The following is a 72,089-nucleotide window of genomic DNA, read 5'->3' on the forward strand; positions in this document are numbered from 1 at the left end:
TGTGAGGAAACCTTTGAGACTGGTCATACAACATTCTCTTGCTCTAAAGATTCCATAGAATCTCCTGTATGTAGCTAATGAGAACAGGGCTTTAATGACAAGTGTAGGAAGTACAGGCCTCATAACACAGAGAGCACCATGTTCTGTTAGCATCTTTTAACATCTAGACAAAAACTGCTGGAGGGTACAGCTGCTAAGTTTACAGGAACTCTGCCTTACAACAACTCAAACTTCAACATCAACATTTTACTCACAGCACATTTCTTCAAGTTTTATTATCATGGCAAGGTCAATAAAAATAGACTATCAAACAGCACCATCAGATTTTTAAATTATGTTTCTATTTCCTCGTGGGGTAAATTAGCACTCACGCTTTCACAATACTCTCAAGACAATTTACTTTTCATTTTTCAAACACTTAATCCACAATTTTCATGGGACTTGTTCATAATAGCAAAGCATTTTCTTCTTTACTTCTGTTAAATATAAAATAATATTTGACCAAAATGTTTTATTGCTGGTGTTTAACAATCCAGCCACCTGGGGTGACAGGTGACACCACCATTGGTAGATCAGCCACCAATGGTGTCAGGTCACCTAACATGCACTACAGCATACAACAAAATAACAAGAAATCAACATTGACCAGCTGGTAACAAATCTATAGCATGGTGTGTACAACTCTATAAAAACAGTTTTTTTATTTCTCTATGTACAATTGTATTGATCCAAATCTACAAGCAAACAACAAAGAACCAAATCAAAACAGTATTGGTTCCCCAACCCACCCACCCAATCACTTGCAGTCTATCTGTCTGACGGACAGACAGACAGGCTGCGAGTAGTAAACATCAGGTCATTGAGACAAGCTATGACCAGGGTCAACTCTGGCAGATATCAGGTCACCATTGAGACAAGCTATGACCAGGGTCAACTCTGGCAGATATCAGGTCACCATTGAGACAAGCTATGACCAGGGTCAACTCTGGCAGATATCAGGTCACCATTGAGACAAGCTATGACCAGGGTCAACTCCTGTTGGCTACAGACTGGGGTCAACTCCTGTTGGTTTCAGACAGGGGTCAACTCCTGTTAGCTACAGACAGGGGTCAACTCAAGTCCATCTGTTCCTCACTCTGACCCCATGACAACATACCCGTGCGGCCCTCGCTGGCCAAGTTTGATTGACAGAACTGGCCGTCAGCCCCAGGGTGGTGGGGGGAGACGGGGTACTGGAACTGTGGGTACAGGTCAGACATTGGGTTGGTAGGGTGGGGGGAGGAGGGGTGGGCGCTGGTGTGATCAGACAGCCAGGTAGTTGGGGAGTGAGAGGAGGGAGGGTAAGATGTCACAGTCGAGGGAGGGTACGATGTCACAGTCGAGGGAGGGTAAGATGTCACAGTGGAGGGAGGGAGTGACGTCACAGAGGATGTGGTAGCACCAGAGACAAAAGGAAACGTGTTCTCATTCTGAAAAGGGTGCACAGCCATGAAAACCCCAGTCCTCCGCTGCCACTGTGTGGGGGTGGGCAGATCTTCCGCTTCGATGGAACTTTCCTCACGTCTGCTGGCAAACGACTGGCGCTGCATGTGAGCGGAGCGGGCCGAAGACATTTTGGGTGAGGTCAGGTCATACATCTGGTCTAGGTCGTTGTTTACCGTGGTACTTCCTGTGTGATCTTGAGGGGGAGCTTCAGCACGCTGAAAGCCAAGGTCACTCTTGGTCATCTGTTGGGAGTGACTGTCTGGCTCGGTCGTGTAGGACGGAGAAGGGGAGGAAAGCCATGAAATACCAGTCTGTGAGCAGGGATCAGAGAGTTCCGGAGTCTTTGAGTTGTCTGCAACAAAACAAGGGGTGGGTTCGTAACGGGCGGGGTAGATTGCTGAAGGGCTACTATTGCTGGAGTCAACATAGGAAGGGTTACAGCTTGTGGCGCAGCAGCTGTTGGAGCTGACGGCACCATCACAGATCACCTCCCTGTAGGCCACAGAAAATGGCACCAGGGGATTGTCACTATGCAGCAGGATCTGATCATAGGCTGGGGCCAGTCCGGGGTGGGACCTGACGACCAGCTGCTGCAGCTGTTCCCCAATGGGCTGGTGCGTGAAGGAGGACATGGCCATCCTCTGCTGGAACAGGCTGGGGAAAGAATCCTGGGCGCCAGTCTCTGGCTCGGCGCCGTGGCTGGTGTCGTAAGTCTGTGCCATGTAAGTACTAGAGGGCGCCCCGTGTGAGCCGGGGTCCAATACTGAAGGGCTCATGTTGGCCTGGGTCAGTGGGTTCATAGGGTGAAAAGGTTGGGCGGCCATGGCCTGGAGGGGCCAGTTGTTGGCCTCCGTCTGGGCCTTGACCATAGTTGGCACTGTCATCTGTGTCGACTGGCTAAAACTGGTGTCAGTGACGCCATGATCCTGGAGTTGACAGTTTTGTGTGAGACAGTTCTGATCCATTGAGACTTGTCCTGGAGCTTGATCCTGGAACTGCTGAGTCATGGCTTGAGCAAAGTAGCCTGGCACCATCTAAAAGATTCAGAGGACAGGACATTTATTTGACCATCTCAAACAAAAAATGTGTAAAAACTAAAACCAAGCAGTAAACTGCATACCTGAACAGCAGCAAAAGTGGGAGTGGCGCCAGGCTTGAGATTAAGCTGCTGGAACTGCTGGGCCAACTGGCCATGTTTCTGGAAGGTCTGCCTCTTCTGCTGCAGCCTCTGTTGGCTGCTGTCAACAAAGTCTCCAGTCCCAGAGGTCAGGCCACTGGGGGCCTGGACTGACTGGTCAACATTCTCCTGGCTACTGGCCCTCTCTAGGTGCTCTTCTACCTGTGGATCAAGCCAAGCAGTCAGGTAAGGTCACCTCAGTAGGAAACATACAGCCATATCAAGCAGTCAGGTAAGGTCACAACAGTAGGAAACTGTCTCATCTGTCTAGACAGAATCAACTGTCTCACCTGTCTACACAACTGTCTCACCTGTCTAGACAACTGTCTCACCTGTCTAGACAACTGTCTCACCTGTCTAGACTGAGTCAACTGTCTCACCTATCTAGACTGAATCAACTGTCTCACCTGTCTAGACTGAATCAACTGTCTCACCTGTCTAGACTGTGTCACCTGTCTAGACTGAATCAACTGCCTCACCTGTCTAGACAACTGTCTCACCTGTCTAGACTGAATCAACTGTCTCACCTGTCTAGACTGAATCAACTGTCTCACCTGTCTAGACTGAATCAACTGTCTCACCTGTCTAGACTGAATCAACTGTCTCACCTGTCTAGACTGTCTCACCTGTCTAGACTTAATCAACTGTCTCACCAGTCTAGACTGAATCAACTGTCTCACCTGTCTAGAATGAATCAACTGTCTCACCTGTCTAGACTGAATCAACTGTCTCACCTGTCTAGACAACTGTCTCACCTGTCTAGACAACTGTCTCACCTGTCTAGACAACTGTCTCACCTGTCTAGACAACTGTCTCACCTGTATAGACTGAACCAACTGTCTCACCTGTCTAGACTGAATCAACTGTCTCACCTGTCTAGACTGAATCAACTGTCTCACCTGTCTAGACTGAATCAACTGTCTCACCTGTCTAGACTGTCTCACCTGTCTAGACTTAATCAACTGTCTCACCTGTCTAGACTGAATCAACTGTCTCACCTGTCTAGACTGAATCAACTGTCTCACCTGTCTAGACTGAATCAACTGTCTCACCTGTCTAGACAACTGTCTCACCTGTCTAGACAACTGTCTCACCTGTCTAGACAACTGTCTCACCTGTCTAGACAACTGTCTCACCTGTATAGACTGAACCAACTGTCTCACCTGTCTAGACTGAATCAACTGTCTCACCTGCCTAGACAACTGTCTCACCTGTCTAGACAACTGTCTCACCTTTCTAGACAACTGTCTCACCTGTATAGCTTGCTTCAACGCCAGCAGGCGGTGTGGCTGGATGTCAAAGGTCTCTGATGGCAGGCTCATCCTCTTGATGAGAGGGCGGCGCCGCTGGGGGGACTGTTCGTCCAGCGACCACTGACGGAAGCCTCCATGGTGGGGCGCAGACAGCTTGCGGTGGGGCTGTGGCGGCTTGGATGACGTCACAGCTGTGCTTGAGGTGACTGTGGTGGTGGTTGTGGGACAACTGCTGGTGCTGACGCTCTCAGTGGGTTTGGTGTTGTACATGTTCTGTGGGACACAGAGTTGAGCTCAGGTTAGGCTACACAACATGACCATCACAGACTAGATTGATTTCAATGTCTAAGGTGCAGTGGCGTAGCGAGGTCGAGTGTCACCCGGTGCGGCACTTAATGGTGTCACCCCCTAGAGGCGTAACGACCCTTCCCGAGGACAAACTTTCAAGTTTTTGATTTGCACAACCCCCCTTCTCAAACTTTCGATCTGCACCCCCCCTCAAGTTTTCTTTTTTGCACCCCCCCCCCCTAAAATTTCAATTTGCAACCCCCCCCCCCCCACCCCTCAAGTTTTTCTCTATATATTTTGCTATTTTTTGCCTTGGTGTCACCCCCCTAAATTGTGTCACTCGGTGCGGTCCGCACCCCCGCCCCCCCCCCTTCCCTCGCTACGCCCCTGCTAAGGTGATCTGATTTGAATGACTAAGGTGATTTCAATGACCAAGACAATTTGAATGACTAAATGGATATGAATGACTAAATGGATATGAATGACTAAATGGATATGAATGACTAAATGGATATGAATGACTAAATGGATATGAATGACTAAATGGATATGAATACTTAAAGAAACACTGGTAAATAGAGGTGACTGACCTGCAGCTGCTGATGTTCCTGTCTCAGTTCCAGCATGCCCTGGGCCCGCATGCTCTCCTTTAACTTCTGTTTGAATGCAATGATGCCCTGAGCTACCAGCCCATCAGATGCACGCCGACCTTCTCTGAAGTTGACTGGAGACCTGGTCTGAGCCCTGTCTTGTAGAAATTCCTCTGGCACCGGCTGTTCATCTTGATTCACCTGCACACAATACATCATGTCAAAATTTTGGTGATCCTTTTAGTTTTGTACTCATGTTTTTTTAGTGAGATATAAATTTTACTATCCACCCTGGACAGAGATCAGAAACAATTATATAACAAGTTTTGTGGATACGTGGTCAAGAGACCTGGCACTTTCATTGTTATTTTTAAAACCATGACCACAGGTCAATTTCAAGTAACCTACGGACTAGTTAATATACAAAAGTTGACTAAATGCTGATGATATGTAAACATAACCCAAAATCTTCAGCAAGTAAATTTCATAGAAATGACAAAAGTATTTAGAAATATGTTGTTTTCAGTTGTGTTAGAGCAATGAGAGGAAGGAAATGTTTTACCTGCAGAAACTGGTTGACACCCAGCGCCATGTCTGGCCTCAATGAGAACGGAGACACACCCGAGGGTCCACCTGATGGCCCACTGATGGAGTAGCGCCCATGGCGAGGATGTCCACCTCCCCCTCCCCCGCTGACATTGGTCAGGTGACTCAACATGGAGCTGGGGTACAGGGTGAGCAGATGCTGGTGGCTGTTCTCCGCGGGGGCCTTCCCACGGCTGGTGTTGATGTAGCTCCCCTCCTGCTGCATGGCCAGGACTGCTGCCTGGAAGGGCGAGGACAGCTGGGAGCACAGGTCCACCCCCAGGCTAGAGTCCGTGCTGGTGCAGGGGGACAGGCTGACCATGCTGCTCTGGCCTCCGCAGCTGGACATGCTTGACCGCTGGCCCGTACAGAAACCAGACAGGGAACCTCGAGATCGAGACGGATAACCAGCACCCCCACCGATCATGGATTCAACGTCAGAGTCCCTGCGGTCTAGGATATCCACCTCCACACCCTCATCGATGGATGTTGTTATCACACTGCCAGCCACAGCCCCACCCTGGGGGGACTTGAGGAAGGGCTGGGGGAGAATCTCACTCATGCAGAGTGCCACGTTTGGCGTGGGCGGGACCATGTCTGCTTCACTGAGGGGATAGTTCCGTGGCACTAGGACGGTGCCAACGCTGGGGGTGTCCAGGGTGCGAGAGAACCCTCCGTGTTTGGTTGATCCAATCAACGGACGACCAGGAATATTCTGTAACATGGCCTGCTCGGCTATGGTGCTAGGGCGGCGCCGGCGAGCGTCAACTCTGGAATCTGTGGGGAAACTACTTCGGTGGTGGCGCAACCTGTCCAGCAGGAGGTAATAGATGGCGGTGTAGTGGTCATACGCGTCTTTGCGTAATGCCTGCAGGTGAAACAACACAGTCAAGGTTACATGTACCACACAAAACTGGTTTCAAATAACTTTTATTGATTTTAAAAAAGGAAAAATTATATATATAGTTCTAACATTCTTTTCCTTATTTAACAGAGCAACAACGATTGCTCAGTAACCAATATTACTATTTATTAAACTGTTTTATTATAGAAACAAAGCAGAGTTTGAACAAGGGCCTATACTAACCTCCATAGTTTTCTTCTGATCAATGCCCAAACTTTGCATGATGCGAAGAATTTGTTCGTTGAATTCTCCAACGCTTGCGTTGTAGCCGATGATAGGTGAGGGTGGGGCAGAGCGGGGGTAGCCCCCGTCTATCTGCATCCAGCGGTGGGCACGGATTTGAGCAATGCTGTAGCGTTTTGTGGGATCTAGGACCAGCATCCGACGGATAAGCTGTTCACATTCTGGGTGGAGAAAAACAATTAAGGGAACTGCAACCATACCCAAGTTATTATCACCTTTAGCAATTATTTCTGTATGTTTTATTGACAAAGCTGGTTCAAAATACAAATTTATTTATAAGCCACATAATTAATAATATGTAACTAAGCAGCACTGTTGCTAGGTAACTATACAACAGAGCTGTTGCCCGGTAGCTAAAGAGAGAACAAACCTGAGGACATGAAATAAGGAATACGGAACCGTCCTGACAGGACCCTGTCTCTGAGGACTTGGAGGTTGGGGCCATCAAATGGCAGCGCCCCACATACCAGGACATAGAGGACAACACCCAGGCTCTGTAAGACATATAGTGCAGTACATTAGTAAGAAATTTCAAATGTCAAAAGACATTAGGTTATATAGTGTAGCACAGAAGTAACACTTAATAAATGTCACTTCCTTACATATAGGACACTAAGTTATATGGTGCAGTACATTAGTAAGACAATTCAAATCTTAAGAAAATTTGTTCTCCTAAGTTAGAGAGCTAAATAAAATGTCTGCTGGCCACTGACCCAAATATCAATCTGTGGCCCCAGATATTTCTTCCCCTCGTAGACCTCAGGCGCTGCATAGGGAGGGCTCCCACACCAGGTGGCCAGCTGTTCATTGGGTTCAAAAAAATTTCCAAAACCAAAATCTGGGGGGAAAAATAGTCTAATTATAGCATGGTACATTCAGACATTATATGGAGACATGAACACAAAATAGGGTTCTTGTAAAGTTTGGTTTTTGTGACAACCAAACAATGACAAACTAGGTGAAGCAGAGCGTACCTGCAATCTTTATGTTCATGTTGGCGTCCAGCAGAAGGTTCTCAGCCTTGAGGTCCCTGTGGACTATCCTCCTGTTGTGGCAGTACTCCACAGCTGACAAGATCTGCCAGAACTTTTTCCTAGCGTCTTGCTCTGGCATCCGACCATATTGGGCGATGTAATCTGGGGGTGGAGATTAGAGCCTGTGTTGATGGCAGTGTCAGGTAAGTACAGCTGTGGACAGTGGACTACTGGAAGGTTATAGCCTGTGTTGATGGCAGTGTCAGTTTTGACAGTAGGTAAGTACAGCAGTGGACAGTGGACTACTGGATAAGGATAATACAAAGCTGATATAGAAGCAGAGAATGTAATACTGGATTAAAGGATAACATTAAGTGTAACATTAACAGCACAGGATGGGACAACAAGGTACTGGATAAACAGATAACACAAAAATCAACACTCACTTCACACAGGAAGGGACAAAAAAAAACAGGCAGTACAGTGTAATAATGGATAAAAAGAAGACACAAAGAGGTAACAATAACTTGGTACAGATGGGGACAGTGTAATATTATAGTGGATAAAAAAAGGCACAAAGATTAACACAAAATGTATGTAGAAAGGGGAGAGTGTAATGCTGGATATAGAGATAATAACAGGGAAACATTAAACCAGTACAAGGAGTTGAAGATGTCTATAAAATACTTCCAACATGAGTTGAGTAAAGGAGAAACAAATAGCTAAAATGCTCAAAAGGAAAATCACAGGGCTGTCTTAGTACAGAAGGGTGAAGTTGTTTAAATCACAACCAACAGATAACTCTAGCCTGGTGAGAAGTAAGGGGGTGGGGGGAGGCACCATTTTAATTCAAGACAACAAAAATGACAAGACCATTTGTCATGTCACCACTGCCATAAAACTGACTCCAACAGCCCCGCCCCCCCCCCCCCCATGTTTACCTGCCCTACCATCATAGCATCTTATCTTGGTCACAATACCAGTCTCATGTTACACTGATGACGTCAAGCCATGCGGGCCAGGTTTACTTAACCTTATTTATCAGTCTCTCAACGATCGAAGACTTTCACCTTGGGCGCAAACCTACATCACGTGGTCCTAGTGCGGGCAGACCCGATCATCATATCTTTAACAATGTCTTGTAAATCAAGCAGGCTATATATAGATACATTCTAGACCTGATAAACTTAAACACGGAGGTCGTGTCAGTCATGTACATACAGAAACGTGGACAGTTCTAGTTGCATGATGAGAACGCAAGACCACACAAGTCAATTTTATGCGCGCTTTTTTCTAAGACTAGTAAACGACCGACCGTAGGCCTACAAACAACAATTTAAAAACCATATCCCGAAAACCAATACGTAAAAAGAATATTTCCGTTGCTTACCTTAACATAGCACAATACCGTGAGGGATATGGTCAGGTTACACCTTACAGCGGCCTAGTCAGGGGGGAGGGGGATTGTGGTGCGGGTCAGTTTATGGTGGCGTAGTTGGGGGGTGAGGTTAGGGCGGCATATTTGGGTGGGTTATGTTACTGACATCGTCAGGGGGGGGGTCGTGGCTGGGGTCAGCTTATTGTGGCAGTCAGGGAGGAGCAGGTTAAGATGACAATATTCATTATTGGCACACACAAAAATAGCTTCGAATATTTCCAGCGATGTACGAACAAAGTTGTAGGCTGTTATATAACCAGTATTAAAATAGGTCCGTATTTATTGCCATCCACGCGTGTTATGGGTTATAAAAGTTTAAAACTTTTTCTCAATAGTAGTCTACTGAGAGAACTATTATTCAAACTATTGAGTGTGTATATGAGAAAGGGGGGGGGGGGGAGCAAGAGTTGAAGCGTAACAGGTTGAAAGCTTTTGATGACACACACAACTTACGACGGCAGTAAAACGGTACTAACATCTAAATGTGGACAGAGAGCACCCACATGAGGCGCATCTCTCACTTCACCTCAGCAGGCAGATCATGCCGATACCACACGGTGGCAACACACATCTCTTTTATAGATAACTTGAGAAAAAACCTCTCAACAGTTTTTTAACAATACAGTGTTTTTGTTTTCTTGAAATCAAAGTTAGAGGTGAGCTCTCGTGGAAGTGAGGGCTGGCGAGACGACGAATGTACTGGATGAAAATAACGGGTTGATCAAAAAGTTATTAAAGACGTTCAAAGATCCCAATGGGATACGTGTCTCAGTTTCATTTAGGAGAAACTTGACTCGCACAGAAGCTTGGTGGGCTCGGTTCAAAGTTCACCTCCCACACAATGGTGGGCTCAGTTCAAAGTTCACCTCCCACACAATGGTGGGCTCAGTTCAAAGTTCACCTCCCACACAATGGTGGGCTCAGTTCAAAGTTCACCTCCCACACAATGGTGGGCTCAGTTCAAAGTTCACCTCCCACACAAGCTATATCTAACTGAGACCTACAAGTCTGTAGACAATCACCTATTCGACGTGTTAGACTTCACCCCCAATTACAACAAGAAAACACCATGGTACAAAAGACCACTGCAAGGGTAGGGGAAGCAAGCAGCTCACCAATTCCACTTCCTGTCGCCCCCCTCCCCTGACTACAGAAATAGATGCTCCCTGCCCTTAATTTCATTAGATCGCCATTAAAATGTTTCCATTTTCGTTACACCGTCAGTCTATTTGGGGGAGCGCGAGTAAGCCGGATATAGATTTTCAGCTAGCAAATAAGCATCGGTTCTATTGATTTCTGTACAGGTGCTAATTTAGTCCGGGCTAAACAAGGCGCGGGAACATTTTATACAGGCATCGTCTTGGTACTATTTCATTCTGGTCACTAGATCTGTGTACATTAGACACTAATCGATGTACTTTAGTCGATAGATCTCTGTGCTTTAGTCGCTTGATCTGTGTGCGTTAGTCATCAAATATGTGTACATTAGTCACTAGAACTGTGTGCTTTAGTCATCAAGTATGTGTACATAAGTCACTAGATCTGTGTGCTTTAATCACTAGATCTATAGAAGCAAAACAAGGGTAGAACGCGTGCATGGTCAAACTAATTAGTTTTTCCAGTAAACACATTTAGATGGTTTAATCCCATGTTGTTCAGTGGTAGCACGAAAACATCAGCGATACGTGATAGTCCATACATTGGAGGTGCCACGTCAGACCAGTGGGCCCACACGCTGTAGGTGTGACGTCAGACATGACCAGTGGGCCCACACGCTGTAGGTGTGACGTCAGACATGACCAGTGGTACCAAACACTGTAGGTGTGACGTCAGACATGACCAGTGGTACCAAACACTGTAGGTGTGACGTCAGACATGACCAGTGGTACCAAACACTGTAGGCGTGACGTCAGACATGACCAGTGGTACCAAACACTGTAGGTGTGACGTCAGACATGACCAGTGGTACCAAACACTGTAGGTGTGACGTCAGACATAATTGTCCACACATTATAGGTGTGACGTCAGGCTTGTCAGCGGGTCCAAATACAATAGGCGCGACGTCCTACGAGTCCTCTATATATAGATGTGCGTCATACGGATCCATACAATAGGAATGACATTATGCATAACTAATGTGTCCGTCAGACCAGTCAAATGAGAGAGGGTACTCCCCAATCGACCAAAGTACGAGCTTTAGTTAACAAACACACAACATCCCCTACAATGCTACGGGAGCATAAGTTACTCAGTTGTCCAGTTTTTCAATAAAAGCATAGGTTTCATTTTTATTTTTTAAATATCCCAGCCAAAAAAAAAAACAACTTAAATGCATATATATATATATATATATATATATATATATATATATATATATATATATATATATATATATATATATATATATATATATATATCAGGTAGTTTGTCACTTCTGGTAATGTGAATTTGGTCAGATTTAAAATTCCGCTTCACCAAATAACGAAACATGACACCGACCTTTAGAAATGTGAGACTCCCTGGCCCAAATCGCCAATAATACAATTAACAACCAATGGCAGCCACGTTTGGTAAACACGTGATCTGCGATTGTCTCGACTTTCCTAAAACAGAGCGTCTAATGAAGCTAGGAACTATATTTAGATCTTTAAGGTATGGTGCGCCGTAAGAGCCGGCGTGGAACCGATCTCCCACATCGGCAGGCTGCCAGAAGTGGAATGTCCTTTGTTTATTTTAGTCAAATGTTAAACAGAATCTATCGGATAGCATGGCCTTTACATTCAAACAAGCTAAGATGCCAGAAATTTGGGACTCAATTACAAACGTGGCGAGCCAAATAAATACAGCCTTGACATGTGACCTTTTGACCTATTAAGAATGAAAGCGCGAGAAAGGTGAATGAAAAAGTTATTTAACAACTAGTTACAGAGTTTCTCTTTTCATGAATCAGTCGTACACAGCTTGGAGAGGGGGGGGGGGAGAGGGGGGGTAGGCTGTAAAGCTAGAGCTGGGAGCATTTTGAACAGGGACTGAAGTATTATTAGCATCAGAATAAACAAACTTGGTATCGCCACCAACAGTTCAAGATCGTATCACCACCACCAGTTTAATATGGTGTCACCACCAAAAATTAAGATATCACCACCAACAGTTTAAGATGGTATTACCAGCACCAATTTCAATGGTATGGCCACCACCAGTTTCAGATGGTATCACCAGCAACGGCTGAGACGGTATCACCTCCAACGGCTGAGATGGTATCACCACCAACGGCTGAGACGGTATCGCCACCAGCAGTTTAAGACGGTATCACCAGCCCAATTTCAGATGGTATCACCACCAACAGCTGAGACGGTATCACCAGCAACGGCTGAGACGGTATCACCTCTAATCTCCCCGGGGCCTAGAGCCAGGTCTTTTGTCCGTGCTAATTACACCGCTCACCGTCCCAGGCAGGCGCTCAGGTTACCAGATGACGTCAGACGATCCTTGATATCAAGAGGCTATTACGTTGCAGGCACGTGCCACAGCTCACAGAGAGGACTCACGCCAAGGACAGAGACAAACTGACGACGCATGCTAGCAAAGACACGACGCACGCTAGCGCAGACCGTAGACAAAATGGGAGGAAGAGGAGCTGGGTGACACCTAACACCACAAGACAAATATTTGGTTGGATTTGTTTAAAATTATCCGTTTTTTTTTTGAAGGCGTATAAAAATGTGACCATTAAGAACACGGAAGTAAAACGAGTAAACGAGACACCAGCATTTTAAGACGGCCTTGACACAGAAGACTAAACACATCTTGCTGACACGGCTACACGTGGAAGGAATAAGACGAGATCCACTGGAGGGACACGACCAGAGGTGGACAGGGTCGACAGGACATTAGGATAAATCCCAGTAGGATCGGTGCTGTAAAGGACTAAATAAATCATCTGATTTTTTTAAAAAGGTCTTAAATTTAATTGACCCTTCCGATTTGTTGTTCTGTTGTTAATGTATATTGCAATTCATAGCGTGACTTAAGCGTCTTGATCGGGCTTGGATAAAAAAAAACTATTACACCGTGAAAATGAATACCCAGATGGGAGGGAAATGGAATGGGGGGGGGGGGGCTTTTATTTATTTATTTCCCAAGCCAGACCACTGTTGGGCACGACGGTCTAAAGTTTAAACCGTGAACATGTCTGAGGACAAGAGTGAGTGACCATCTCAGCTGACGCAGGATTCTGTACCGAAATGACCACAGCAGAACTAGGTCATATATGTGCCAGTTGAGCTACGATTTAAAGGCCGTTAAATCAATGTCACTCTAGCTGCTCTAGATACATCTTGTATCATCGTTAGAACCTTCACTGTATCGGACAAATAATGTGCACTAAAGTTACAATCAAACACAATGAACAGCTGTCTTCATTACATTACAATATAATACATCAACTGACTTGATGACACAACAATCAAACCCAATGAACAGCTGATTTCATTACATTACAATATAATACATCAACTGACTTGATGACACAACAATCAAACCCAATGAACAGCTGATTTCATTACACACCAATAAAACACAGACTTAACTAACTTACAATATAATACATCAACTGACTAGATCACACTACAAACACAATGAACAGCTGACTTCATTACACACCAATAAAACACAACCTTAACTAATTAAAACGAAACTAATACAATGATGAGGAAATACTTCAATGAGTTTTCTAGACGCCCACGACATCAGTTGCCTACATCTTCAATAGGAAACCATTGATTATACAACCAGGGGTCATTTTTTAAAGCACGTTAGCTTAAGAGGAGAAACAACAAAAAATCACACCTAATTAGAGGGGGAGGGGGGAGCAACAAGAAAAATCAGATAGAAGGGGGGAGGAACAACAAGAAAAATCACACCTAATTAGATGGGGGAGGGAACAAGAAAAATCACATCTTATTAAATAGGGCTGGGGGAAACAAGAAGAATCAGATATAATGGGGGGACAAGAAAAATCAAATTAGATTGGGGGGGGGGGGGCAAGAGAAATCACTTATTTAAATGGAGAATAAACCGGAGATGGGGAGGAAAAAGAGAAAAGATAAGGAGGGGTGAGGGGTGAGGGGGGGGGTGGCACACAAAAATCACACCTATTTAGAAACGATATTGATAAAGACAAAACCAGAGAAAGTGGGGGAGCAACAAGAACGATGACGTCAATTGACAACCAACGTCAAAGCACAGCAGGTAAACATCCACGTTTGGGACAGGTGGTTTTGTAAACAGTACAGCTGTACAGGTAGATGGAGCACCCCTCACCCACCCCGTCCTTCCCTAGTCCGTTTGGACATAAGGAATTCCCACGTGGAGAAATTATTATATAAACAATGTGTAGGAATGCTAAATGCTATTTCCATGTCAATAACTTAATGTAATAAAAGCATGCTTGGTCAGCGTCCCCATTCCCACTTTAAAAAAAAAATGTTCAAGTTCGTTTTTTTTTTATTTCAACCAGCCAAGGACAATATAACTGTAATGTAACTCTAATAGGACCGTGCAAATCAGGGGTCTCCAAACTTTTCAGTCCGAGGGCCGCATTAACTATCAAATTTCATTTCTCGGGCCAGTTAGTTCCAAACATGTCTTTGATTTTTCTGGGCAAAGTTGCTCAGCCATCACCAACAAACGTTTTTTTTCCGTGGACAAAAAGATCCCCGCGGGCCATATGGGAGGACCTCGCGGGCCGCATCCGGCCCACGGGCCGTAGTTTGGAGACCCCTGGTGTAAATCATAGGTCGATGTAGGCTACTCACCAAAGATTTCTCCATTGGGTGCATACTCCGATACAAGGTACAGCATGTTCTTTGTCTCCATCACCTGTAGAGAAGTCAAAAGACATTTCTTAGATACATTTATTTTCGTCAAATTCAGTCAAAACACATTCCGTTAGACACATTAATTTTTTAGTTAAATTCAGACGAAAAAAATTCCGTCATTATTTTTGTTAAATTTCAGGGCACACATTCATGTCAATCTACAGTTTAATAAAGATATTAAGTAAGACAAGACCTTAAGTCAACTAGAAGTAGGTCAACTCCTTCTCACACACCCCACCCTCCCCATCTAAAGCTCCTAGCGTAGTTTAAGTTTGTTGTTTCCAGCCCTCAGAGTTATGGTGTGACCACATCTTGTGGACGCCCCCCCCCCTCATTTAACGCTGTACTAAAGCTGTTAGCGTGGTGTAGTTAGCGTGGTGTAGTTAGCGTGGTGTAGTTAGCGTGGTGTAGTTAGCGTGGTGTAGTTAGCGTGGTGTAGTTAGCATCCATTCCTGCTGTTCTCAGCACTCAGAGATATGGTGTCAATGCCACGGGTTCTGACGCACTTTCACGTTAGAAATCAATACAAGAAAGGAAAAAAAAAGGTAGGGAGGGTGGGGATAAGAAAAAGTGCAAGTTTTACGTCAAGACGTCCTGAGACAAATCAACTGGAGCTAATCGCTTTATAGGGCGGGCGTGAGGGGTGGGGATGCCATGAATGAGTCACAAACATTTAGGTGATCGCCATTTCGGCTTTGGCTCAGTACGGAAAAGCTTTCCTAACGAAACTCTGTGGTCCCGGCATTAGATTTTATCTCTTTCATTTTCAAAACCATGAAATGGAAGTGTAAAATCGATATTTGAGAAGATGCATTGAGCCAAATTTCATAAGGATTTAAACTGCGAAATGGTTTTGATACGTCGTGATCATAAAGATGAGAGCAGGCGTGTATTGAACCGGCCGATGACGTCACATCAAGTGTACCAATTTGCCGGTATTGTAAAACGTATGACGTCAGCGAGATAGGATGTGATCAATTTATCAACGGCCACATCATCATGTCTGGAGAATCACGAAGCGGATCTGTTCGAGTCACGTGATGCTGGCTAAGCTGGGAGGGGGGGGGGGAAGGGGGAGAGAGGGGGGGCAGAATAGGCAACCCAATAATAAACTGAAAGTTTAAAAAGATAAAAAAGAAAATGGAAACATTAAAAGATGAAGGCAGCTAAACTAACAACTGTTGCTGCTGACGTAGACCTCGAGGGGTGGGGGGGGGGGGGGGGGAAGAGAGGAGGAGGCAGGTGATATTAAAGATGAAGTAAGTATTTACTGTATCCCAGACATCTAAAATATCGTTCAAAACCCGAACCCTTGAAATGTGTTTGATGTCCTAAAGAAATCAACATCTAGGAATAATGCGAGGAGGGGGGGGGGGGGAGAAGGAAGCGAAGTGTTAAATTTATATTATTTTGTTTTTATCCGAATTCACCGAAATAAATCAGTCACCAAAAGCGCTATCTAAAATACAGTCACAACTTATCTAGCGAGCTAGATCTAATATGGTTTGCAAAACTATTCGACAGGACTTGGTATTTGTAAGAGATTTTGAAGTTCAATATATGCAAGTCAAAAATTAAATTAGCTTTAAGAGCAACTTTATCTCTAGATAGTAGGTACAAAAAGGAAGACCAAGACGCAGGTAAGCATAAAAGATGAAGCGAGCTGCCATTAGAAGAATTAGCCTTGAGATATTGAGGCCCTAGCTGCCATTAGAAGAATTAGCCTTGAGATATTGAGGCCCTAGCTGCCATTAGAAGAATTAGCCTTGAGATATTGAGGCCCTAGCTGCCATTAGAAGAATTAGCCTTGAGATATTGAGGCCCTAGCTGCCATTAGAATAGTTAGCCTTGAGATATTGAGGCCCTACGTGATAGACTGGCTACTAACAGGATGCACGAGCCAGCATCCATTAGAAGAATTAGCCTTGAGATATTGAGGCCCTAGCTACCATTAGAAGAATTAGCCTTGAGATATTGAGGCCCTAGCTACCATTAGAAGAATTAGCCTTGAGATATTGAGGCCCTAGCTACCATTAGAAGAATTAGCCTTGAGATATTGAGGCCCTAGCTGCCATTAGAAGAATTAGCCTTGAGATATTGAGGCCCTAGCTGCCATTAGAAGAATTAGCCTTGAGATATTGAGGCCCTAGCTGCCATTAGAAGAATTAGCCTTGAGATATTGAGGCCCTAGCTGCCATTAGAAGAATTAGCCTTGAGATATTGAGGCCCTAGCTACCATTAGAAGAATTAGCCTTGAGATATTGAGGCCCTAGCTGCCATTAGAAGAATTAGCCTTGAGATATTGAGGCCCTAGCTGCCATTAGAAGAATTAGCCTTGAGATATCGAGGCCCTAGCTACCATTAGAAGAATTAGCCTTGAGATATTGAGGCCCTAGCTACCATTAGAAGAATTAGCCTTGAGATATTGAGGCCCTAGCTGCCATTAGAAGAATTAGCCTTGAGATATTGAGGCCCTAGCTGCCATTAGAAGAATTAGCCTTGAGATATTGAGGCCCTAGCTGCCATTAGAAGAATTAGCCTTGAGATATTGAGGCCCTAGCTGCCATTAGAAGAATTAGCCTTGAGATATTGAGGCCCTAGCTGCCATTAGAAGAATTAGCCTTGAGATATTGAGGCCCTAGCTGCCATTAGAAGAATTAGCCTTGAGATATTGAGGCCCTAGCTGCCATTAGAAGAATTAGCCTTGAGATATTGAGGCCCTAGCTGCCATTAGAAGAATTAGCCTTGAGATATTGAGGCCCTAGCTGCCATTAGAAGAATTAGCCTTGAGATATTGAGGCCCTAGCTGCCATTAGAAGAATTAGCCTTGAGATATTGAGGCCCTAGCTGCCATTAGAAGAATTAGCCTTGAGATATTGAGGCCCTAGCTGCCATTAGAAGAATTAGCCTTGAGATATTGAGGCCCTAGCTGCCATTAGAAGAATTAGCCTTGAGATATTGAGGCCCTAGCTGCCATTAGAAGAATTAGCCTTGAGATATTGAGGCCCTAGCTGCCATTAGAAGAATTAGCCTTGAGATATTGAGGCCCTAGCTGCCATTAGAAGAATTAGCCTTGAGATATTGAGGCCCTAGCTGCCATTAGAAGAATTAGCCTTGAGATATTGAGGCCCTAGCTGCCATTAGAAGAATTAGCCTTGAGATATTGAGGCCCTAGCTGCCATTAGAAGAATTAGCCTTGAGATATTGAGGCCCTAGCTGCCATTAGAAGAATTAGCCTTGAGATATTGAGGCCCTAGCTGCCATTAGAAGAATTAGCCTTGAGATATTGAGGCCCTAGCTGCCATTAGAAGAATTAGCCTTGAGATATTGAGGCCCTAGCTGCCATTAGAAGAATTAGCCTTGAGATATTGAGGCCCTAGCTGCCATTAGAAGAATTAGCCTTGAGATATTGAGGCCCTAGCTGCCATTAGAAGAATTAGCCTTGAGATATTGAGGCCCTACGTGATAGACTGGCTACTAACAGGATGCACGCGCCAGCACCAGGCTGGAAAGGTTAAGAGGATCCCACCATCAGCAAGCGTGTGCGTCACAGCACTAATCTAACTAGCTTTATACTGACGTCATACCTACAGAACAAAACAAAAAACACGCATACACGCACAACACAAGAAAAAAAAACACCCATACACGCACAGAACAGAAAAAAATGACAAGCACACACGCGATAAAATAATTTTGTCAAGTAGATTGTGTGTTTTATGAAAGATCATTGCCCTAAACATAAAGTGATTGCAACGCGACAGCTGTCGTCTTCTACCCCCCCCCCCCCCCTTCCTTCCTTCATGATTGTGTTGTGTAAACATAAGAACAGATTAGTACGTCTCCTGCTGAGGACAATCCTACAGCTCAAGAAGGTGGATGCGCCCATGTAATCCACAGCTGTGGATAACTGCTGCAGTGGATCATGGATACACATGAGGACAATCCTACAGCTCAAGAAGGTGGATGCGCCCATGTAATCCACTCGCTGCAGTGGATCATGGATACAGCTGGCATACAGCATGATTAGACCGACAGCAGCTGTTTGATGCGACGTTTGCACGGACATCTAAATATAACATCACAAGTACATATAATACAATCATTTATATGACTACCAAACACTAGTACATGCACACAATCATACCCCTAAGCACATCCAAAGTTACAAACACCATCTAAAACACAACACCATCTAAAACACATCTAAAACACAACACCATCTAAAACACAACACCATGGACCAGTATTTTAAGTACACAAACAACCAAATCACTATTGCGAATTAGCAGCAAGCCCAAATACTTGTAAGTAAACTAAAGAGGGCCCACAGTAGGCATAAATATGACGTAAACATTGTGTTATATAACCGATACATATACATAACGATATGTTCATTATCATTGTAATTATAACTCATCATCTAACATACCTATCCATGTGTCGACCATAAACATCATAATAAAACAGTAATAATAATAGTGTATCCATTGCTAAATAAATATTATTATTGTGGCTGCCCCTCCCTCCCACGGAGAAGTCATCATAAAATGTCTCTTTCATCAGGAGAGTTACCCCCCCCCCCCTTTCGCTTAAAACCGCACGTGATTTCTCCATAGAGATTTTTTGTCATCTCTTCCCAATATTCCAGCTTTTTTTTTAAATGACGTCATTCTGACGCACTCACAAGTAAATAAGATTCAAACATCTAATGTAATTAATTGAACGGAAAGAGGATGGTAGTGGGGGGTTGGATTTGCTCCCCTTGTCAGGAGTTTTTTCTTCCCTTGTTGTAATTCGATTAGAGGGATTTACGACACCGTTCAAACGGATGAGTATAGAAACCTTACGCTAATCAATTACGTAGCACAATCGCTTCAATGTACATATTCAGATTTTTGTTTTCTTTCATAGCATTAAAACTTACTTGCAACACTGGTATTATTTACGAATTGCATTAATGCGCAATGTATTATGCATTTCACATTAATGTTACTAGTAACATTCATGTGCAATACATTATGTATTGTAATACGTATTGCAGAAATACATTTCTGCATTCCATATGAATGGTGCTTATCTTGTAAGTGAATTTCAAACCCGGAAACTTTGAGTCTAGTGTGCCGATCCGGAAACGAAAACTTATGGTTCTCACATCCGGAAGTCTATGACGACCCGGAACAGTGACGCCCCGGTGCATAGTTTTAAAGCCTTTAGTTTATATGCCGAGGCAACTGAAACAGATTAATTCTACTTCATCTGCCCAAAGTGTCTTGGGCACAAACAGAAAAATATTAGGATCCTTTTATATAAGCGACAAGCTAATCGTTTACAGTATCTACTAACAAATAAATTTTACAATGGTCAAGAAAATTTACCAGCATAGGGATAAATGGATCGTCAAAAAGAGAATTTAAAACAGACGGAGAAGTATTTAAAATATAGAAGGGTAGAGCTTGGTGTGGTTGTGTAAAACATACAAGAGAACCCACCTGGTAGAGCTTGATGATGTGGTTGTGTAAAACATACAAGAGAACCCACCTGGTAGAGCTTGATGATGTGGTTGTGTAAAACATACAAGAGAACCCACCTGGTAGAGCTTGATGATGTGGTTGTGTAAAACATACAAGGGTACCCACCTGGTAGAGCTTGATGATGTGGTTGTGTAAAACATACAAGGGTACCCACCTGGTAGAGCTTGATGATGTGGTTGTGTAAAACATACAAGGGTACCCACCTGGTAGAGCTTGATGATGTGGTTGTGTAAAGCATACAAGGGTACCCACCTGGTAGAGCTTGATGATGTGGTTGTGTAAAACATACAAGGGTACCCACCTGGTAGAGCTTGATGATGTGGTTGTGTAAAACATACAAGGGTACCCACCTGGTAGAGCTTGATGATGTGGTTGTGGCTGATGAGCTTCATGATCTGAACCTCTCTGTAGACCTTCTTCAAGTTGACTTCATCCAGCTGGGTCTTATCGATGATCTTAATGGCCACCTGTGGGGAGAACATTTTCTTAATGACACAAGTGGGGTAAACATTTTCTTAATGACACACAAAAGGGTGAAAACATTTTAATAATGACACACAAATGGAGAAAACATATAAATAATGTAGACACAAATGAGGAAAACATTTTCTTGAAATCACTAATATGGGGAAAAACATCAGCTTAATTACACAAAATGGGGGGGGGGGGGGAGAGGACATTTTTTTAAAGGCACAAAAATAGGGAAGGGACATTTTCTTAATGAAAAAAAAATTATGACAGAAGGTTACGTTTTCTTAATGGCACAAAAATGGGGTACACATTTTTTTAACGTTACTAAAATGGGAAGAGGACATTTTCTTAATGGCACAAACTTATTTCCTTAATGGCTAACTCAAGATTCTGGCCAAAAAAAAATTAACTTTCTTTATGATGTAAGGCATAAGAAATAATTTGTTTAATGGATGTGTAAGGAAAAAAAGAAGTTCACCATTAATCAATGGCAGTATTAATGGGAAAAAATGAACTGAAAGGCTGCAAAAGGTCGCCTAGTGGAAGTGTTGCCCGGTAAACTAGTTCAGAGGTTGGCTATATAAACTCTTTACAACCTGCTTCTTTTAACCTCGCTTTCAAACAAGGCTGGTGAGAAGTCTTAAATCATACCGTTTGACATGCCCTCCCCCCTGGGAAGAGTGAAGTGGGGGTATTTAGTTGTTACATAAACCAAATGAAGCTGTCAATTGTACGGAATAAAAAAAATACGAGAAGCTATACGATTACGATCTGGAATTTAAATTAGTTTACTAAGAAGAGATGTTCAAAAGCTGTAAAAAAAAAACGGAACAAATTATGAGGCGTGGCTCCATGGGATTGGTGGGGTCGATGTTTCAGTTGTTTTTCTTAATGGGAAGAGGAGGGGGTGAGGAGATCGTTGCTAGGGAGATGATGGGTCGGTGTTGGGGGGAAAGCAGGGTCCCGGTGTAGGGGCGGGGTCGATCAAGCCAAATCTGTGCGAACTCCGTTGGCCCGGGCCAAGAAAAATACCACTCACGTGGGGTTCCCTGACATTTCCCATGTCGACCAGTCACAACATCCAGAGCTGCACTATAGGTATCGATGACGTCAACGTGACGTCAGGGGCCAATCAATTGAAACTGCTGCGAGACGAGAGCATTGTCCGGGCCGAGACGTGGATGTATACATTAGCGATAAGCCCGCTCGATAAGTGACGTGGCTTAAGTAACAAACTTCATTTTTTTTTTGACAAACATGTTTAGGCTCACGCTAATCAACATTTTTTGACAAACATGTTTCGGCTCACACTAATCAACATTTATTGACAAACATGTTTAGGCTCACGCTAATCAACATTTTTTGACAAACATGTTTAGGCTCACGCTAATCAAGACACGAAACCACTGGATGAAAACAATTCGGGATGCTTTGTGGACAACAAATAATGAAAACAATACGAGGCCAGTTTTGTATCTTGTTCACCTACGCTTAGAGCTATGAAACGTTTACAAAGCACAAAGAATATTATCTGCGTCAAATGTAATCTTTGTGCGCTTGTTCTAAAAAAAGGGAGCGCACTTTAACCAGGTCTGTAAGATGGCATTCTTGTATTTTCAGACTAAGCAAATATTTCAACCAAGCGAGCAACAAGGAGCGATTTGTCCCTTGACAAACATAAAGACAAAGAAAGACAAAACAAAACGTTACAGCTAAAGGTTGGAAGATAGTATCGTCTCCCATAGCAACGGCTGGTTCAAGAATATTGTACACCAAAGAAAGGTAACCACAGCTACTTACGTCAGAGTGACGTCATTGATACTTGATCATACCATCCACTCCAATGCGAGATTGAATCGAAGGGGTAGGGTTGGGGGGGGGGGGGGGGGGGGAGGAAGCAGCGGGTAGTAGAAAATAGCCGGCGTGGCAGAGAAAGGTGTTAGCAGAGGAAGGGAATCTGTGAGAAGTAAACAGGCTGCTGGTTGAAGCAGCAGTCACGTCAACTGTACTAGAGGTCAGGGTCATCACAAGGTAACAATGTGACCCAAACATGACCGTCACTATTGATGTATTCAAGTCAGATTTATCTGCACCCACCGATCACAGCCCCAGATGTTTACCTGTGTTTTGTACAATACCACTTGAGAATTTTTTAACCTTGTTCACGTGTCATACCTTATGCCACCGTGCCAACCATCTAAATACCAACATTCTAGTGCAGTTATATAAAAGACATGTATACTAGCTCGATGACCTATCCGGCAACCACCCATATCAAAGTCCACAAAAAACGTTAGCTCTGGTGGTTCCAATGACGTCTGTCTATGCCAATCCCAAACAAAACATTATATATATATATGTGTGTGTGTGTGTGTGTGTATAGTATAACTAAAGATTACAAAACATTTCAGCCATCTCCGACACACAAGCTAACACAAGTGTTGGTCATGTCTAACGCACGAGACACCGCTACGTTCAAACAAATCCCCAGGGTTTGATATAATCAAAGTGTTTCTATCACTTTCTTATTAAGGCTGGGTATCTTTATGAGACAGCGGCGAACTGATAAAACGAATCAACTGACGGCGATAGAGAGACAAATGTTGAGCAGCGGTGCGAATCTTCCAACTCACCAGGACGAGCGTGCCTCCCCAGTTAACTCCGTATACATTTCTCCGTGGGCCGATCAATTAATGATTAGCCTCGTCTCGGCTAATGAGGTGTGACGTAAGCGGGAGACTGGGGTGTGTCATAGCCAGCTGTGCCAGGGGTTTCCTGACCTCCTTTCGCAACTGTCTACATGTATGACAGCGGGGTGTCGCCGTTGACGTCAACGATAAATCAATGGCTATTGCCCGGTGACACACGACAGCTAAAAGGCGGGGTGGGGAGGGGGGGGGTGTATCGGTATGGCGGGGAACAGGTTGGTGGAGTGGTAAGGCGAAGAAAGGTAGGTGTAGTGGTAAGCGGGGGTGGGGGGGGGGGGAGGGAAAAGGTCGGTGTAGTGGTAAGGCGGGGAACAGGTCGGTGTAGTGGTAAGGTGGGGAACAGGGAAAAGGTTGGTGTAGTGGTAAGGTCGGGAACAGGGGAACAGGTTGGCGTAGTGGTAAGGTGGGGAACAGGGGAACAGGTTGGTGTAGTGGTAAGGTCGGTAACAGGGGAACAGGTTGGCGTAGTGGTAAGGTGGGGAACACGTCGGCGTATTATGGGTTGCCCCTTAACTATGTACGACACTCTCCTAGTCCCGAGTGATTACTCACTACGACATCAATCAAGCACAAGTGCAAACAGGCGCACAAAGCAACTCATCCAGTTAGAGGAAAGCTGCATCTAAGTATGACAGCTGTAGCCAGCTAACCTCTCCATACCGGCTCCAGCTTGCAGTGATTAAACCAGCAGCGTGAAGCGATCGCTCGAGATGAAAGGTCTCCTGACCTGATCCGTCATGTGAGATGGCAACTATGTACGTATGTTATTATCCTGGTGGCACGGGATACGTGGCCGAGCTAGACGTGGACACGAGATGAAGATTGAATGGAAACTAAATGTCACCTCATATTTTTTCAAAGATCACCGTGGCAGAGGGTGTGGCGGGCAAGGGGGTGGGGGTGTCAGAATTTGAAAACAAATTGTAATCTAGAATCTAGAGGAAGTTGATTGAAAAAGTTAATCGGCGAGGCTAAGTACGGAGTAGGAGAAAAAAGCCAAAACTACCAAAACTTGGTTGAAAAAGTTAATCAGCGAGGTAAAAATCAGAGTAGGTAAAAAAAAAAAGTTTAAACTACCAAAACTTGATTGAAAAAGTTAATCAGCGAGGCTAAGTACGGAGTAGGAGAAAAAAAAAGTTTAAACTACCAAAACCTGATTGAAAAAGTTGATCACTATGGCAAAGTGCGGGATAAGGAATAAAAATTTTTAAAATATATAAAAGCTGCTACAGTTAATTTGATCAAATTTTGAAGGAGTCAACAATGTAACTTCTGTGACATAAAAATTTAATGAAATGTATCTAAACAACCAATGAATGGATCTAAGTGAAGGAATTTCGTTTGGCAGGCCAGAAGATAAAAAAATACTTAAAAAAAAACTTTTTAAAAAACCACGTTTTTCTTGTGGACTAAAAAGTAAAAAATAACTATTTACATACATTTGATGACAAAAAACGTGGGTACGTTCACCATCAAATTTCCCGACCCATCTGCCCGACCCACGTTTTTTGTCATCAAATGTATGTAAATAGTTATTTTTTACTTTTTAGTCCACAAGAAAAACGTGGTTTTTTAAAAAGTTTTTTTTTAAGTATTTTATTTTCTCCTTTTTAGTCCGTTGCTACACATGAAAAACGTGGTTTTTAAAAAGTTTTTTATATAGTTTATTTTCTACTTTATCTAATCACTTGATTAAGTATGACTTGACTAAGTGTTTTTAAATACACGGACTAAAAAAATCTTGAGCGACCGATACGCTTTAAACAGAGAAAGGGTGTAATTTACGTTGCTGGCGTGGAGATCTACTCACGAATCACGTGATCAAATCTCCCATAAACAAACAAATAAATGCGAAGCTGAGTTAAGGAAAAACGTGTTTATGTGTATTTTAGCATGCCCAGCGTACCAACCGTGTCACCGTTAACAATGTGTTACCGTGTCTGTTCTCCTTTTTAGTCCGTTGCTACACATAAAAAACGTGGTTTTTTAAAAAGTTTTTTTTAAGTATTTTATTTTCTCCTTTTTAGTCCGTTGCTACACATGAAAAACGTGGTTTTTAAAAAAGTGTTTATAAATACACGGACTAAAAATCTTGAGCAACCAGGATTCGAACCTGGGTTGTCGCGGCCACAACGCGAAGTACTAACCACTATACGATCACGGCCAGCGCGCTCACATCGATTGGGGCCGAAGTAACTGTGTCAATAGGCCTCAAGTCTTGTCGGTATCTTTAGAAATCATGTCCTCAATTTTATGGTCCTTGGGGCGTAATTAAATTAAGCTAATTACGGTCACTAATTGCTAGTTTTTATGATTGCATCTGAAATTGTTAGGCGAAAGTAGCATGCATGCCAAATTTCAGGTCTCTAGAGCAATCAGAAGTGGGCTAATTTTCGATGTCAATTTTAACAACAAACAAACAAACAAACGCGAATCTGAGTTAAGAAAAACGTGTTAAAAAGATGTTAGTAGTGGGAGGCTTTGCATTTATGTCGTCACACACCTAGTGTGTGTGTGGGGGGGGGGGGGGGGGGCTCAGACTTAATTTACAATGTGAGGACATTGTGACGTAGTATTTAAATGAAATGGCGAAAAACATATGCTAATTTATGTAATTAGTGTTTATGTCGGTGCACTATATGACGTTAACTTAGTGGGTGGTTTTTTTTTGGTGATGACGTATTATGGGGGGTAGGGAGAGAAGGAATAGACACAGTTAGTGCTACAGAATTCACAGACGACCCTTAACTCAACAAGCTCGTAAACTAGCATGTAGTTCTAAGATACACTACACATTTTAAAAAGAATCGTCTTATGTGCACTTCTATGAAACCCAACAAATTCCTTAATAGTTAGAAATTTTAAAAAACGCAAATTACTTTATTTTACTTCCTCAAATTGAAACGTAATTAATTTGTTTTAAAAAAAATTCAGGTGAAAATAATTTCATGAAAATGAAAGCCTTAGAAATAATGCATAAAGCATTAAATTATTAATTAAAGCATTAGTTATGAATGAGTGCACGAAAATGAAAGCATTGGAATGGAAGCATGTAAACGAAAGTGTGTAGCCAAAAAATGTTTAAGCGTTAGTCAACATGCCCTAGTTTCCATTTTTCAATCAAGCTCTGAGATTTCAGCCAAGCATGCGTACCTTGGCCCAGCTTAAACCGGTACGGTTTCAGTCGACGGCCCAAGTCAAAAGATTGACGTCACCACATAGACTACAAGCACTAAAGGGAGAAATGACGCGGCGCTTGTGTGTGACCTCTAGCGCTAGCAGGACATGTTCCGATTTTAGAGCAAAAAAGGTCATAGATTGTGTTAGGCCTAGTTTGTACAGTCGATATTTTTGTAGTGTGATTTTATATATATATATATATATATATATATATATATATATATATATATATATATATATATATATATGAATGTGTATTTATTTTTGTAAAACACGTTCCCTTAACGTGCCGAGGTCACGGGCACAGGTGAACTGTACTACATCTGCTCTGACAAGTGTAAAAGATTTGAAGCCAAGCGCCTAGAACACTAGCTCACAATATGATTGATAGAGTGATCGCCCCTACCTAGTCATTTTGGCATATCACCCCTTTTTGTTATCAATAAAAACATAATCCGAGGTAATGAATTTAAATGGGGAAAACTCTAAAAAATTCCACAGCATTAAAAAGGTCGAAATGAAGTTTAAAAAATTGACCACAACCCCACAAATAAAATGGGCGACAGACAGGACATTGAATGAGACCCAAGGCTAAAAGCAAACGGACATTTCCCAGCTATGATGGGTACCTGATTCACGTCAGAGAAACATAGGTGGCTGGGCATAGTACTAACCACACTAAATCCCCTCTTATGCCCATATCACTAAAACAGATAACTCTACTTCATCTGCCCCATATGTCTTGATCAAGAAGGGAAAAGAAGATGATGATGATAAAATTAAACAACAGGATACGCAACAACTGCAACAATTTTTAATGTGTTAATTTTCATTCTGACCAAGACTTACGACCAAAACATTAATCGTATTGTTCGTTAACTTAAGTTTGTTTTCACATGATATTCAAATGTGCATATTTCAATCTTCTAGTAAACATCACCCCAATATTCTAGCATACTATGCACTTATTTCAACACCAGCATCCCCACCAATAACAGAAGCGGATACACATGCGTGTAGCCCATACTAAAGCACGTGAGCTGACCACTTGGACTAGTTCACGTGAGTTTTAATTATTAACAATACCCTCCTTGTAAAAGGAACGGATTTAGCCACTTACTAACAACGCATGCTGAAGGAAGTAGAATGAAGGAAAATTGCAGAGTGCATGCGGTGGATGTCTGGTAGATATCAGAGAGGGGGAGAGGAAAGGTTAAGCAGTGTAAAAATCCTACATTAAAATGGTTAGTTGTTAAAGGTGATTAGGGAATGTCTATAAGTCACGTCAAATCTAGTAGGGTCAAGAGTGGCTCAGTTTTGTGACCGTATGCTTTGTAGATTAAGGGGTCAGACTTCGATGACGATAAGGGGAGAGGACAAAAGGTAAAAATTGCGTCACATTAAGGAAGTATCCTTAGCGAGTGCGTCACATTAAGGAAGTATCCTTAGAGAGTCCCACGTATGCTTCGCGAGTCCCACGAGTGAAATTAAAAACGATGTAATTTTCCCAGGTTTGTTTTCTGTAACTACCCACGTCAAATAAAACACTGCCGCAGTCAACAAGCAAGCTCTCATTGTACACACACCATGCGTCACAACAACCTACAAAACAACAAAAAGTGCTCAGTAACAGTAGGGGGAGAGGGAGTTGCCCAAATTGTGTGACGGATCATAACAATAATTAAACAGTGACGTAGGGGAATAAGGGTCGTGTGGACTAGGAAACGAGGGGTAAGGAAGGAAAGGTGGAGAAAGGAAGGAAAAGTGGAGAAGGGAAGGAAAAGTAGAGAAGGAAGGAAAATGAGCATGGAAACGTAGAGAAGGGAAGGAAATAAAAATATGTAACGGTATGTGTGTTAACCAACCTAAAAATGTCAAACCAAAACAAACAAAACGTCATGCGCATGACTTTCCTTAAAACCAAGATAATTAATTATCCTAAAGTTTAATGTTATTATGGTGTGTCGCAAGCATGCAATCATAATGAGGAAGTCGCAAGAATTATTTCCAGTAACGTATCATTGTTGCCGCAGAAAAAAATATTGGACACAGCATCAATAATTCACCTCTTATATACCATACAAGAAATGTTACAGAGGGGAGCGTCAGAAATGTGTTACAGAGAGGAGGGAGGCACAAAAATAGTTACAGAGAGGAGGGAGGCACAAAAAATAGTTACAGAGAGGAGGGAGGCACAAAAAATAGTTACAGAGAGGAGGGAGGCACAAAAAATAGTTACAGAGAGGAGGGAGGCACGAAAAATAGTTACAGAGAGGAGGGAGGCACGAAAAATGTGTTACGGAGAGGGAGGCACAAAAAATAGTTACAGAGAGGGAGGCAAGAGAAATGTGTTAAAAGAAGGTAGGCATAAGAAATGTATTTCAGAAAAGTATGTTGTCGTCAATAAAACTAAGAGATGCATGTAATGTGCATAGAATTCAAAAGCCAACACACATATAACGGGTTCCACATCAATCGTTATTTAACCATGACAAGTGTTCAATGGGTACGAATTCGATCATTGGACCACGTCAAATAATTAACCCAACCATCGTGTACACTCATTAAAGAGGTGGGGAAGTAAGGCAGCATTCCAGAAGAGACTATGATGATGGATAGAAGATATCTAACCACGCATCTTGAAGGTCGTAGACTCGTATTGTTTACCTGCACTCATGTATACATCAGTTTGTTTGTTGATGTTTATTGCACCATAGCGGCGGATAACATGATTTCTTTAAATAAATAAGCAAGGAAGAATTTACGAGAGACATTTCTAGCACTTCAGTTATGTTGATCATCTAAACCACAATGCTAAGCCTAGAGTCTAAATAACAACAGTTAATTAAAAGAGATCAAAGGATGAAATTACCACGGCAATCCTTACGTGTCGCTAAAAATGCGATAGTCACCAACTCGTTATTTAATGAGCAAGGGCTAATGCATGTCAATAATTAATTAGCTCGCATACCATCAAACTTTCAAACTGAAATATAACAATAGGGTGTAGTTTATGCAGTACTGGGAGACACGCAACTGTTGTTTTGAAATACATGTGTTAACACGGTGGTAACAAACATCACTTGATGTTTAGCACTGATTAGGTCTACCCGCTTTGATCCATCCGTACCAGTCTAAGGCACCAACTTTAAAAATTCCTCAATAACAGAGAGGCATCAGATTTTTACAACCCATTTTTGTCGGTGGCGCTGTTATAAATAAAAAGTTTGAACTGGAAGAAAATTATTCTAGACGCCCAGCTGAGAACAGGGAAGTTCGTTGGCTAAGAAATCCGTGAAAAATAAGATTAACAAATGTTGTATTGAATGTTACGAGCATGGTACATTTAAATAGCAGCACATTTTTGTCAGCGTTTTTTTTTTCTCCGTGCAGCTGTCATTACAAAGATCGACAAAGAACACGCGATAAACACACTTCAACCGTTGGTTTAAAAAGCCTGGGATTAAAACAAGGACTAATGCCAATATTTAAAAAAAACTAATTACAGCTCAGATCATACAAGCCGTCCCTACCAGCTATTGCCTAACTGATACCATGAACAATGTACAGAGCACAAACAATGTTTGGAGTACCTTACTCCCTGATAAAAGCGTCCAGTAAAAAACTACCAATTGTTTGTAAATATGTTCAGGAAATATAGAAAGTAAACAGAACCCACTAACAAACAAACAAAAATTACACTTAAAAAAAAATCTGTTTCAAGAAATACATTACAGTAAACCTTATGTTTACCTGTCGTTAATGAAATGGGATAGAGAAAAAACCGATGTCTGGTACGGAGGCCGACGCTTTGCGAGGCAAATTTCATTAAAGATATCTCTGTGCACCAGTAGCCATTGACGTCATACGAGGATTACAAAAGCTTATGGATTTTGTGGGAGACGGGGAATGTGTAAATCATGGGCAATTGTTCCACGGAGTTGATTCAAGCACGTTAGGTCCAGACACTTAACACTACAACAGCCACCAGCTCTACAGGTGAGGACTACAACAGCCACCAGCTCTACAGGTGAGCACTACAAGACATTGGGGGGGGGGGGGGGGAGAGAAAACCTGCTATGGATAGCATCGTCTACATTGTAATTTTTCACTTTTTCGAGTTGGGGGTGGGAGAATAAAAATATGAAATTTATAGAGAAGAAACTGCCAGTAAACAAAACAAAGTCCAATCTTTAGTACAAAACACGTCTTCAAACTTCAAATGTTTACTTGCCAAAAATTTCAACCTAACTATTACTGGGGTACTCGACGTTGGAGAATAAATATGGTCACTCTCATTTCCCCAGCAACATTATTGGGGCGGGGCGCTGGGTCAGTAGTGCACAAGAAACACGATACCACCAAATCGTATCCCACTAGTTTCGTTTGGTTTCGTTTTCTTTTTTTAAAGTAGAACGGCTATGATAAAATCTTAAAACATATTAACTGTCAAAAGTAAAATAGAAATTGATTTTGTGTCTACTGGAGTGACAGTCTGTAGGTTTTGAACTGGTTTTAAGATGGCATTTACGTCAGACGTAGGTAGCGGCGAGGTAAATACAGGGCAAGGGGGGGGAGCTTTAGCACAAATAACAGCATTATGCCAGTGTATTCACTTGTCCGTCCACGTCGTCAATGGTTCTCAAACCTGCAGGTGTTACCACCCCACACCCCAGAGGACGGTGATACCTGCCGGGGAGGGCCGAGAACCCGCTAATTAACAGGAAGTCAGACAAGTTTAATCCAGCAAGGCAACGGTGTTAACCCCCCTCACGGCCTCTTCCTGTCCTACTTAAGTACCTGCTAGCACACCTGGGGGGGAAAGTTAGCTACAGGAGGAACGAAACCTTCAAGATTTATCACCTAACAACGACTTACATAAAAAGGTAAATTGTTAAGACTGCAAGTCTGAAAAGGTTAAATGCTTGGTATAAATCAACCCCGTCTACCTAACAGCGCCATAAAGACCACCACCTTACCCCCCGCCGCTGCAAATTCATCCGTCAACCTCGTTGAACAACACCCAGATTCCGCACAAGTACAACAAAAATAAGTTCTATGATTTTATTCACCCAGATTCCGTACAACATATTCCAAATGCCCTCCCCCAATACGTAAACAAAGGTACAATAGAAGCGTTATATGTTTGCAAAACTTTCATTTTTATAAAACTTCATTAATCATACACGACAATTACATTTACGAAATTATAATTACTGTTTATAAAGACTAAGCGAGCATAAAAAGTTTGGCAGCAATTTGAACACATCGCACAATTAAAGCAAACTGTAAATTATTTTACCCACTATTCAGACTTATAGCATGCGGTTATCTTCAAGATTTAAAGTAACAAGAATCTGGCGTCTTAATTAAATTAATGTTCTTTACTTAAAGACGTTGCTGTGTAGCTTTAATACCAAAAAGTAAAAAAAAAAAGAAAAAAAATCATGGCCCCATGAAGAGCTAGTGTGTGTGTTTATGTTGAATGCAATGATTAAAGAAACCCGCAGACTCAACAAAGGCAAATGTAAACGTGATTGGGCGGGGGAAGAGAAGGCTACGACACGAGGCTAACAACTCGACCAGACGCATTCTCTAGACGCCGCCATGGAGGCGATGCTCGGCGTGTGGGCAGGTCTCCAACACAAATACATGTCACCCCCCCCCCACCACACAAATACATGTCACCCCCCCCCCCACCACCACACAAATACATGTCACCCCCCCCCCACCACACAAATACATGTCACCCCCCCCCCCCACCACCACACAAATACATGTCACCCCCCCCCCACCACACAAATACATGTCACCCCCCCCCCCCCCACCACACACACAAATACATGTCACCCCCCCCCCCCCACCACACAAATACATGTCACCCCCCCCCCCCACCACACAAATACATGTCACCCCCAACCACACACACACAAACAAACAAACACGTTGGCTAATGGTGGATAACAAATGAGCACTCCCGATGTTCTTTTGTAGTTTCCACCCACCTGCTTTCTTAGTGTTCATGACACGAATTTCTTCTAATGCAATTAAGATCTTCGCATCAAGCATTAAATTACAGGCTGGGTAAGTGTTCGGTGTCATTTTGATTACTGTACAGTACAAAGCAACGTGTGTGTATATATATATATATATATATATATATATATATATATATATATATATATATATATATATATATACATTATGCATCTATATATACATACATATACATAGTGAAAGAGATAGAGGTGAGGAGAGATAGATAAATCATGACGTAACATACAGATAAAGCAATTTAAAGTCAAGTGTTTCGGCTGGTCTAAAAATGGGACGGTCACAAATCTGCCCACTTCAACTACCACTAAATACAAAAGATAAGTCTCTCAGGCTCAGTGTGGGTATGGCTTCGTCAAGATTGGGTCCAAGGTCCAACCAGTCGGCTTAGTACGCTCTATGGTCATACAGAAACAACAGCAAACTCGTCCATTAAGACACACACACACACACATATATATATATATATATATATATATATATATATATATATATATATCACTGGAGTTTAGAGGTTTATTAACGTTATACTGTTGGGTACTGGTATAAAAAAAATACCCCGATATAAAGATATAATGAAAGCCATGATATATTTTTTTGTATATCGATCCTCTTTCCCATATTGAAATAACAAACTGCCGTCAATTAAAATAAAGAACATGCCGGCTAATGACCCAAAATTGCTTTATGTCTCACGAGCACTTGGGCGAGGTAGAATAAAAACATATTAAAGCTTTAACCTCCGGCTGGGGGAAAAAATTCCAATCAGCGAATCCCAGACAAGTCTTATATGTGGATAGAATCGTGCAGTGGTCACGTGTTTGACCGCACGTGCGGTTTTAGTGCTCGCTTACAACAGTTCTATTTTAATTGTATGAACACTTTGAACTATCTTCCACAGGACTGTCATAGTTACACTGGTCTAATGAACGATCTTTAGTAGGACTGTCACATTGGTCTAATGAAGAACTGTCACATTGGTCTAATGAAGGACTGTCACAATGGTCTAATGAAGGACTGTCACATTGGTCTAATGAAGGACTGTCACATTGGTCTAATGAAGGACTATTACATTGGTCTAATGTAGGACTGTCACATTGGTCTAATGAAGGACTGTCACTGTGGTCTAATGAAGAACTGTCACATTGGTCTAATGAAGGACTGTCACAATGGTCTAATGAAGGACTGTCACAATGGTCTAATGAAGGACTGTCACAATGGTCTAATGAAGGACTGTCACAATGGTCTAATGAAGGACTGTCACAATGGTCTAATGAAGGACTGTCACAATGGTCTAATGAAGGACTGTCACAATGGTCTAATGAAGAACTGTCACACTGGTCTAATGAAGAACTGTCACATTGGTCTAATGAAGAACTGTCACAATGGTCTAATGAAGAACTGTCACAATGGTCTAATGAACGATCTTCGGCAGGACTGTCACATTGGTCTTTTGTCACATTGAACATAATCAGCGACGTTGTCAAAATGTCAGCATAAACTATCAGCGCTACCTCCAAAATATCGGAAGTCAAGTAAGAGTTAAATGACAACTTGATATTATCCCACCTGAAACACAACTTAGAGCCGACACCTCTCCACGTTCAACGTATATGCACTTACTATACAAGCTAGACAAAATGTCGTGTAATACGTTTTATTTTCACGTAAACATTCAGCTTCAATCATGCTATGGAGCATTATGTAAAATCGACGAATTTTCTTTTATTTTGTGTTCAACGAAATCTTCGCCTGAGTGGACGAAGCCGTCGAGTCAGACAACAAAGATGTGATCGAACGAGATTAATATATTCAATCATGGGAACACAGTGTAAGCCAAACGTGCGAATAGAAAAGTCAATGCTAGTGACATATATGAAAAGAAATTTTAAGCTTTAAATAATATGCACTCCCAGCATTGTGTAGACGAATACATTAGCAAGCCCAATCGTTTCAATGCGTTTTATATCGATTGCCGCACAGGTAATCAAAGTGTATCGGTGTAGAGGTTCTACAAGTTTAGATTAGCATACACGGCGGGCGTTAGAAATACGATTTGTCAGACACCGGCTGACGGTGGGATTAGGTTTAGGGGCCCACGTGACCCGGCATTGATCGGCCTATTGACGAGTATCGGATCTCTTGTTATCTATGACGTACGTCGGACATTCCACGCTCCGGGGGAGAAGACTGGGGGCTGGGGGGCAAAAAGTGGCACAATCGTGAGGAAAACCACGGCCCAGATCGTCCTTTATCCTAACCCTGAAGCCGACGACAGCGTTCTATATGCAGCCTGTCTATAACAAATATTTTAATGAGTTGCGCAACATTTTAAAGTACACAAAGCGATATTCATTAACGCTATTTCGGATTACAGTGCGGTATCGTATATTCAAATTGTACGTCTAGAATTTAAAAAAGAAAATATTTCATTGATTTAGCCTAAAATCTAAAGAATGACGTCATCGCTGATATGATTTGTTACTTTTTTTTAAAGAAAAAAGTAACATCTGTAAACAATAGAAGAACAGACGAACAGCTATCCAGGGTCAGTGACGCAGTTACAAGATAACAGGACACTATCAGCTGATAAACCCAACACATGTGTGCCCCCCCCCCCCCTTTCTTCCTTTCACCAAGCCATGAACAATAAGCCTTAAACTTCAGACCATCCAGTTTTTAATAAACACACTACATCCTAGGCTGTTGTCTATTTCTTATCAGTCCATACAACAAGCTGGGAAACACACAGATTGAAGTGAGAATAAGTGACACTAAAAATAAACTCAAAGACCCTTGTGCGTATTCACGGAGCGAGAACGCTAGTTTATACACGTTCACACAACCTCGCATACACGAACGAAAAACATTTTCATCCCCTGTATTACATTTGCTGATGTGCGTAGAATTCAATACCTTTCATAGCATGGCGATCAGTCATCAGTCGTTTTACATTCTCAACATACGTGGGTGATTTTGAACTATCTTTATTAACGGGGTTAAGTTAAGGACATGACTCGCTAAGTCACCCTAGTGCTACCCGATAGACTAGGTATACCGTCAGGATAACATAGGAAAGATCTAGATATAAATACGACACATTCATTAAACATAAGCACCACAATGCGGACCCCTGGAGGGTAGCAGAGAGGTCACACACCGTTACACTCGTGTCTCCGTCACCAGACAAATCAGCACTACCGTCACTACTGTGTCTATAAGGCTACTCGACTCTCCAGTGTATAAGACTACAACACAAGTCAGGTTTAACATTACAACAAGCAGAATCATTTGACACCAAGTCTACTCTAGGGACACCTAGATAATAAACAATATTAAAGTACGATTTAAATGTTTTAACAATCGATCAGCCAATGGTATTTGTCAAAAATAACCTCCATACATCGCTATAAATACAGACTGTTTATTTATCTGTGAGAAAACTTGACTGGATAACTGTAAACCCCATCTACCTATCCATGTAACCACCAACGATGTCCATCTACATATTCATGTAACCACCAACGATGTCCATCTACATATTCATGTAACCACCAACGATGTCCATCTACATATTCATGTAACCACCAACGATGTCCATCTACATATTCATGTAACCACCAACGATGTCCATCTACATATTCATGTAACCACCAACGATGTCCATCTACCTATCCATGTAACCACCAACGATGTCCATCTACATATTCATGTAACCACCAACGATGTCCATCTACCTATCCATGTAATCACCAACGATGTCCATCTACCTATCCATGTAACCACCAACGATGTCCATCTACCTATCCATGTAATCACCAACGATGTCCATCTAGCTATCCATGTAATCACCAACGATGTCCATCTACCTATCCATGTAACCACCAACGATGTCCATCTACATATTCATGTAACCACCAACGATGTCCATCTACCTATCCATGTAACCACCAACGATGTCCATCTACATATTCATGTAACCACCAACGATGTCCATCTACCTATCCATGTAATCACCAACGATGTCCATCTAGCTATAGATGTATTCACCAACGGTGTCCATCTACCTATCCATGTAATCACCAACGGTGTCAATCTACTTATCTATGTAATCACCAACGACGCCCATCTATGTACTAGCCAACGATGCCCATGTACCTACATATGTAATCACCAACCAGAAGCATATAGAAGATATTCTCGTGGATTGTTGTTATTCCCTTCTCCTCCCACAGCAGGAAATTAATTCTTCACAAAGCCATGCATTCTCCGTGACTCGGACACGACATTCATTAGTGTCAGTAAGCTTTTAACGTTTTTCTTGCAAACAATTTGTCAAGGTAAAAAAAAAAAAATACTGAGTTTATAAGGAGGCGCCAGTCTAATCAGAGAAGAAACTGCTATCTGTCACAAACTTTGATTATTCAACAAGGTGTCAAGGTTTACAATTACTGTGCGGTTTAATGAACTTCCTTAGAAAGCAGTGAAGGAAATATATTGATCACCCATTGGTTGTTTGTTTGTTTTTTAAACTTAAGACAGTATAGATTGATTTTTGAAGGCACCATATATGATGTACGCATTTCATGTGAACAGAAGGTTACAAGTACGTGATGGTGAAAAGTATGTTTTACATGTAGACAGCAGTAAACTCACTCAACTTTGGCACACATGGACACACGTCTCTAATCTACTCATCGCCATTAATGTCATCAGAATAAAGAAGAACAGCAGTCATCCGCTTCATCAACACAAGCTGGATGAGAGTGTTCCACGACAAACATTAGGCGGCACAAGCATTTAAAGAAACAATAAGAGGATTAAACCCCGTGAACTTCCAAGTCGAAGTCGGTAATTTGCAACATGTCTCTCCCCCCCTCCCCCACTCTCTACGCAAGCCCGCATGTCTACACTATTAGCTCAATAGCACTACATACGATGTATAAACGAAGTAAAGCTAATAAGTGTATTAGGCAAGTTAAATATCTCTAACAACCGACGTATTTTTTTCTACTGATATTCTCGCCAGTTAAATAAAGACAAGTCCACGCGCATGTTTTGGGTATAGAAAAACAATACTAACTTAGGTGTAATTAGTAAATCACTGCAAGCAAAATCAAAAACTCTGCCCTAAACTGACAGTTACCTAACACAAGGCAACTCAATTATTACATCACCGTTTAGTATCGTTTGAAGCTATTGATTTTTTGTTCACTGTGTAAGTACATGAAGTTCACACAGGGTAAGATTTATCTGTCTGTTCTTATGTTCTTTTTTACGTCTGTGTCATACGCCCGTCCCATGGGAGCAATCCCAATTAATTATATCAAGACAAATTGTGTTCTGTGGTGCAATGGACAGATTTCGTCCAGTAAGAAATTTGTGCTCACTAACATATACAACTAAAAGCATTGATGAAGCAGCCCGTAAGTGGTCAGATAAAGGACATAGCTGTCATAGGAGCTGAAGAGACAATAGCTGTCTTTACAAAATACACAGCAGTGACAAGATACAAGACCCAGATAGTGACATCTCTGACTTAACAGTAGCAGTTTTAAGAATGTTAAAATTAAAATGACTAAAGACAAGGCAACTTGTCACTTCATTACTATTGTAACTAATGTACAACAAAATAGGACAAGGCATGGTGCATGAATACTATAGAGCACACACATTCGTAACTTTCTAATAAGATAATTTTTATCATAATAATTTTGTTTGCCCATACCACAAGAATACTATCAAATTTCCCCACACCTTAGGAATACCATCAAATTTCCCCAAACCCCAGCAATACCATCAAATTTCCCCACACCCCAGGACTACCATCAAATTTCCCCACACCCCAGCAATACCATCAAATTTCCCCACACCCCAGCAATACCATCAAATTTCCCCACACCCAAAGAAAACCATACAAATGCCCTTAATACTTTAAAATTTCCCTTTACCTCAAGAATACTTTAAGTTCCCCACCCCTTCCTGGCTTTGATGCATATCTGATTAAAGTTAAAGTTTGGTGAGGATGCAGTTGATCACATTAAACAACACAATGTCTATATATTATTATTATTTTATGCTGACTGATAATGACAGATGAACTATTTCAGCACACTGTTTAGTATGGATGGCATACATTTTTAAGCTAGTATATTAGTTCTCAAAATGACCTACATTGAATAAACTGTAGAACTGATTTGGTTTTTGGTTTGTTTTTTTTATTACCAATGTCATTAAAAATGTTGAAAAAAAATATTAAAGCTTATGTGTATATTTTTTTTCCTGTTTTCATAACTAGACTATTAGTACAAAATAAAAATTAATGTATCCAAATATTTGTTTCCAGCTCCACTATATTTTACAACTATACAATAAATTATTTTTTTTACTGCACTTAAATAGAAAGTGTCATTATTTTTGTTGACAATAATAATAAGTTTTGGTGATACAAACAAATCCATCAAAATATTAGTTTATACAGTGAACATTTAACCACCAAAATCTGTACAACAATCCACTAAAAGGTGTTGTATTGACCAAATACATGTATTTTCTCAAATTAATTAAATTTTATCATATAGGCCTAGATATTTTATTTTATTTTCAAAGGTTCATTTAATTTCTATGGTTAAGTATTGTAGGTCCGACTAACAAAATAGGTTTAAAATCAGGGATTTTATCTAAGTTTTATCTCACTATTTCTGTTGAAATCATGAGCTTTACAAGAAACTTAAAATAATCAGAAATAATTATTAGAGACATAAGATTTAGATAGCATAAAGAGAGGATTAGATAGACTTCAATTAAGCCAGAATAAGCACATTATAATTTACCTATTAGTATTTGAATATGTATTTTGATTAGCTTGCATATTAAAGTGACAAACGCAAAAATAAAAAAAAAATTAAAAAAAATATTTAGGCCTAATGGGTTGTTAGATCCATTAAAGTCAAATTACGATTTTAATAAAGCTAGAATAAAATAAACCAAATGTAAATCCCAAATTAAACTCTAGTGGAAGAAATAACAGTAGTGGAACATGTAGGTTTGCATTTTTAAAATAAACACACCTCTAAATTTAACTAAATTATGAATGCTATTATGATTAGGCCCTGTAGTTGATTAACCTTAACTAAGTCGAAGAGTTCCTTGTTAGATCCACACACTGTGCGCTCTGTGTGTATAGAGCTAGATCTTGATCTAGAATCTAGTTAGAATTATGTATTATAGTATAGGCCTAACTAGATCTAGATTCTAGATCTAGATCTAAATCTAGTAACAGCAAACCTAACTTAGATAACTAGCCTAGATCTAGCATTCTAGACTAGCTTGAATGATGCTAGATTAAGATAGTGCTACAGCCTAGTACTAGATCTAGATTCTGTTGCTTAATCACAAGATCTAGATCTAGATCTAGATCTAAACTAGATCTAGATCTAGATTTAGTCAAGACAAGAGGACACAATCAGGCAGGCTACAGTAACGTAACACTAACACTGACTAACAGTAACAGTGTGTAGTGTGTACAGTAGGCCTGTGTAATTTAGTCTTGAGCTATTCTAGATTTAGAATTCTATAACTAGATCTACACAAAGTATTTTCTTTACTTTAGTTAAGGGCTTAAGGACTAGATTTTTGTTAGATGTAGAGTGAGTATTCTAGAGACAAGAGTCTAGCTATTCTACATTGAACTTTGGCTGAACTTTTGATTTGTGTTGCTGGTTACTAAAAAAAGAGAACGTAAAATTTAAGTGACTAATGTTTAGTCTAAAATGTAGAGCACACGAGCTGTATGACATTCCAGCACTGAAGTTGTTGTTGTTACATTACATAACAGCAAAATTGTTCGGCTTTTTTATTTTTTATCATAAATACAAAAACGATAAAGTTTCAAAACACGAACCTCTGTTTTCGTGATCCGGTGTTTGGCAAGTTTGACAACAGCAAAGTTTCCCTTGCCGATAGTCCGTTCTATATCGTAAAATCCAACTCGGATTTGCCCTTTCGGCCTATCCGCCATGACCATTGTTTAGGGTTTCGATTTCATTAAATCTGCAAAGTATAGATCTACGAGGCCACTTTTCAATCGTGTTAGGCCTCGAAAAATTCTCCAAACACCCGACATTTTCTTTACTACCGATATTCTCGCATGGCGCTTCCGACTATGAGTGACGTCATTCTGACGTCAGACTCACCTATTATCTGATTCGAAGGCGGAGTTTCGAACATGACCGTTGCTAAGAAGCGTGACGCAAGTGATCGTCGTGTGCTACTAACGTTCCGGGGGGAGGGAGGGGGGATTTAAGAAAGGGTAAATTTCTATTCGTTCACTTACTCACCATCGTGTATTTCAGGCTGTAAACAATAGTCCGATGACTAATGTCGATGTATTTTTTAAATATCTTAACATCAAGAACGTATTATTTCTGGAGACCAAGATTTTAAAAGCCTTTAGCATCCTTAAGTAAAAATTTCGCGTTTAGAGACATATATGCCTATTTGACTACAGATCTTGACAAATAATTTAGTAGATCTAGAATTTAGATACATGTAGAATTGCTATTGTGTGCGTGGATCTACAAAATCATATTTTAACACACCAAAAAATAATTTCAGATTGCATGCAATATAGGCCCACCCAATCTTCAGTTACATTCTAATTGCCGCAGACAAAAATTGATTTTTAAAGAAATAGTCACATTTAAAAAAAAAAAACCAGGACGATGTCGAAATACTATGCATAAAAAGAATGCTCCTAATGGAAATCTAGGCTACGAACTGATGCACTTTATGATGCTGTGTCGTGTCAGAGTGACAAATATCCTCGCAACAAATCGAAATCGTGGGCTGGCTGTAGCTAGTCGCTATAACAGAAATAAATAGCCAAGTCAGCATAGCCTTTAAAGATAGTAATATATTACTTGCGTAGCTATATTTCAGTATCGTGAGTCGTCAGTTTACAAGAATGGGGTTGCGTGCATAAATATAACATGATATTTTTAAAACCTACACCATCAACCCAATTTTACATAACTAACATTATATTACAGTTTAATTGGACTCTAGCCTTCAGTAGTATAACGTTAAAAACCCCACCCACCCCACTTTAGACAATTTGGTCCTCCCCCCCTCTCCCCCGCTTTTTATGCTTATTTATTAGGGCGACTACTCTCCTCTTATTTCCTACCTTAACAGTAGAGGTCTTTCAATAGGGGGGGGGGGTGTTGAATAGATGGGGTGTTATAACCCCCTCACAGTATATATAGGCTCATATAGGCTATACACATATACATATATATATATATATATATATATATATATATATATATATATATATATATATATATATATATATATATATATATATACCCATGTGTGTGTGTTAATAAAGAAAATCTGACACCCTCCACTGACACAAACCTGTCAACGCCACTGGTTTTTCTATGCTTGTTTGATGATAAAGTTATTATGTGTAGGTAAAATGCTGGCCCGTTCTCGCAGTCTCGCACTGTTAAATGTTAAATATTCTTTGTTTGTTTGCAGTTAGCAGCTTCTGTGGTTGTTAATGTTAAATGCTTCTTTTCTTCAACTTTTAATAATAATTGGAAGGGGTTTTCATTCTATTAGTTGACGATTAGAATCTATCATTATCTGCACCACACCCTGACACCAGCCTCAAGCTTATTTACCCCTTCACCTACCCCCCAACCCCACCTCGAAAGATGGATACCAAAGCTGTGGTTGTCGAATCTAGGTCACCCATCCTATTTTATCCACCCATCCCATTTTATCCACCCATCCAATTAGCTCCACCCCTCCCAAGGGTCGGAAGATGGGCTGGGCGAATGTTGTGTATATACACCCCCCCCCCCCCTGTATCCACTCACCCAATTACCCCCACCCCCTCCCAAGGGTCGGAAGATGGGCTGAGCGAATGTTGTGTATTTGTGTATTTACACCCCCCCTGTATCCACCCACCCAATCCCCCCCACCCCTCCCCCCAGGGTCGGAAGATGGTCTGAGCAAATGCTGTGTATTTACATCCCCCCCCTGTATCCACCCACCCAATTACCCCCACCCCCTCCCCCCAGGGTCGGAAGATGGGCTAAACGAATGTTGTGTATTTGTGTATTTACACCCCCCCCCCTGTATCCACCCACCCAATTACCCCCACCCCCTCCCCCCAGGGTCGGAAGATGGGCTGAACGAATGTTGTGTATTTACACCCCCCCCCCTGTATCCACCCACCCAATTACCCCCACCCCCTCCCCCAGGGTCGGAAGATGGGCTAAACGAATGTTGTGTATTTGTGTATTTACACCCCCCCCCTGTATCCACCCACCCAATTACCCCCACCCCCCTCCCCCCAGGGTCGGAAGATGGGCTAAACGAACGTTGTGTATTTACAGTCGACAGGAAACGTAAATAGACAAGGCGAGCACTTTGTTTTCTTACCTGATGGTTCGACGCGCGATGCACGTGCATAATGGCGAGTCAAGGTGAGCGTTCGATGCCCGAAATATTAGACGGGGTTTGGTGGACTGCCCTGGGGGGGGGGGGGGGGTGAGAATGGAGAGTGGTAGACGTAGCTGGTTCTTACAGTAACTGGTAGATTTAGTAGGTTCTTACCGTAACTGTTAGTCGTAGTAGGTTCTTACAGTAACTGGTAGATTTAGTAGGTTCTTACAGTAACTGGTAGATTTAGTAGGTTCTTACAGTAACTGGTAGATTTAGTAGGTTCTTACAGTAACTGTTAGTCGTAGTAGGTTCTTACAGTAACTGGTAGATTTAGTAGGTTCTTACAGTAACTGGTAGACGTAGTAGGTTCTTACAGTAACTGGTAGATTTAGTAGGTTCTTACAGTAACTGGTACACGTAGTAGGTTCTTACAGTAACTGGTAGATTTAGTAGGTTCTTACAGTAACTGGTAGATTTAGTAGGTTCTTACAGTAACTGGTAGATTTAGTAGGTTCTTACAGTAACTGGTAGATTTAGTAGGTTCTTACAGTAACTGTTAGTCGTAGTAGGTTCTTACAGTAACTGGTAGATTTAGTAGGTTCTTACAGGAACTGGTAGATTTAGTAGGTTCTTACAGTAACTGGTAGATTTAGTAGGTTCTTACAGTAACTGGTAGATTTAGTAGGTTCTTACAGTAACTGTTAGTCGTAGTAGGTTCTTACAGTAACTGGTAGATTTAGTAGGTTCTTACAGGAACTGGTAGATTTAGTAGGTTCTTACAGTAACTGGTAGATTTAGTAGGTTCTTACAGTAACTGGTAGATTTAGTAGGTTCTTACAGTAACTGTTAGTCGTAGTAGGTTCTTACAGTAACTGGTAGATTTAGTAGGTTCTTACAGTAACTGGTAGATTTAGTAGGTTCTTACAGTAACTGGTAGATTTAGTAGGTTCTTACAGTAACTGGTAGATTTAGTAGGTTCTTACAGGAACTGGTAGATTTAGTAGGTTCTTACAGTAACTGGTAGATTTAGTAGGTTCTTACAGTAACTGGTAGATTTAGTAGGTTCTTACAGTAACTGGTAGATTTAGTAGGTTCTTACAGTAACTGGTAGATTTAGTAGGTTCTTACAGGAACTGGTAGATTTAGTAGGTTCTTACAGTAACTGGTAGATTTAGTAGGTTCTTACAGGAACTGGTAGATTTAGTAGGTTCTTACAGTAACTGGTAGATTTTGTAGGTTCTTACAGTAACTGGTAGATTTAGTAGGTTCTTACAGTAACTGGTAGATTTAGTAGGTTCTTACAGTAACTGGTAGATTTAGTAGGTTCTTACAGGAACTGGTAGATTTAGTAGGTTCTTACAGTAACTGGTAGATTTAGTAGGTTCTTACAGTAACTGGTAGATTTAGTAGGTTCTTACAGTAACTGGTAGATTTAGTAGGTTCTTACAGTAACTGGTAGATTTAGTAGGTTCTTACAGCAACTGGTAGATTTAGTAGGTTCTTACAGGAACTGGTAGATTTAGTAGGTTCTTACAGTAACTGGTAGATTTAGTAGGTTCTTACAGTAACTGGTAGATTTAGTAGGTTCTTACAGTAACTGGTAGATTTAGTAGGTTCTTACAGCAACTGGTAGATTTAGTAGGTTCTTACAGTAACTGGTAGATTTAGTAGGTTCTTACAGTAACTGGTAGATTTAGTAGGTTCTTACAGTAACTGGGAGACGTACTAGTCGCTTACAATAATTAATAAAAATAGCTGTATCTTAATGTAACTGGTGAGCTAGGTAGATGCAGTAAAATAAAATTAAGACGCGGTATTAACTATACTTTTTTTAAGTTAAATGTAAAAGCAAAATGATTTTCAAAAGTGGTATTTTTTTCTCGAACTGAAGTTTATTATTCTGTGAGAAGGTTTTTTTTTTTTGAGAAAATGCCGTCGGATGGGGGGGGGGGGGGGGTCTCCTTAAAATGTTATTTGTCATCTGCACACAGTATAATTACTGGCACATATTATAGTTGGCTCCAGGTACTGTCCTAAACTCAGGTATTATTATTGGCACTTCATGTTATAGATGGTTCCAGGTACGCCTACTGTCCTTGGCCCATTTTGTCGTCATAATTACTAGGTATTTTCTTAAGGCATGTTAAGTCAAAGACATTATGCAAAATACTCAGCAGCAAGTATTAGCCATGAGCGCCAGCCTTATCCTAGACATCACCCTTATCCTAGACACCCACCCTTATCCTAGTCACAGGGTTTATCTTAGACACCAGCCTTATCCTAGACACCGACCCTTATCCTTGACACCCACCCTTATCCTAGACACCGGCCTTATCCTAGACACCGACCTTATCCTAGACACCAGCCTTATCCTAGACACCCACCCTTATCCTAGACACCCACCCTTATCCTAGACACCGACCTTATCCTAGACACCCACCCTTATCCTAGACACCGGCCTTATCCTAGATACCGACCTTATCCTAGACACCGGCCTTATCCTAGACACCGGCCTTATCCTAGACACCGGCCTTATCCTAGACACCCACCCTTATCCTAGACACCGACCCTTATCCTTGACACCCACCCTTATCCTAGACACCGGCCTTATCCTAGACACCGGCCTTATCCTAGACACCGACCTTATCCTAAACACCAGCCTTATCCTAGACACCCACCCTTATCCTAGACACCGACCTTATCCTAAACACCGGCCTTATCCTAGACACATTGCCCTATCCTAGACACCAGCCTTATCCTAGACACACTGCCTTATCCTAGACACATTGCCCTATCCTAGACACCAGCCTTATCCTAGACACACTGCCTTATCCTAGACACATTGCCCTATCCTAGACACCGACCTTATCCTATACACCGACCTAATCCTAGACACCGACCTTATCCTAGACACCGGCCTTATCCTAGACACCGACCTTATCCTATACACCCACCCTTATCCTAGACACACTACCTTATCCTAGACACCGGCCTTATCCTATACACCGACCTTATCCTATACACCGACCTTATCCTAAACACCAGCCTTATCCTAGACACCGACCTTATGCTAGACACCGGCCTTATCCTAGACACCACCATTATCCTAGACACCGACCTTATCCTAGACACCGGCCTTATCCTAGACACCACCCTTATCCTAGCCACCCACCCTTATCCTAGACACCACCCTTATCCTAGAAACCGGTAATTTCTAGACACTGGCCTTATCCTAAACACACGACCTTATCCTAGATACCGACCTTATCCTAGACACCGGCCTTATCCTAGACACCCACCCTTATCCTAGACACCCATCCTTATCCTAGACACCGACCTTATCCTAGACACCGGTCTTATCCTAGACACCGACCTTATCCTAGCCACCGACCTTATCCTAGCCACCGACCTTATCCTAGCCACCGACCTTATCCTAGCCACCGGCCTTATCCTTGACACCCACCCTTATCCTAGACACCCACCTTATCCTAGACACTAGGACAACATCCTCAACACCTTTTATCACCCAGGCGTCAATCTAGTGTAAACCAATTTCACGTGCGTCCCGTCTCACCATAACTCACCCCGACCTCCATGGTTGATTGACGTTCACGCATTACCACAAAATATTTCAACAATGAAAAAAAAAGTTTACCAGGTAAATATATAACCACAAAAAAAACTTGGAAAGAACGGTAAAAGACGCATAAATAGGTGTAAAAAATAGAAAAGACAAAAAAATTAGACGTCTATTATTAGTTTCCGCGGTTGCGATTCGGGTTGAAATGTTAGGGACTTCTGCCAGAAAACACCTGCGCGCGGGTGGGTTTTGGTGCAGATCCACACAGATTTCTGGGGCAATCTATCGGGAATTCCAGGAAAAGAGAGGTTTTTCCATTCGCTGTGTGATAATAGTTGTGTTGGCTTTGAGAGGGTGATTGTGTTTCTGTTGTACGTAAAAACTCCGACTCTGAACTTATAGATTTGGATCTATGATAATTAAAATAAAATAGAAAAATACTACATTTTGGAAAAGATAATGATAACCAATAATTGGTTTTAAATTTGTTTTGAATTTCATAAAAACAAAAAAATACGTCATTGCTAATGAGAAGTAGTTTGTTTTTTTTTGACGGTGTGGGGAGGGTTGAGTTGGCAGCCTCTTTCAACTGGAATTTAAGCATCCCCGTGTTCTTGACGTTTCTTAGTGGATGTCTGTACAGCTATGGACGGAGAAGGGACTTTGAAGATCTATCCCCTTCCCCTCACACATAGGCCTACTTATAAATCACCAGCCACCAGTGGCGTAGCGAGGTCGGGTGTCACCCAGTGCGGCACTTAATGGTGTCACCCCCCAGAGGCGTAGCGACCCTTCCCGGGGGCAAACTTTCAAGTTTTCGATTTGCACCCCCCCTCCCCCCCCCCCTCAAACTTTCGATTTGCACCCCCCCCCCCTCAAGTTTTTCTCTATATATTTTGCTATTTTTTGCCTTGGTGTCAACCCCTTAAATGGTGTCCCCCGGTGCGGTCCGCACCCCCCGCCCCCCCCCCCCTCGCTACGCCTCTGCCTTCCCCCCACACATATAGGTCTACTTATAAATCACCCGCCCCCACACCGACACACACTCAAACTAACAATCTAGATCCGCTTATGACAATATACCAACTCAGTATAATTTTTTAAAATCGATATTGAGATTCTGAAATAATCAAGTGTAATCATGCAGGGCAAAGAATGGCCACTGTCCAGTCTAGTCAACTGGGGATTGCTATTAGTGAAATAGTACTGTTCCCTTGATGAGCAAATCTTAAAAATAAATAGTTTAAATTATAAACTGAATCTGTACGTGCCCTTTAATGTTTCGAGATTAAAGAAATATTAGACAGATCATTGTGAGCATTTATTAAGATCCTCTTTTTCGTTCTATATAGTTAGTGTTTTTTTTTAAAATAAATTATTTATTGATTAAATATTACTAAATAATAATTACTGAACGACAAATGTACCCCAGCAACAAGCAGTAGTTATGAATATTTACAGTTCTTTAAAACTTTCAAACTACTATCACTGAAAAGAGTCAGGTAAGGGAAGTAACTAGAAAAGAACAATAGTGTAATATTTTAAAACAAAGATTACGGTTCTTGAATTATTGAATCTTGCCACAGTGAGCAAAATCCTAACTTATCTTAAAGATTGTGTAATTTTTTTTTTCTGATCCACAAAACTTAAACCATTTACAACAAAAGTGATTTGTATTTTTTTAATGCAAACTATTTTCCATTGTTTAATTTTAGATAAAGGCAATGCTAGAATACCAATGAAACAAGGTTTTTGAAATGAAACAGTGATTTGTTCGCTTATTCGTGACCAATACGGAGCATGTCTGGAGGTAAAAACACAAGATAGAGAGGGTGGGGTGTGGGATGGGGTGTGGGATGGGGTGTGGAGTTGTTTACAAACACGTCTCTCTCCACTCCACTATCCCCACCCCCTTCTCGTTAGAGACAATCGACAATTTGAAGGAGTGATGGAGTGATGGAGTGATGGAGTGGTGGATGGATGGATGGATGGATGGATAGAGGGTTGGATGGATGGATGGATGGATGGATGGATGGATGGATGGATGGATGGATGGATGGATGGATGGATGGATGGATGGATGGATGGATGGATGGATGGATGGATGGATGGATGGATGGAAGGATGGATGGATGGATGGATGAATGGATGATGGATGGATGGATGGATGGATGGATGGATGGATGGATGGATGGATGGATGGATGGATGGATGGATGGATGGATGGAGGGAGGGAGGGAGGGAGGGAGGGAGGGAGGGAGGGAGGGAGGGAGGGAGGGAGGGAGGGAGGGAGGGAGGGAGGGAGGGAGGGAGGGAGGGAGGGACGGACGGACGGACGGATGGACGGACGGACGGACGGACGGACGGACGGACGGACAGATAAACTGGCTCATGACAGTTGTATCGAGCCAATCAACAAAACAGCCTAGCAAAAACAAAACAAAAAATCATCCCTCGTATCGTTAAAATATTCAGCCTTTGAACAGTATACAAAAAATCATCCTTAATTAAGTCACTAGCCAAACCTATAAAAGGGAGATAACTAATTGAAATACGTGTTATTGTGAAACTGCTGCCATATAAGGACTCCCTAAATCGACACATTAGGAAATCGATTCTATTTTCAATCACCCAAACAAAAAAAAAACGAATTCGGATCCGCCCATGCAAAGAGCATCGAGAATTGTTTATCGGTTGGATCAGAGTAATTACTGCCTCGGTGAAGAAAAGAAAGGGAAATTAGGTCAAATTACATGAAAAGTGGAACGGGGAAAACTAAACGCGAAACAAATTTTGTTTTGATTTCGCTTGCACGGGGGGTTCGATGTGTCGGGTCTGTATCGGGTGCTTGATCAAGCGACGTCTGCCCACGTTCAGTGAGGGCACATGAAAACAGGGGGGAGGGGGGGTTGATGAGGCAGGCTGGGAGAGAAAAAAAAAGTCGTTTGACGTCATAGTCAGGACGATAAACGCGTTTAGGTCAGGCTGGAGATAGGAGGGAGGCGGGGCGGTGAGGGGGGGGGGGGGGGAGGAGTTTTGGAGCTGATCGAACGCACGAATGTTAATGTTTTATTAGTTATTTTTTTTAATACGATGAGCGAGCGACGAGTTGATAAGATAAAACAAGAGTGCTCGAACGTTGATCGACGTAGATGATAGGCGACAGGTCATCTAACTAGGTGAAGGTGAAGGTCAGATTTAGTAAAAAAAATCTCTAGATCATAATATTCAATGTAACTCCATTTTCTGGCACGTTTATATGTCATGTTTGTGTGTATGCATTTAGATATATTTGTAGGCCTATATCTATACACGCATGTAGGCCTTTGTAAATTTGTATATATATATATATATATATATATATATATATATATATATATATATATACATAATATATATACATATATATATATATATATATATATATATATATATATATAATATATATATATATACATATATATATATATATATACAGGCATGTATATATTAATGTGAGAGTGTATGTAAACATATGTCCCTAATATATAAGTAACATTAATGTGAAAAGCTCATTTGTGATTTTTTTTTATCAAACACATCACATGCCTTCAGTCTCTTCCTCTCCCTTCCCCCCTCCCCCCACCCCACCGAGGGGGAACGCGTGACATCATTCACACGCGCTCCCATTTAATGCGCCATATCACATGACTTGCGTGATATCAAAGGCTTGTACGGGTTGTTTTTTTTTTAGGAGAAGAAAAAAAATGGTGTCCCACATTAACGTCTATTTATTGTGCGAGTGACGTCACGCCACTCGGGGCTCGTCAAACATTTAACTTGTGACGTCATATCGAGCTGAAGTCACTACATGCCTGAATTGTTGGTACGAACATTCCATGAATAAAAATCACTAATTTGGTATAATTAGCTAAATACGTTCTGCTTTGGTATAGGGGAGAGAATCCCCTTTCTCTCTCCCTATTATTTGGTAGGCTTTTGTCAAAATATTATTTTTAGAGCTTTTCGATATTTATTAAAGGTCGTCCATAAATGACGTCACATTCGTAGGGGGAGGGAGAGGGGTTCAGAAAGCGTGACAGCATAACTTTTTGCGTTTTAGAAAAGCGATGTTAGAAACTGAATTTTAGCTTATATTTCGCGTTTTTTAAAAGGATGTTTTTGTAAATAGTAAAAGAAATTAATGCACTTATTGTTGCAGTGCACAGAATTTTTTTTATTTCGAAAGAAATCAATGTAAAAAACAAATTGCATTTTTGAGTCCGCGTATGTGTGTGTGTGTGTGTGTGTGTCAGAGGCGTAGCGAGGGAGGGGGCTGGGGGTATATATGTCCCCGGGCGCCGACCCTAGTGCAAGCCAAAATGGGTTTGAAAAAAAAAAATTAAAAGCTAATTTTAGCTGCAGTTTTTATATATAAATATAAAAATATATGAGGTGTGGGGGGGGGGGGGGCGCCAAATTGTAGGTTTGTTCCCGGGCGCCTCTGATGTGTGTGTGCGGGGGAGGGTAGGCTGAGGTGTTATGTCATCCTTGAGGGGGGGGGGGGGGCAGATCTGCCTTTATTTAGATTATATGTTACGATGCTGTAGGTCTATAGCCTACCGCTGAAGTATTTCGGTGAACTCGCTACCTTCGGCTCTTATAAATGTCGCGTTCTCACATAGTTAACAGATTATTTAACCTTGCTGCTCGATAGCTATAGTGGGGGCTAGATTCAGTGTTTCTTTCAGACATTTTTCTCGAGTGAGGGGAGGGCACTTGAAATGTTTGTGAGGAGGGGCAGTGGACTTTACAGAAGCGTAGCAATCCTTCCCGGCGCCCGGGGACAAATTTTCAATTTGCCCCCCCCCCATATATTTTTTATACTTAAAATGCAAAACTATTTTTTTAACCTATTTTGCGCCCCCTGGGGTCGGCGCCCGGGGACATATGTACCCCCCGCCCGCCCCCCCCCCCCCTCTGGGACTTTATATTTTCTGTTTAGTTCGAAAAGAGGCCTTGTCGATCCTAGACTTGATGATGTGGTTTAGGTCAATGTAGAGAGAATGCGATCAATTCGTCCAACCAACCCTAAACCAACCCTAAAACTAGCCTCAACCTTACCAACACAGCTATACATACTTTTAGAAATCTATTCGTTACTGTATTGCAGTTTGCCCTACGGCGTTTTTTACCACAGCCTAAAGTAGAAGAAACCCACCCCCACCCACCCCCACCCACAGATCTGCACTTGATTAGGCCTAATGAAATGTATCTTTGCCAGCAAGTCATTTCTCGTTTATACTTTCTTTCTATCAAGAGCTCCCGTCATTTGACCGAACAGAAAGAATTCGAAAACAGCAATCAATACAAAAAAAAAACTGCTTGAAGGTTAAAGTTCGAATTCGATTTACCTCAAATGACGCAAGTTGTCCTCTGTTTCATCTGCCAGCCGTTTTCTGATTGGTCAATTTGTACTCGGGCGTCTGTGTTGACGTCACCAAAATGGGTGCCTACCTCGTCGAGTGCCTCCTCCCTCCCCTTCCCCGTCCCAATCGTCCCACAATCTTGAAAAAGCTTCGATGTTTCGATAAAACCTAAAGGGAGAAAACCCATTTCCCCACCCTCACCCTGCCACATTTACCCCCCCCCCCCCCTCCTTCCTCCTATGAACCATTACACCTTTCAGAAACCGGAAATTCTGTCTCTCCACTTGTTTATTCTAAGGATAATCTGTGGGAGTCGTCCATAAACGACATCTCCCCCCCCCCCGCCACACACACATAGTTCACCTCCACCCCTACCCTCCCTTATCCTTACCATCGCAAAAAGTCTTCGGTCTCTCTCCCCCCTCTCTCTCCCCCCCCCCCTCCCCCATAAAGCAGCTATAAAAGCAGCCATTTCATTATAAAATATTAATTGAACCTTGGTATATTATTTAATTTTTAATAGAAGTAACAACGGTTTTTATAACTTCTAAATTCAGTTTAAACGATCAAATGATAAATTGCAGAAATGTGACATACATTCAAACATATTTATAAAAGTCCAACCCCCCTCCCCCCACCCCCATAGAAGTGTGACGTCTATTATGGAAGAAACGTTTTGAATTTTCAACATTGCAGTCAGAGTTTCTTCCAGGCATCTCTTCGGGGGGGCGAAGCCCCCCCGAAAAATTTTTACCGCCCCCCCGAACGAAATGAAATTTATATAATTTATATAGAAAATATATACTTTTATCCGTGTCCGCCCCCCCCCGAAGAAAGTCTACCGCCCCCCCCGAAAATTTCAAGTGCCCCCCCGGAGAAAAAAGTCTGGAAGAAACACTGATTGCAGTTTAGACCATAATACAATAACAGCCTCTGTAACAATCGACAATAAATATAGTAACGTTAACATAATATTATCTCATGTCCAGGTTCCCCAATATATGTATAATAAGAAATCAATTAACTAGAGTATAACACGCAAGGTAGTGTGTCATTCCTTCTTACACTCAACTGTTTATGTACTCGGTCTTCATCAGCGTGGATAGAATATTTGTATTGAATATTCCGTATGCTTCTACATTTAATTTTTGGGCAGTTCTAACTATTCAATTAATCCATTGATAAATATATTTAGACGGACATGATAGGAAATCACTCTGAATCAGTGTTTCTTCCAGCCTTTTTTCTCCGGGGGGGGGGGGGGGGAACTTGAAATTTTCGGGGGGGGGGGGGGGCGGTAGACTTTCTTCGGGGGGAGGGGGGGGGGTGGCTTCCCCCCCCCCCCTGAAGAGATGCCTGAAAGAAACTCTGCTCTATATACCTAAGGGGAATGCCTAACACCTGCGATCATTTTATCTGGTCTAGAGGGGGCGGACACTATTTATTTAATTATTTTTCCTGTATATATTTTGCTATTTTTTGCCTTGGTGTGCCCCTAAATGGTTTCACCCGGTGCGATCCGCACCCCTGCCCCCCCCCTCGATACGCCTCTGTATATATATATATATATATATATATATATATATATATATATATATATATATATATATATATATATATATATATATATATATATGCCTATATAGACCTATCAATATATAAAGTGTTTTTATAGGACTATATTTATAATTATATATATGACTTTATATATATATATATATATATATGGTCAGTGGCCATATGGTATTGACTGGACCAGCTGTCCCCAATCCTCCCACGTTGAAGCAGAGAGATGACAGGAGGACAGGAGGAAACGTGTCTATTTTTATCGCCGCGCGGAGAACTCTAGGCTTCCCATGTTGCCATGTTACCAGATCACGTGATCGCGCTCTTGACGTCATTGCATTATTATATGCTGCGGCGGGCATCAGATAATCGTTATCTGTTCATTGAGTGTGGTGGGCATCAGATAATTGCTATCTGTTCAATCACAGTCTGGTGGGCATAAGCTAATTGCTTTTATATTCTGCAGTTGGCATCAGATAAGTGATATCTGCTGTATGTTGTGTTGTCATTAAACAGTTATCTGTTGTATGCTGGCTGTGGTGGGCATCAGATAATTGATGTTATATGCTGTGGTGGGCATCAGATAATTGCTGTTATATGCCGTGGTGGGAATAATTGCTGTTATATGCCGTGGTGGGCATCAGATAATTGCTGTTACATGCCGTGGTGGGCATCAGATAATTGCTGTTACATGCCGTGGTGGGCATCATATAATTTCTGTTATATGCTGTGGTGGGCTTCAGATAATTGCTGTTATATGCTGGTTGTAGTGGACATCATATAATTGCTGTTATATGCTGTGGTGGGCATCAGATAATTGCTGTTATATGCTGTGGTGGGCATCATATAATTGCTGTTATATGCCGTGGTGGGCATCAGATAATTGCTGTTATATGCTGTGGTGGACATCATATAATTGATGTTATATGTTGTGGTGGGCATCATATAATTTCTGTTATAAGCTGTGGTGGGCATCAGATAATTGCTGTTATATGCCGTGGTGGGCATCAGATAATTGATGTTATATGCCGTGGTGGGCATCAGATAATTGATGTTATATGCCGGCTGTGGTGGGCATCAGATAATTGCTGTTATATGCCGTGGTGGGCATCAGATAATTGATGTTATATGCCGGCTGTGGTGGGCATCAGATAATTGCTGTTATATGCCGTGGTGGGCATCAGATAATTGCTGTTATATATGCTGTGGTGGGCATCAGATAATTGCTGTTATATGCCGTGGTGGGCATCAGATAATTGATGTTATATGCCGGCTGTGGTGGGCATCAGATAATTGCTATGGTGAAATGTCTAGCTCTTGACTTATTGGTTTATAGACTTAATTTTCTTTCTGTAACGCTATCAGCTTCTCAATAATTCAGCGCCCCATCGTTTAGTTTCTAGCCCCGGGGCATCTGACCCCCCCCCCCCTCAGCAAAGTCTATAGGCGTGGTGTGATAAGTGGGCCCGTCTGTCACAATGTGACGTGACATAAATAAAAACTTTCTTCAAAGCATCTCTCACCCCCCCCCCCCCTTCCAGACGAAGTAACCCTTATATACAAAATGATATGTCCGCTTCACAGAAATGTTTAAGCGAGCCCCTTCGGAAGTTGATAAAGATAGATGTCTGAAAGAAACCATTATCCAGGGTCCTATAGACTGTCACACCTAACCGTATTTTTAGGATTCAGGCCTATTTACGGAGTTTCCATCAGACATTTTTCTCCGGGAGGGAGAGGGGATACACTGAAAATTTTCGGTCGAGGGGATGGACAAATTTTCTATTTGCATTACTTGGACCGGGATGGGGGAGGGGGGTGCATCTTAAATAGCATCAGTCGTTCTAACACTCCCTTCCCTTTTTTGACCGTCCCTCCCCACTTCGGATGAGTATAATTCAGACGTGTAGCGACCCCTCCCGGGGACAAACTTTCAATTAGGCGCCCCCCCCCTCCATATATTTTTTTTTATATTTTTAATTCAAAACTGCAGCTAAAATGAGCTTTTAATTTTTTTCAACCCATTTTGGCGCCCTTAGGGTTGGCGCGGGAACACATGTCTCCCTCCTCCCCCCCCCCCCCCCCCCCGTCGCTACGCCTCTGGTATGATTAGACACTACATCTATAGATCAAACCCCACCTAAACTTTAAATGACCATTGTTATAACGTGCGTGATGAAATATTTAAAAAAATCCCCTTTTTGTGTCGGCGGCGACAAACTCGATGAACCCCTACTCTGTTGACACGTTACATCATTAATGAACCGGTTTTCTTTTTATTAATTTAGCTGGACAGTACCAGAAGTTGCCAGATATGCTGTTGCTAGTTTAGGCCAAAACATTTTAAATTCCTTTAACGATGTTTTTTTTATTTATTTTTTTATTTGGAATACTAAGAATACTTGTCCTTTGGAACCAAATTCCTGGTTCTATTTGAACATTTCGCTTCTCTTTGTCTCGAGATGTTACGAGTCAATGCCTGTGCGTCATGGCTATCTTTTTTTTTTGGCATCATTGCAAGGGGGCGAGTTTTTTTTCTTAAATAACTTTTTTTTAAGCATCGCGTCAATGCGGGTTTGACGTCACCAAGTGCGTCACACTAGGCTTGAGATTGATGTAGAACGTCTGATGACGCGGTAATTACCATAGGACAAACCTCGGCTTGACGTCAAAGTAGAGATTGTACTTTTTTTTTTTTTTTTGTTGTCTTGCAATTTTTTTTTTCTCTACCAGTCTAAGAACGTAACAATCGTCAGAATTTTTGAATTGCTTCTTTAAAACCTCAGGTTTTTTTTTTTTTATATCTAGAAGACGTTATGCAAGTTCGTTCTATTTAAATGATAGATTTTGATTTTAAAAAATAATAAAAAAAAATGCTTGCAGTAGGCGTAAAGGAAAATCAGCTGATTCATAACCCCCCCCCCCCCCCGTGCTTAATTGCATTTTTGCAGTTTCAAATTCGTATTTAGAAATGAAAATCCACACAAGTAATAACCACTACTGGGTTCAAAGTACAGAAATGTGCTAACACATGAACGTGCAACCATAGGAAAGTGTGAAAGGAAGACGAGTAGTTTACAGGACTGATTATCGTCTGATAGAAATCAGAAAGTCCTCCTGTTATAGGTAGGTCGACTGGGCCACACTATATCTAAACACTACCACAATGTTGGATTCTATACTTCTTATAGCCTCAACATCTTTAAAAGGGGAAGCTCATATTGACAACATTCAGACAAAAGGAAATAATTTGGGCATTAAAGTACTCTACTTCACCTACCCTAAATTAGATCATGCTTTTAAACATTCTGTCTAGCTCCTCAGAAGAAAAAATAATTCAGATGTAAAAATTAAGTTTATCTCAAGAAGAGGATCTCTTATTCTTGATCATTCGTTCCAAAAAATTCCATGTTCAAAAATCTGTGCAGTAACTTTTACTACTTTTGTAAAACATCACTATTTTAAATCTTTACAAAGTTCATCGTTTTTATACCATTTTCAACAGTTTGCATTTTATTACTCTGTCCTTCAATTTTTAAATAATACAAGATGGGACATAACTCTTTGTATTTGAACTGTTTGAAAAATAAATGCTGTCTTCTAGTTCAAGCTGCAGTCAATTAAAGTAGTTTTTTGACTTGCATAATTATAAACAATGGCTTTACAGATTTAACTGTTGTCTATAAAATGTTAAGGAAAGCTAAGTGACTGCAAAAATAGCAAATGAAAACATTTATTAAATACACGAAGGCTGCAGTGACATAATGTCTTTGAGTTTAAGTGACTGGGGTCAGTTCAATTACCCATTTAGGGGTCACTGTGGTAGAAAAATACACCCCGGGGAGTAGTGTGAATCTAAGCACTATCTCAATTATTAAAATAGACTGTCCTTTAAAAATGATTCGGTTTAACTTTCCTCAACAAAATGTAACAAGTTTTTAGGAATTAAAAACATGTATTTATTGAAAAATTGACAAAAACGTAAAATTTTAATGTAGATCACACAGCTTCCAACTTCTCCTTGACTGCATCCTTGGACCCCCCACTCATGTAAACCGCCAGGAACTGATCAAACGCAGTGGGGTTGTAGTCTATGTATCTGTCCTTCCTCATTATCCTTGGCATCCAAGGCTGTCTTCTCAGTATCTTGAAGAGGTCAGCTTGTGGTGCCGTCCAGACTAAGTTCTTGATGCCATCATCAGAGTCAAAGTCCAGTGTGTTCAACTGGAGAGAGAAATCCATTCATGATCAGAATCAAAGTCTAACGAATTCTACAGGAGAGATACATTCTTTAATGGTGAGAATCAAAATCGAATGAATTCTACTTGAGAGATAAATCCATTCATGATCACAAAATCTGGAGAGAGAAATTATAATTCACATATCTCATTTGTTTACTTTAGTAAATATTTACTTCACATGACAGAGATTCTAACTCATGTGATGAGTGATAAAAAAAAAGCTAAACTTATGGAGTTAATAACAATTGTTATACAAATAAAGCTAAACTTACAGGGTTATTACAAATGTTATACAAATAAAGCTAATCTTATGGAGTTATTACAAATTTAATAGAGAAACTAAGTTTACAGTTTAACTATTCTGAGAAGAGAGAAGGTATAAATAACATAAAGAGGCGGCAAGAGCGACAGTGACACAATTGATGTGGACTGCTGCACATGTTAAATGGTCAGGCCGCAAATGTTATGTTAACGTCCACACAAGGTGGAAATGAAAAACTCACCTGGAAGAAAGTATAGAGGAGCCAGCTGTCTTGTATGGCCACATGCTGGATGGTGATGGGCTCAGGTAATATCTTTACATCCTCCTGCCAGATACACAGGTGAGTAAATGGTCAAACACTCAGGTAAATCATCAAACAGGTGGGTAAATGGTCAAACACTCAGGTAAATTATCAAACAGGTGGGTAAATGGTCAAACACTCAGGTAAATCATCAAACAGGTGGGTAAATGGTCAAACACTCAGGTAAATCATCAAACAGGTGGGTAAATGGTCAAACACTCAGGTAAATCATCAAACACTCAGGTAAATCATCAAACAGGTGAGTAAATGGTCAAACACTCAGGTAAATCATCAAACAGGTGGGTAAATGGTCAAACACTCAGGTAAATCATCAAACACTCAGGTAAATCATCAAACACTCAGGTAAATTATCAAACAGGCAGGTAAATGGTCAAACACTCAGGTAAATCATCACTCAGGTAAGTCATCAAACACTCAGGTAAATCATCACTCAGGTAAGTCATCAAACACTCAGGTAAATCATCAAACACACAGGTAAATCATCAAACACTCAGGTAAATCATCAAACACTCAGGTAAATCATCACTCATGTAAATCATCAAACACTCAGGTAAGTCATCACTCAGGTAAATCATCACTCAGGTAAGTCATCAAACACTCAGGTAATCATCAAACACTCAGGTAAATCATCAAACACTCAGGTAAATCATCAAACACTCAGGTAAATCATCAAACACTCAGGCAAATCATCAAACACTCAGGTAAATCATCAAACACTCAGGTAAATCATCAAACACTCAGGTAAATCATCAAACACTCAGGTAAATCATCACACACGCAGGTAAATCATCAAACACTCAGGTAAATCATCAAACACTCAGGTAAATCATCATACACTCAGGTAAATCATCAAACACTCAGGTAAATCATCAAACACTCAGGCAAATCATCAAACACTCAGGTAAATCATTAAAAAAACACTCAGGTAAATCATCAAACAATCAGGTAAATCTTCAAACACTCAGGTAAATCATCAAACACTCAAGTAAATCATCAAACACTCAGGTAAATCATCACACAATCAGGTAAATCTTCAAACACTCAGGTAAATCATCAAACACTCAGGTAAATCATCACTCAGGTAAATCATCAAACACTCAGGTAAATCATCACTCAGGTAAATCAAACACTCAGGTAAATCATCAAACAATCAGGTAAATCATAGTCGCATCAACTTTAGCGCTAGGCATCCACCAAACACTCAGGTAAATCATAGTCACATCAAGTTTAGCACTAGGCATCCACCAAGGACTGAGATCAGTTAGACATATAAATACAACCCCATTCTGCTGATCTTAAGTAAACATTAATAGCCCAAAGTAAGATTCTAAAATCAGCCTTTAAATTAAAACAGAGCTGTTATATTTTTAAGAAGCGGAAGCACAATGTCTATTCATATAAACAAGATTAAGTTATTAACAGATTAAAACTTAAAGACAATTTGCTATTATTAACTAGCTATTAACTTTCATACTATTGACACAAAGATATACATAAGTTTCATAAAACAAATTGAATAGACTGTAAAATACATTTTCAGATTCTAGTATCGGTTATGTAACTTAAGTTGGCAAGCAAGTAAGGGGACACTAGAATCAGGACAAAAATTAAGACAGCTTGAACTATGTCCCTTTGTTGCTGTGAATTTCATTCCCCTAATAAGTTCACCAGGCCGATCTAGAGATCATAGCCAGATAGATAAAAATAAAAACACAAGAGATATAAACTATTACCCTAGGAGGTAGATCAAGTTATTTTTTCTAACAAAAGCTTTGAGGGAAATTTTAATCACTACCTTAAAAGAATCACTATGACTTTGTTATCAAAAAGTTTAAGAAAATGAAAGTTTTATTAACATAAAAAAATCCAGATTCTGAATATAAAGGCTAATCTTTCTATTTTATACAGCTGTCCAAAATAAGGATTCAACTATAATAATAAACATTAGTAATAGTTTTACAAGAAGAAAAATTGTAGCACAAGTAATTTAAATTTGGCCTACCCCATATTTCCTCCTGGCCAGTGCGGCTGTGTACATCAGGCTAGACATGATCTGAGATGCCTGGTAGTGTTTCTGTTCCCAGTTGGTTTTTCTTGGAATTTGTATGATCGTATGGGGAGTTAGAAGAGGGTTCTCCTCGACAAATCCTATTATTCAATTTCAAAAAAATTTAAACAGTAAATCATAAATTAAAAATTAAAAAAAAAAATCTTAACAGTAAATCCTATAATTTAATTTCAAATTTTTATAAAAATCTTTACAGTAAATCCTATAATTCTATTTCAAATTTTTATAAAAATCTTAACAGTAAATCCAATAATTCAATTTTCAATTTTAAAAATTTAAACAGTAAATCCTATAATTCAATTTCGTTTTTTTTTAAATCTTAAGAGTAAATCCTATAATTCAATTTTTTTAAATCTAAAGAGTAAGTCCTATAATTCAATTTCAAATTTTTTTTAAAATTTAAAGAGCAAGTGCTTCGAGGGCACAGTATGAAGATATGCCTGAAATCAGCAACTAATTGATCAGGTGTTACAATTAAAGTAGTGATATTTGAAAAAACCAGCAACTAATTAATTAGATGTTACAATTAAGGAAGTGATACATGAAAAAAAATCAGCAACTAATTGATCATGTGTTACAATTAAAAAAGTGATACTAAGAAAATCCCAGCAAAAAATAGCCCTGCTGTAGTACCAGCAACGTAGAGTGACCTCACCTAAATTGTTGCTGAGCGTGTAGTTGTTGGTCTGCAGGAAGTCTACAGTAAGGACTCACCTAAATTGTTGCTGAGCGTGTAGTTGTTGGTCTGCAGGAAGTCTACAGTAGGGACTCACCTAAATTGTTGCTGAGCGTGTAGTTGTTGGTCTGCAGGAAGTCTACAGTAGGGACTCACCTAAATTGTTGCTGAGCGTGTAGTTGTTGGTCTGCAGGAAGTCTACAGTAGGGACTCACCTAAATTGTTGCTGAGCGTGTAGTTGTTGGTCTGCAGGAAGTCTACAGTGGGGAACACTGGCCACATGTCTGGGATCTTGTGCCCAACACTCTCAGCAACGGCAGACTTGTCCGCAAAGAGTGGCAGGGGGGAAGGTGAGGTCAAGACCAAATCCAGAACTTCATTCATCACTATGGGTTTGCCTGAAGATGGAACATGTTTTCAATACATCAAGACAAATCCAGAACTTCATTCATCACTATGGGCTTGCCTGAAGATGGAACATGTTTTCAATACATCAAGACAAATCCAGAACTTCATTCATCACTATGGGTTTGCCTGAAGATGGAACATGTTTTTAATACATCAAGACAAATACAGAACTTTTCTTATCACTATGGGTTTGCCTGAAGATGGAACATGTTTTCAATACATCAAGACGAATGTTCCTGCATCACTAATTCCAGAACTTTAACCACTATGAGTTTGCTGAAGATGGAACATGCAATTAATAAATGTCCTGAAGGGTGGCATTGTGTGTAGCATAAAAAATTCTAGTTATAAGATTTTAAATAAAGCTTGAGTGATCTCCCCTAAACTTTCTCAAATATACTTATATAACACTACTGGGGATGGCAACTAGAGATATAGACATGCTTTTCAATCAATTTTTAATTATTTAAACTTTTTAAAATAGATTAGAATCTCATAGAAAAAAGAATTGCGCCTCAAGTGAACAGCAAACAATGTGTGTATAATAGTGCGGAATATTAGTACTTTATAAATTCATTTGCGTTTTTTGAGAGAAATCAGAAATACTGTAAAGTACTACTTTCGGTAAACAGAAATTACTCAAAATTTGAAAGAAGGCAGAGAATTAGATCTTTAACTTATATGTAAAATTTTGTCTATCTAACTGAAAAAGTACTCAAGTTATAGGCTTTTAAAAAAACCAAAAGTAGAATAAGTTCTACTCCTGTTACAGGAAGTCACTGAAAAGTTGATACGGAACTACAAATTTGATATAATACTTGTATATGAAATTTCATCAACCTAGCTGTAACGGTACTCAAGTTATCTTGTTAACAGACACACATCCACACACAGACTTAGCAAAACTATGTTTTCCAGACTAAGGGAGATCTAAAACGTTGAGATTTGTTACAACAAAACCCCGATTTCGATTTTTTGCATGATTACAATAATGATAACTGAATTATCTTGACAGAAAATAGCAAATCAGAAACTGTTTTCACAAATTAATAAACATACCTTTGTAATTTATATATGAATAAAGAGGAAGATCAGCTATTTGTGTCCTTTGACAAGACTTTAAGTGAAATGTTTCTAGCTGACAAAGACGAAGGAAATTCCTTAATAGTATCTGCCTGAAAAAAAAATTCAAAAGCTTAAATCAAACAGAAATAGGAAATGTATTACAAGTGCTGGAGGGGGGTGTGTGAAAAGAAATGTTCTGGTCCCAGGGGAGGTTTGGAGGAATTAAATTTAAAAAAAAAACTAATATATCCACTTAAAATTATTGTCCTTTATATAAAACTACTCCGTTTTGAATGCATTAGATAGGCTATTAAAAATCGATTGTGGTAGAAACATTAAGTGTAGGTTTAGAGTAGAGTCTCTTTCTGTATTGTGTCTTGTGTGAAATGTTAAGTTAATAACTTCTGTAGCATAGTAACCACTGGGAGGGAAAAATACAAGCAATGGAGTAACGACTTTACGATTAGGGGGCTATATTAGGCAGGGAAAGGTTAGAAGAGTCATTTATTGTTCAGTTATCGTAGGATCCTAGTCTCATGTTATTGTAGTTATTGTAAAGTATTATTATCATTAAGTCGTTGTCTGAGATCATCATTATAAATATTTATATTGTTTCAAGTGCAATAAAGGCATAAGCCATAAACAGGCTTTGTATTGAAACAAGTTATTTGAAGTTTTAGGTAATGATACTCCCTAAGATCACATACCAACAATTAGCTCCCCCCCCTCCCCATGGAAACCTACATTTTATTATCAGATATTGTTAAATTACAAACTTAATAATTTAATGCTACATTAAAATCAAATCCAAAAAATAGACATCACAAATAAACTCCCAACTAGATTTAAATACACCTACGATGACTTTAAGCTAGTGATGCCATATTGAGCAGTCCAATGCCAGCGAGGTTTGCGTGGGTCAAAAGGTTTTGGCAACCTGTCCTCATCAGTATTCCAAACTCGAGACTGCATGATATATCTTTGCAGCAGGAGGTCCTAAAATTGACATACCCGTAATCAATAATGCTTACATGTATGGTAAATAATTTTACTTCTTTGCTTTCAGAACACAGAACAGCAATTGAATAAGATAGAAAAAGTTTTGTTCCTATTAAGTCAATACTTACCTTATCCTCAATATCCAAAGCACCAATTAATCCTTCAACTGCAGGAGGAAATCCCTCAAAGTGTTGGGCTTTAGCAATAAGGCAGGCTTGCTTGATCCCTAGAAAGGATTTGCAAAATATAATCAAAATCAGTAAAAAAAAACCTGTCTACCAATATGATTTTTTTAACAAGGCTTAGATGTTTAAAAGACTAAAATAAATAAATTGAAGACAAAAGAGAAATCTAAAAAATACTCTTTATGACCTTGTAGTTTTGATGGTTATTACCTATATGTGAAAACAAGGGTAGCTATTTTGTAAACTTTCTAACAAGGGGACATTATCATGCAGTCTTTATTAGATCTACCCTTACCTTCAAACAGGCGAACATTATCATGATGTGCGAATGCTGGCTCTGTTTTCCAGTCAAGCCGTTTCTCATGAGGAACTACTTCTGCAAACCTGGGGTCATCAGGAACTGGTGGTACCCACTTTGGTTTTGGTATTTCTGTTTGTCCTACATCAACAACTTTAATACCTGTTTGTATACAAAATGAAAAGATTAATGTAAAGTGTGTGCCCATGTCTCAGTAAATACAGGTGTAACTAGCTTATAGTAAAGACCAATCCTAATCTTAAAGTAGTGGCAGGTCTCAGTACATACAGGTGTAACTAGCTTATAGTAAAGACCAATCCTAATCTTAAAGTAGTGGCATGTCTCAGTACATACAGGTGTAACTAGCTTATAGTAAAGACCAATCCTAATCTTAAAGTAGTGGCATGTCTCAGTACATACAGGTGTAACTAGCTTATAGTAAAGACCAATCCTAATCTTAAAGTAGTGGCAGGTCTCAGTACATACAGGTGTAACTAGCTTATAGTAAAGACCAATCCTAATTAAAGTAGTGGCAGGTCTCAGTACATACAGGTGTAACTAGCTTATAGTAAAGACCAATCCTAATCTTAAAGTAGTGGCAGGTCTCAGTACATACAGGTGTAACTAGCTTATAGTAAAGACCAATCCTAATCTTAAAGTAGTGGCAGGTCTCAGTACATACAGGTGTAACTAGCTTATAGTAAAGACCAATCCTAATCTTAAAGTAGTGGCAGGTCTCAGTACATACAGGTGTAACTAGCTTATAGTAAAGACCAATCCTAATCTTAAAGTAGTGGCAGATCTCAGTACATACAGGTGTAACTAGCTTATAGTAAAGACCAATCCTAATCTTAAAGTAGTGGCAGGTCTTAGTAAATACAGGTGTAACTAGCTTATAGTAAAGACCAATCCTAATCTTAAAGTAGTGGCAGGTCTCAGTACATACAGGTGTAACTAGCTTATAGTAAAGACCAATCCTAATCTTAAAGTAGTGGCAGGTCTCAGTACATACAGGTGTAACTAGCTTATAGTAAAGACCAATCCTAATCTTAAAGTAGTGGCAGGTCTCAGTACATACAGGTGTAACTAGCTTATAGTAAAGACCAATCCTAATCTTAAAGTAGTGGCAGATCTCAGTACATACAGGTGTAACTAGCTTATAGTAAAGACCAATCCTAATCTTAAAGTAGTGGCAGGTCTCAGTACATACAGGTGTAACTAGCTTATAGTAAAGACCAATCCTAATCTTAAAGTAGTGGCAGGTCTCAGTACATACAGGTGTAACTAGATTATAGTAAAGACCAATCCTAATCTTAAAGGAGTGGCAGGTCTCAGTAAATACAGGTGTAACTAGCTTATAGTAAATACCAATCCTAATCTTAAAGTAGTGGCAGGTCTCACTAAATACAGGTGTAACTAGCTTATAGTAAAGACCAATCATAATCTTAAAGTAGTGGCAGGTCTCAGTACATACAGGTGTAACTAGCTTATAGTAAAGACCAATCCTAATCTTAAAGTAGTGGCAGGTCTCAGTAAATACAGGTGTAACTAGCTTATAGTAAAGACCAATCCTAATCTTAAAGTAGTGGCAGGTCTCAGTAAATACAGGTGTAACTAGCTTATAGTAAATACCAATCCTAATCTTAAAGTAGTGGCAGGTCTCAGTACATACAGGTGTAACTAGCTTATAGTAAAGACCAATCCTAATTAAAGTAGTGGCAGGTCTCAGTACATACAGGTGTAACTAGCTTATAGTAAAGACCAATCCTAATCTTAAAGTAGTGGCAGATCTCAGTACATACAGGTGTAACTAGCTTATAGTAAAGACCAATCCTAATTAAAGTAGTGGCAGGTCTCAGTACATACAGGTGTAACTAGCTTATAGTAAAGACCAATCCTAATCTTAAAGTAGTGGCAGGTCTCAGTACATACAGGTGTAACTAGCTTATAGTAAAGACCAATCCTAATCTTAAAGTAGTGGCAGGTCTCAGTACATACAGGTGTAACTAGCTTATAGTAAAGACCAATCCTAATCTTAAAGTAGTGGCAGGTCTCAGTACATACAGGTGTAACTAGCTTATAGTAAAGACCAATCCTAATCTTAAAGTAGTGGCAGGTCTCAGTACATACAGGTGTAACTAGCTTATAGTAAAGACCAATCCTAATCTTAAAGTAGTGGCAGGTCTCAGTATATACAGGTGTAACTAGCTTATAGTAAAGACCAATCCTAATCTTAAAGTAGTGGCAGGTCTCAGTGCATACAGGTGTAACTAGCTTATAGTAAAGACCAATCCTAATCTTAAAGTAGTGGCAGGTCTCAGTACATACAGGTGTAACTAGCTTATAGTAAAGACCAATCCTAATCTTAAAGTAGTGGCAGGTCTCAGTACATACAGGTGTAACTAGCTTATAGTAAAGACCAATCCTAATCTTAAAGTAGTGGCATGTCTCAGTACATACAGGTGTAACTAGCTTATAGTAAAGACCAATCCTAATCTTAAAGTAGTGGCAGGTCTCAGTACATACAGGTGTAACTAGCTTATAGTAAAGACCAATCCTAATCTTAAAGCAGTGGCAGGTCTCAGTACATACAGGTGTAACTAGCTTATAGTAAAGACTAATCCTAATCTTAAAGTAGTGGCATGTCTCAGTACATACAGGTGTAACTAGCTTATAGTAAAGACCAATCCTAATCTTAAAGTAGTGGCAGATCTCAGTAAATACAGGTGTAACTAGCTTATAGTAAAGACCAATCCTAATCTTAAAGTAGTGGCAGGTCTCAGTACATACAGGTGTAACTAGCTTATAGTAAAGACCAATCCTAATCTTAAAGTAGTGGCAGGTCTCAGTACATACAGGTGTAACTAGCTTATAGTAAAGACCAATCCTAATCTTAAAGTAGTGGCAGGTCTCAGTACATACAGGTGTAACTAGCTTATAGTAAAGACCAATCCTAATCTTAAAGTAGTGGCAGGTCTCAGTACATACAGGTGTAACTAGCTTATAGTAAAGACCAATCCTAATCTTAAAGTAGTGGCAGGTCTCAGTACATGCAGGTGTAACTAGCTTATAGTAAAGACCAATCCTAATCTTAAAGTAGTGGCAGGTCTCAGTACATACAGGTGTAACTAGCTTATAGTAAAGACCAATCCTAATCTTAAAGTAGTGGCAGGTCTCAGTAAATACAGGTGTAACTAGCTTATAGTAAAGACCAATCCGAATCTTAAAGTAGTGGCAGGTCTCAGTAAATACAGGTGTAACTAGCTTATAGTAAAGACCAATCCTAATCTTAAAGTAGTGGCAGGTCTCAGTACATACAGGTGTAACTAGCTTATAGTAAAGACCAATCCTAATCTTAAAGTAGTGGCAGGTCTCAGTAAATACAGGTGTAACTAGCTTATAGTAAAGACCAATCCGAATCTTAAAGTAGTGGCAGGTCTCAGTAAATACAAGTGTAACTAGCTTATAGTAAAGACCAATCCTAATCTTAAAGTAGTGGCAGGTCTCAGTACATACAGGTGTAACTAGCTTATAGTAAAGACCAATCCTAATCTTAAAGTAGTGGCAGATCTCAGTAAATACAGGTGTAACTAGCTTATAGTAAAGACCAATCCTAATCTTAAAGTAGTGGCAGGTCTCAGTAAATACAGGTGTAACTAGCTTATAGTAAAGACCAATCCTAATCTTAAAGTAGTGGCAGGTCTCAGTACATACAGGTGTAACTAGCTTATAGTAAAGACCAATCCTAATCTTAAAGTAGTGGCAGGTCTCAGTAAATACAGGTGTAACTAGCTTATAGTAAAGACCAATCCTAATCTTAAAGTAGTGGCAGGTCTCAGTAAATACAGGTGTAACTAGCTTATAGTAAAGACCAATCCGAATCTTAAAGTAGTGGCAGATCTCAGTAAATACAGGTGTAACTAGCTTATAGTAAAGACCAATCCGAATCTTAAAGTAGTGGTAGGTCTCAGTACATACAGGTGTAACCAGCTTATAGTAAAGACCAATCCGAATCTTAAAGTAGTGGATTTACAGAAATGAATAGTTTTCCATGGTTACGACTATTGATTGGGTCCGAAAGGACATTTTGAATCATTTCTACCTGACTAGTCTAACTACTTTAAAATCTAATTCTAATCAATCTAGAGAAGATCTTTGTGTTTAAGTTTAATAAAATAGATTCTTGGCCTGTGCCTTTTGACTTAATTTATACCAGTAAGCTTATTAGTTTAGACTTTGAGGTTTTATACTTTTAAAATAAATAAAAACAGGCCTAGATCTATATACCTAAATTAGTATAGTATAGATTACTATCTAGATAGGCCAAATGTAACTGTAAGTTTGAATCAGTAGGCCTTGTAAACCAAACACTGTAAATTCAAAACTAATTATTACAGTGTAAAGCAGGGCACTAAGAGCCGTGTGGTATTAGGACCGAATCAGCACCCCACCCTAACAAAACCCCCAATAAAACTACTAATCTACTTCTGAGGTAACAACCACTGCTGTTCTTTGATAACAGAGAAGCAGAGGATTAATTTTATGTAATTTATGACCCACTTGGTCTAGCAGGAAGAAGACCAGACAGGATTTAATCCCATTGCTCTTTCCCTAAAATTTCTCATCTCCATAAAACCATTTTGTGAACTTTCTTTCCAAGTAGACATAAATTAGGAAACTGCACTTTGTAAAAAACAAAATGAATTTTTCAACACCATTCTTTGTTCTCTTACTAATGTATTGGTTGCTGTACATTTTAACACAATTTTTATAACTATGGCTAGAATAATTTTATTTTAGTGAATTTTTTTTATACAGTGATTGTTGATGCCAAAACAAAATTGCCAGCATTTGTCCGGTTTTACTATGCTATAAAGTTTTTATCATTATCATAGTAAAACTTGACTGATCAATATCAGAATGGTTTTATTTAGATAACTAAATCTACATGAAGAAATTAATTTTGTCCACTGGCTTGCATATTCAGAAAAGTTATAACAGATACTGTTATGTGGCTCTTGTTGCCCTCTGTGAAAGTTTTTCATTTATTAGATCACTGAATATGATACTGGTACTGGAATAGTTAACTGTTAGACTTGTGTCTAAATGATAGAAATACAATTCTAATTCTAACCTTCTAAAAAGCAAAAATACAGACATCTGATGTTAGCCAAGTAATTTTAAAATGGTACACATACTTATTACCCCTAAGGGGCAATACATCAGACTCAACCCTCACCTGTTTCTAACCAACCATAAAACTTCTAATCTCTTTGTAAGTATTAGGGACAACTAATCTAAGATCTCAGCCAATCTGGGGTGGTATGTTATGTAATTTATGACCTTCATGGTCCAGCAGGGAAGTGATCAGACACATTAATATCACTGCTCCCCCCTCACAATTTCTTACCTCCATGATACCCAGCCCCCACATGTACCTAGCTCACCATAAAACTTCATCTTTGTAGTACTTAGATCTCAGCTAATCTGGGGTGGCATGTTATATAATTTATGGCCCTCAGGGTCCAGCAAGGAGAACAAAAGGATAATCAGTACCAATGCTCACCCCTCAACATTTCTCATCGTCATGTTATTTCAGGGGAAAGCATAAAGGTAGATTAGCTAGTGCCTTCCCTTTTTACATCCAAGAATCGTAACTCTGGACAGCTACACACTAGGTATACTTCTGTGCCTACTGTAAACTACTAGACTGTAGGCTCTATGTAGACCTGCAATTGTATCAATTGCGGACTGGGTCCAACGAGGCCTAGTGATAGCTGGTATCATTTAATGTGAGCACACACAGCATTAACTATTTTGGGGTTACAAATTATTTTATTGTGGAGTAAGTCTAAACTAGGAGATAATACTTAATGCCCCATGGCCGGGCTACATTTACCCCAAATGCTGATTTTGGGGGTATGGCTATAAATGCTAAATTTAACTAATTTAACGTAAATTTAATAGCCTTTATTATTATTTTTATATTGTGTAAGAAGTGTTAGAATAATTTGGCATTAATTTCAATATTAGAAAATATTTGGATTAGTAAAAATCTTTAAAAATGTACAGGTGCTAAAAAGTGTGGCTCTTAGTGCCTTCTTTACCACTAATTAAGTAATGAGATTACACATAATTTATTTTTACTATTAAAGAAACAGCTGCATTGTTTCAATACCACCCACTCCCATTCTTGAATCAAGCGTTACACTTTTGACTTCAACCACATTAGTAATTTTTTTTTTTAAATGTGGTGGAGAAGAGGCGGAGGGCTGTATACTCCTTGAAACCGAGCGAAAAATAATTCATCGAGGTATTGACCTTAAATGACTGTGCAGCATGCGGGTATACTTTTTTTCCCTTGAAAAATCAAGGTCGCGCAGTGTCTTGTCCAATCCTAATATATAAAAGCCCATGTGCACACTTCTCTCTCTCTGTCCGCAAAATATTTTCGCCGGATATCACATCATCAATTGATGCGGATTTTTGTTAAAAATAATATGGTAGATGTTTTAAATGTATAACCAACATTTTATTTAAAAAAGAAAAATAAAAAAAAAGGCATATTCAAATATTGGAAAACAGTTTTAATTATGCAACAGGAAAAGTGTTTATAGTTAAAGAACGCATAAAACAACCATGTCACTCGCCAAATGTTTACGCAAAACGCATGGCATCATCTTCCGATTTTAGAATATAAAGAAATAAACTATTTCATTCAAATTTGATTTAGATCTATGCACGCTATGAAATGTATATAATACAATTTTCTTGGCCTAAACTTATAAAATTTACTTTATCTAATTGGATTCTAGATCTAGAGATTCTAGATCTAGACTAGATATACGGAAAAGCTAGACGTAGACACTAAGATCTAGATTTAGACTATAATCTACTCTAGAATCTATTCCCATAATACATTTTTATTTTAAAAGACAGAAACAACATAACTGCCTTTGAACAGCAGAAACAACATAACTGCCGGGTTTTTAACGAAATGTTTTAAGTCTCTTAATCAGTGAGTGCATTTAATATGGTATGGTTTTTTTTTTTTTTCTGATGAAGAAATGAACTATTTCATTAGATATATGCATAAAAACCTAATAAAAATAAATCATTTTAAAAACACGAAGAATACAGTTGAATAGTCGAGTTTTTAATGGAATCATTTAAGCCACTTAATCAGTTAAATCAGTGTGTGCCTGTGTTATGTTAAATGTGTCGGATTTTTAGCCAATTAGTTATTTTTTTGCTTTGTCACTAATATCGTTCAGCGTGTAGTAAGGCACATTGCTTTTTGACCAATAACTATTTTATAAATTATTTTTCTCAAACAAGTACAACATTTTAAAATATATAGGCCTATAATTCATGTGAAATGGGTACCGATGGCTAGTGTAGACTTAATGAGTAAAAGTGGGATGGCTAGAAATGTATAGCGCCCTATGTTAAAGTTTTTATATGCATTGACTGTGACACCTCAAAAGGCGGGTTATTTTATTTTTTTTTCTCGCGCGGGGGAGAAGGGGCAACAAAGCTTAAAGAATATTGAATATCTAGATATAGATTTTAAAAATATAGTCTAAAATTATATTCTCTTTATGAACTCACACTGACCCATCTATTAGATGGGTTTTTCGCCTGCTGACAAGAAAACGAGAGCGGGCGGTCAATTATTTGGTAAACGGAAAAAAAGTCACAGGAAAAAAATCACAGTTTTTGCTAGGAAAAAAAGTCACAGTGGAAAAATTTTATCGGAAAAAAAGTCACAGAAAAAAAGTCACAAAACT

The 72,089-nt window shown here is 40.2% G+C and overlaps 2 protein-coding genes across 2 annotated transcripts in view; both read right to left on the minus strand.

Moving 5' to 3' along the window:
• Positions 1–856: 856 nt before the first annotated feature.
• Positions 857–40,924, minus strand: LOC131928010 (serine/threonine-protein kinase SIK2). The gene is made up of 12 exons (XM_059283890.1): positions 40,667–40,924; positions 20,701–20,817; positions 14,754–14,817; positions 7,500–7,661; positions 7,239–7,363; positions 6,896–7,019; positions 6,466–6,686; positions 5,356–6,246; positions 4,794–4,994; positions 3,916–4,188; positions 2,606–2,824; positions 857–2,519 (listed from the first exon to the last, which is right to left on the minus strand). Exons 1-12 carry the CDS (start codon positions 40,787–40,789, stop codon positions 1,110–1,112), a joined length of 3,930 nt encoding a protein of 1,309 aa, XP_059139873.1. The 5' UTR covers positions 40,790–40,924; the 3' UTR covers positions 857–1,109.
• Positions 40,925–57,753: 16,829 nt separating this feature from the next.
• Positions 57,754–72,089, minus strand: part of LOC131928008 (large ribosomal subunit protein mL37) — a 16,904-nt gene continuing 2,568 nt past the window's right edge. Inside the window, exons 2-9 of the mRNA XM_059283887.1 lie at positions 64,297–64,461; positions 63,945–64,042; positions 63,677–63,813; positions 62,812–62,927; positions 61,560–61,742; positions 60,603–60,748; positions 58,520–58,603; positions 57,754–57,999 (exon numbers count right to left, since the gene is read on the minus strand). Coding sequence (XP_059139870.1) covers positions 57,775–57,999; positions 58,520–58,603; positions 60,603–60,748; positions 61,560–61,742; positions 62,812–62,927; positions 63,677–63,813; positions 63,945–64,042; positions 64,297–64,461 — 1,154 coding nt within the window. The 3' untranslated portion in view covers positions 57,754–57,774. The remainder of the gene's footprint in view (positions 58,000–58,519; positions 58,604–60,602; positions 60,749–61,559; positions 61,743–62,811; positions 62,928–63,676; positions 63,814–63,944; positions 64,043–64,296; positions 64,462–72,089) is intronic.

Source organism: Physella acuta, unplaced genomic scaffold (assembly GCF_028476545.2).
Source record: "Physella acuta isolate Inbredline_101_S28 unplaced genomic scaffold, ASM2847654v3 ptg001453l, whole genome shotgun sequence".
Classification (NCBI taxonomy): Eukaryota; Metazoa; Mollusca; class Gastropoda; family Physidae; genus Physella; species Physella acuta.

What these genes read in the sequence shown, in the direction of transcription:
- LOC131928010 (XM_059283890.1), bottom strand. Translation starts at nt 40,789, where the DNA reads ATGGTCATGGCGGATAGGCCGAAAGGGCAAATCCGAGTTGGATTTTAC. An exon ending in ACCCAATGGAGAAATCTTTG is followed by an intron (nt 7,662 to 14,753) that starts GTGAGTAGCCTA and finishes CTCCACCCCCAG; the next exon opens with ATTACATCGCCCAATATGGT. An exon ending in CGTTGAAGCAAGCTATACAG is followed by an intron (nt 2,825 to 3,915) that starts GTGAGACAGTTG and finishes CTTGATCCACAG; the next exon opens with GTAGAAGAGCACCTAGAGAG.